At 39.2% G+C, this 60948-nt stretch overlaps 3 protein-coding genes across 7 annotated transcripts in view; all 3 read left to right on the top strand.

Moving 5' to 3' along the window:
* Positions 1-10456, top strand: part of rapgef4a (Rap guanine nucleotide exchange factor 4a) — a 56866-nt gene extending 46410 nt beyond the window's left edge. For 3 of the 5 annotated variants that reach the window (XM_036139306.1, XM_036139308.1, XM_036139309.1), the window contains 13 exons: positions 1699-1787; positions 1902-1932; positions 2010-2088; positions 4231-4377; positions 5293-5390; positions 5742-5867; positions 6020-6198; positions 6293-6383; positions 6457-6507; positions 9118-9205; positions 9334-9398; positions 9504-9558; positions 9658-10456. In XM_036139306.1, coding sequence (XP_035995199.1) covers positions 1699-1787; positions 1902-1932; positions 2010-2088; positions 4231-4377; positions 5293-5390; positions 5742-5867; positions 6020-6198; positions 6293-6383; positions 6457-6507; positions 9118-9205; positions 9334-9398; positions 9504-9558; positions 9658-9785 — 1227 coding nt within the window. In that variant the 3' untranslated portion in view covers positions 9786-10456. Of the gene's footprint in view, positions 1-1698; positions 1788-1901; positions 1933-2009; positions 2089-4230; positions 4378-5292; positions 5391-5741; positions 5868-6019; positions 6199-6292; positions 6384-6456; positions 6508-9117; positions 9206-9333; positions 9413-9503; positions 9559-9657 lie in introns of those variants that run through there. The other 2 variants (XM_036139307.1, XM_036139310.1) reach the window with 2 other exon arrangements.
* A 4353-nt stretch (positions 10457-14809) lies between these two features.
* zak (sterile alpha motif and leucine zipper containing kinase AZK) lies at positions 14810-53028 on the top strand. Its single transcript, XM_036139311.1, has 20 exons — positions 14810-15029; positions 18822-19041; positions 21550-21637; positions 29919-30020; positions 30771-30836; positions 30949-30977; positions 31645-31782; positions 34465-34551; positions 36186-36260; positions 36351-36457; positions 40561-40696; positions 45935-45979; positions 46058-46088; positions 46176-46315; positions 46418-46480; positions 48170-48259; positions 49995-50111; positions 51588-51662; positions 51786-51930; positions 52020-53028. The coding sequence occupies exons 2-20, from the start codon at positions 18883-18885 to the stop codon at positions 52706-52708; spliced, it is 2382 nt and encodes a 793-aa protein (XP_035995204.1). The 5' UTR covers positions 14810-15029; positions 18822-18882; the 3' UTR covers positions 52709-53028.
* Positions 53029-55547: 2519 nt separating this feature from the next.
* cdca7a (cell division cycle associated 7a) lies at positions 55548-60734 on the top strand. Its single transcript, XM_021310279.2, has 10 exons — positions 55548-55685; positions 56279-56419; positions 56512-56634; positions 56725-56922; positions 57887-57967; positions 58050-58259; positions 58345-58467; positions 58560-58709; positions 58789-58925; positions 59658-60734. The coding sequence occupies exons 1-10, from the start codon at positions 55665-55667 to the stop codon at positions 59692-59694; spliced, it is 1221 nt and encodes a 406-aa protein (XP_021165954.2). The 5' UTR covers positions 55548-55664; the 3' UTR covers positions 59695-60734.
* Positions 60735-60948: the final 214 nt, after the last annotated feature.

Genomic DNA, 60948 nt, shown 5'->3' on the forward strand with positions numbered 1-60948 from the left:
TTCTGGTGCCACATGTTCTAAGATTGAGATTCTAGAAATGTAACTTCTTATGAGATTTTTCCTGTCATAATTTATGCGTTAGGCTTATTTACTGTAATTTGATTTATTCCGTTTACCCTAAACAGCATTCATACCACTTCCCATTTTTTAAATCTTTTGCATTTTTTTTACAAGGCAGTTTACACTTTTTATAGGGAAATATATGTTTCTGTGGAAAGAAAAAAAAAACTATACCTTTGTTTAAAAGTCCATACCACAGTATTCATGGACCCATGGTTATTTCTAACCCTAACCCTAAATCAGAAATTTCTATGTTAAAAATTATACGGTTAACGTCACAGATTTAAAGGTCCCATGATATCACTGTATCAACTACAATTCATGTAGTTGATATCGCTGCATATGTAAATTCTCCAAAGAATTTAATAAAAAAACATAACGTCAGCTTGTATTTTTGTCAACCCCGACTTAAATTCTACGTTCACACTGCAGGTCTTAATGCTCAATTCAGATTTATTTATGAAATCGGATTTTTTTGCGTGTCCGTTAACATTTCCAAATATATGCCACTTGTATGTGATCTCCTGTGTGAACTCAATGCGTTCAACCGAAGTGTCCATTTTGCGGTCATTAATATATTTTCTAACCGGAGTTTTCCCTCCATTGACTGCTCTTCTCATTGTTGTCCGCTATGGGTGTCGTCTTTCTTCCCGCTTCTGCATAGCAGGACGCAGAATAGTGACGTTTGTCGAGTATCTGTGACATACAGGTCGGATAAATGCGACCCGGTCGTACAGACACAGGTCGCATTTGAAAAGATTAGATACGTATCGGATTGAGGATCACATATCCAAGTGGCCTCGGTCGCATTTGAAAAAATCCGATCTGTGTCGTTCAGACTGTCATAAAAAGATCAGATACAGGTCGCATATGGGCAAAAAAATCGGAATTGGGTCATGTCAGGCTGCAGTGTGAACGTAGCCTTAGACCGCCCTTGGACAAATCAGCTCTCCTTTTTAATAACCGCAGTGAAGTTAGTTTGAGGTTGAATATTGGACATTCTGCTTCCCTGCTTTAGCGCCATCTGCCTCCTGTTTGAGCCAATATAGGGAGGCCGATCTGGGGCTGCCGCTCTCTGATTGCTCGTTTCTCCGCTTACTTCTCTCAAGTGGAGCAGTCAGAGGTGCTAGTGGGACTCACAGCCGGTGCATCAGCTGGGGGGACGGAGGGGAGGGGGGAATAGGGAGGCGAGGGGGAAGGTTGTTTGCTTGATGGTGTGCACTGATTAGAGAATATTAATTACATAGAAAGACAACACGTTTTCTGATCTGACCGTTTTTGAGCTAAGCAACAAAGCTGACCGCCCCTGAGCATGTCCTTTGGTATTCACTTTTGACATTCACATGGTCTCACCAGTGCGCAATAGATCATAGTATACCTCCAAAACCTCGGAAAAATGAAATTTGTTGTCATGGCCCCTTTAAGAGATTTGTATTACAGGATTAAATATGATGACCTCAAATGTTTACAAATTCTTATATCTTAGGCTGTCAGAAAGAAAAAATCTTTTTAATCTAAACATTTCTAAATTTCAGTTTACCAAAGGTACCTCAGCCTGTTTAAACCAAATATTAAAACTAGTTTGATTTTATCTCCTTTTAAACCTTCTTTACACTTAAAGGCTTTTGTGTTTTGCAGGAGTTTCTCATGGCTGTATCAGACGATGCCAAAGTGCTTCCAGCCCTCAGGGATCAGCTGACAGAGCTGGAGAGAACTATAAAAAGCAGGTTAGTTAGCATTATCTAGTATAAATTGAATGAATAAATCGTATAAATATTGCTTCCTATTAGCAAATGACTTACTCAGATCAAACTGGTCTGTTGGTTCTGTGTTTTTTTTAGTGCAGAAGAGACCAGATCCTCACAGAGAAAGGTATATAGTAAATTCTGAGATTAATATTGTTATACAGGTTTCTGTTTGCTCCTTTGTGAACATCTTTTCTGTTGCAGCACAAAGTCCTTCTGCAGCATTTCAATATGGGAGACGAGAAGCTTCAGAAACGGCAGCCTATCAGGGGAGACGATGAAAGTAAGTTCAGTGATTGTAAAAATAAAGCACACCCACTTTCAGTGGTAGGTTTCAGAATCAGAAATACTTTAATAATCCCAGAGGGAAATTAATTTTGTTACTGGCTCCAGATATACACCAACATATTTATATATATATATATATATATATATATATATATATATATATATATATATATATATATATATATATATATATATATATATATATGAACCATACATATTTTACCATGTTATTATTCATTGCTCCACAATCTAGCCACATTTTTCTAAAGTGTTAAAACTAAGCACACCCCGTCTGCCTCCTTGGGATTTAAGTGGTAAAGGAGTCACCAGGTGCTGCTGCTGAAATACATTTGATTAGCTGAACATTAGCGCGTGCAACCACTCCAGCTGTATAAAAGCAGAGCTTTGTCAGGTTGCTGGTCTGGAGACTACAAGTGGCTGTTGAGGGAATAAAAAGGTGGCAAGGCATCAGCAACGAGCTGAAAGAAGCAGTTCGTGAAGAATTTGAAGTTCCTCGTTCTAAAGAGAGAAAGATTATTCACCGGAGGAAAACTTTTCAGACGATATTGAAATTGTTAGGTTGTCAAATTCAACCCAAGGTTAAATTAAGCAATGCTCAGAAACAAAATTCAAAAGTCCTCATCTGCTCCAAAAACAGAATGAAGCACCAAATTAAATGAATTGCTTCATTTGGTAACAAGCAATTAAATTAAATTGATCCAACGTAATTTATTTAGTTCATAAATTGTCAAGTTAAACCATTGTAAATAAATTAAGTTGGGTAAACCACAAGTGAATTACTTGTTACCAATTGAAGCAGTTCATTTGTTGGAGCTGTATTCTCTTTTTAGGGATGTTAAATGCTAAAGCTAATGCCAGTGCAGCTGGGAAAGTATGGCACAACTATGAGGCTTCATGTCAGATACTGAGCACAGTCGAGGCAGGGTCATGATTTGGGCTCATTTTGCATTACCTGACTTGAGCGCCTTGCTGTCACTGAGTCAACCATGAGCTCCTCTGTGCATCAAACTGTACTGGAGACAAAGGGTAGGCCATGAGAAGGCTGAATACTCTTTAAAACTTGATCAGATAAGCAGTGAAAGAAATTTAAAAAGACGAGAGGGCTGAAGTTAATCCAAAATCAAATACGTTTCTGCTGCTCAAGGTGAGGTTAAAAGCTTCTGAATGTTGGGGTTCACAATTTTGGCCTCTTATATCATAAATAGAGACAGCGTATAATCTGATAAACCTTTACTGTACTTTATTTTGTGGGTATCACAGTAAAGGAGGCTTACAAATCCCTGCTGCATTTTTGCAAATAAATCAGACGTTTGTATAATTTTCCCTCCAGGTCACAATTCTGCATGACTGTAATAAAAAAGGTGTTCTTTCTTTTTACGTCTACATAAAAGATCTGCTTCCTTATTTCGGAGTAGTCAAGCAAGCAGGGAGGATGTGAAACCCCCCAGATTCCACATCCTCCCTTCACATATGTGCACATCCAACCGATGGAGCCACTATGTGGTTATTCTAATTAATAACGGTTCCACATTCTCTGTGGCTACTCCGAATGCCACCATCAGCGGACCCGCTCTCCGTCGTTCACCATCAAATTACGGTACAACTCCAATTTTCTGCTCCGTTCCGGTCCGCCTGGCTCCGGCCGGGTCAAGCTCCGCAAGTCCAATCGTAGCAAACAGGGGAAAAAAACGTTTTATCAAAGTTAAATGGTGTAAATACTGATTGTTAACCACAAATTAAATACTTTTTTAAAGATTCACAGTAAAATTAACTGTTGTATTTAAATATCGGATGCAAACCACTCTTTTTGCACCAAATAAGGATGCAGTATTGTCATTTCAGCATTTAGTTTGAAACATGATAATCTTGTCCAGATAGATTTGCATTCTGCTTGTAATGGCGATGATCGCACATCTTCTCCTCCAGCTCCAAGAAACTTTGGAGCAAAGCAAGACGGACTAACCGCGGATGTAGTAGGCTTTGCTTTTCACGGACTCATGGAGGCGGTCTGGATCGGAATGGACATCTACAGGAGGAATTACAGGTGATGGTGGATGCAGCTTGAATCCCGCCTCATGTTTTTTTTTCTCCTATCTCCTCCGATTCCTGCATGCAGTCCTGTTCAAAGTCTACTGCTGTGACCACACCTACACCACGATCCGGGTCCCCGTGGCCTCCTCGGTGGCAGAGGTCCTGGAGGCGGTGGCCGACAAGCTGGGGTCGGCGGAGGATCTGATCCTGGTTGGCCTCAGTTCAGCAGGAGGTGAAGTGCTTGGAATTAAATTAGAAAAGCTCATACATGATGTCAGACTGTACATCCCTATTGATTCATTATGGCATTAATTAAACCTCCAGTAGATGCTATCGTGTGGTCTTGACAGTGTTTTAGCAGTTGTAATAAATTACATAGCTTTACACTGTTTATTTGAATTGACCACGAAAATAGTTTTCTTGATTTTCTAAAAGCTATTTGGTTCTTTGAATGCATTTTTTAAATTTTACTTTGGTAGATATTTATATGAAAATATAGAAAATAAAGGTGATAAACTTGATTCTCACAGCAGTTTGGCTCATTAACCGTCAAGGGCCCTACCAATGGCCCAATAGGTTAAGCCAAGGCTGATGATTAAGGAGTTAGAAAAAAATTATGCAATTAAATTGTGATGAAAAAAAAAATCTTTTGCAAACTATGATCAGAATAAGGAAGGATGTTATTGGAGCAATTTCTATTACGACTCTGGTCTCTCCAGCATTCTGACAACATTTAAAACCAGACTGTAGACTGAAGATACAGGCTGTAAAAATATATTGCTTCAAAAAAGCACTTTATTTAATGTATTAATGTTTTTAATAGAAGGTGTTTAATGATATATTAAGCAGAAATATTGTTTATTATCTAGATTGGCAATTATGAATGTGAAAGATGTTGCCTGGGGCTTTTATCATGTTTATTAAATTAATAATTGGTGAGTAAATTCAGTCGTTATTATTAAACATTTCTATTAAGTTGTTAGATGGTTAAAGGTATTTAAATGTTTGTGTACCTAGAAATAAGGTTTTGATTTGGCCATTATTTTTTTAGAGTTTTAGACTTCAAAAAATCAAACATATCTGGGGCAACACTTTCTCCCTGTTCTTTGTTTTAAATCTTGGTACGGTTTGTTTTCTTTTTTGGCAGAGAAAGTTCTCTACAAGCCAAATGATGTCTCCGTCTTCTCCACACTGAGCATAAATGGACGACTCTTTGCTTGTCAGCGGGACCAGCTGGACGTGTTGGTGTGTTGATTCAGCCAAAGACGTCTCATCATTGTGATGTCCTGTTATCTGTGAAACTTGAAGAGTCTGTAGATGTTCAAATCTAATACTATTTCCTGCAAAAAAAGTGGTTTTACAAAGTATTTATTACGGTGGCACCGTAATTCATAGCAGCTGCGTACAAATACTCTCCACACTTTTTTTGGGCTGTAAAGCGTTTAGAAAATAGTCCCCCTTACATTACAGTACATGTTGCTTTTTCTGGTCTGTCTTATAAAATCCCAGTCTCAACCATTCAAGTTGGTGGTTGAAAAGAAAAAAAGAAAAAGGTGTAAGAGTTGAGGGTTTAATGTGATCTCTTGTCCCTCCCAGATGCCACTGCCTGAGCAGGAGGGTCCGTCTGTCGGGTCGCTTGTCAACTTTGAAATGATGAGTTCCAAAGACGTGGCTTACCACATGACTTTCTACGACTGGGAGCTTTTCCATTGTGTACATGAGGTATTAGAGCTCCGGGGATCCCTTAGCACAGACATTTAATCAAATTTGATTAATTAGTTAAGCTGTTGGCACACAGTGATTTTATTTTGTCGACCCCTAAAAATATTTCACTGTAATTCTTTGTTGTTTGTTTGTCCTCTGATGTCTTCCAGCTTGAACTCATCTATCACACGTTTGGGAGACAGCACGTGAAGAAGACCACTGTGAATCTGGATCTCTTCCTGCAGAGGTTTAACGAAATTCAGTTCTGGGTGATCACAGAGGTTTGCCTTTGTTCCCAGCTCAACAAGAGAGTTCAACTCCTTAAGAAGTTTATCAAGATCGCTGCTCAGTACGTGGGTCTGTTTTCTCTTAAGGGTTGGGTCAGTTTGCTGGTTTTTGAAGTAATTTTTTATTCTAACCTCCTTTTTATGTCTTCTGCAAAGCTGTAAGGAGTACAAAAATCTAAACGCCTTCTTCGCCATCATTATGGGACTGAGTAACCCAGCCGTGAGCAGACTAAGTCAGACCTGGGAGGTGAGTGACTGACTGGTCGGTCATGTTCGACCTCGACTGCTGGGTAACTTCCCCTTATTGTTAATGTTTGCAGAAACTTCCCAGCAAGTTTAAGAAGTTTTACGAGGAATTTGAAAACCTGATGGTATGCCTTTAACAATTGTATCTTTGAATTTGTTAGAGTGCCTTGCAAACATGTTTACACCAATTCAATTTTTCACAACTTCAATGTAATTCTTTGGGGTTTTATGCAGCAGATCAACAAATAGTAGTTCTAAATTGGGAAGTGGAAAGAAAATGAAAATTGTGACAAATATGAATCTGTGTGTGTTTATAAATGGTGTGTTTTTGGGCTCCAGATTCGAACACATGCTTTGATGCAAACCTTTCCATTGTAGCATTGGTTGTATATTTAGGGCCTTTGTTCTGCTGGAAGGCGAAGCTCTGCCCCAGTCTGACCAGCTTTCCTGTCCCTGCCCAGAAAAAAAAAGCATCCCCGGGTAATGTGCAAGAATATTTTTACACCACACGTTGTGTTTTGCACGTAACCCCAAAAGTTCCAATTTAGTCACATCCGACCAGAGGATCTTCTCTCATGTGTCCGTTCTTGGCTTGTTGCTAACCACTAACAGGAAGTCTTTTGACTTTATGTCAACAAAGACTTTGTTCTTGCTGCTCATGCAGTTCATGACTAATAATTGTGGGTACAGAATGTAACACCTTAGCTGTGGATCCCTGCCTCTTCATCGCGTCTCTGATTAATCTCCTTTCTCGTCATGTCAGTGGATCATGTAGTCATTGGTGGATGGTTATGTATTGGTAGTTTTCTGTTTAAAACTACTCTTCTCATTTTGTGACAGTGCTCCTGGATTTAAATGCATTTTAATGATCAAAGTAGTTGTAAATATTCTAGAATAAAGGCAAAGGATAATCTGCCCCGGCAGGTTATGACGTACAGTCATATTCAAAAAGTTAGAATATTATTTAAAAGTACATTTATTTCAGTAACTCCTTAGTGAAAAACATTATAGATGCTAATTATAGACAGACTGAAACTTTTAATCCTTTATTTCTGTTAATTATGAAGGTTATCTACTTACAGTTAATGAAAACATGACATTTAAGATTAGAATATTACGTCAGATCAATAAAAACAATGAATTTAATACAGAAATGTGTGCTTAATGAAAAGGATGATTAATACCTGTTTAAAAGATTATTTTCAAAATGTCCTTTAAATCTACAATAATAAACAAGTCTTACCTGAACAGATACCCTTTGTCATTGAATATGTCATGATTTGTGGGTTGGGAATTGGACCAAAGTGCAGACAGGAACTGGGACTGAGCATGTGGAAATTTAATAAAAAACTGAAAACTTTCAGAAGCTGCACAAAGATAAACAGTATCACATGGAGTTTCTGCATACATAGAAGTCAAAATGAGAATGACGCAGTTAAATGGAAGATACCAGCAAAGAATAATGGGAACCAGTAAGCTAATATACTGAGGGACAAGCGGAGAATGACATTGAATGCAGGTGAGTCAGTCAGGGGATACAAAGAAACTATGAAAGCAAGGGGACATCTAACAGACATCTAACATAATATAATCTAGAATACACAGAGAACAGAATAAAAATAAATAAATAAAAAAACTTAACCTAAAGGAATGAACTAATAAAGAAACATTTAGCTAACATAAAGAACAGGGAAATGATGAGTGCAGAAACACAATAGTAACCCAAAAACACCATCATGACAGAATGTGACTGTACATATCCATCAGGCACTACACATGTAAGAAGAGTCCATTTAAAATCATCCATGTTCCAACATAATACACATAATATACACGGCTGGAAACACAGATGACACATAACATTATAGAACAGGTAAAGCAAGATAAGTAGCCATACAGATATATATTACCCTGATCCCCGCTGCACACATATGGACCTTGTTCTATAGCTTGTTTTTACTTCTGACCTGATATTGATTGACTGATTGCATGACCAATTTATTTATTTTGGAGAAAAAAATAAACCCAGTAGTACACCTCCCAGTATGAAACATGAAAGTATACTTTAACCCCTTCTTTAATGTGATCCTCCTGTTGTGGTGCTCCATTATCTAGCCCTGCTTTAAACTTCTCCACAACGTTATCTCTAAGCTGTCTGCTGTGGTCCTTGGCCTTCAGTCTGCAGCTTGTTCACTAATGTTCTTTAAACTAGCCTCTGAGGCCTTCACAGAACACCTGGAATTTACACTCCAAATAAATTGTGTATATTTACATTTTAGACAACATCTGAAAGCAAATGGTCACACTGGATTTATTTTAGAATTATCAGAGTAAATTGACCTAAATATACATCACACTTTTTAGATTTTTATTCATAAACAACTTCAAGATGTTGAGAGCATAATCATGTATATATATATATATTTTTTTTTTACCTTCACACAAAACGCTACTCAAGACAGAAAACGAGCACATCACCCTCAAAACGCGATCTCTATTGTGAAACATGGCGGCATCATGTATCTAAATATAGGGCAATGTATCATTTTCCTTCCACCAAACCTTTATTTTGTGTTGATCTGTCAGATAAAATCCTGAGAACAAACATTGACTTTTTGGTTGTAACGGAACAAAATGTGAAAAGGTTAAAGGGTCTAAACGCTTTTTACCAAGTTACTGTAATTGTGATGTGGCAAAGTAAAGAAGATCTCCGAACAGTCTGAGTGTTTCTGCAGGATCCGTCCAGGAACCACCGGGCGTATCGACTCGCGGTCGCCAAACTGGACCCGCCCGTCATTCCCTTCATGCCGCTGATGATAAAAGGTCAGCTTCATTGATTCGATAACTGTTCACTCTTATTGCACTTCGATCACTTTGCCGCCGCGCTGCCTCTCCAGCACCTTTAACGCTCCGCAATTGTTTTTCTGTTTTCCTTTTTTTATTTCCCGCAGACATGACATTCACTCACGACGGCAACAAAACATTTATCGACAATTTGGTCAATTTTGAGAAAATGGTGAGGTTGCGCAGGTGCAGATCACTGTGTGAATTTCTTTCATCCTCTTTAGTTTTTCACGCAATTGTAGATATTTGCTGCTGACTGTAGTTTCCTGCCTTGCAGCGGATGATAGCCAAGACGGTGAAGACAGTGAGATATTGTAGGAGTCAAACATTCAGTAAGTGCCGTGGCAAAATCTGTTTTTATACATGTTTAAAGAATCTTCTTTCCTACTTTTTGATATTTTAAACCCTCTCTCCGCTTTTAATCAAATCAGGCCCGGATTCCCCTCTGGCCGGGAAGCACCACCCCGACGTTTGGACCTACGTCCGCCAGCTCAGCGTGATCGACAACCAAAGGACCCTAACTCAGCTCTCTCACGGACTCGAGCCCCGCAGGTCTTGAAACCAGTGATGATTTCTTTTTTTTCTTTTTTTTTTTTTTTACACCCCACACAGGCAATCACATGGAGGACCTGATGAGGTGTCTGATAATGAGATATTGTTTCAGCAACGTCTTGAGCCTTTTATTACAGTCATTTGTGATTTTTCAACAGCTGTAATTGTTGTGGGATGAAGCACCTCTTATATCGGTGTCATGCAGATATCATATCATATCCAACCCAAACAGGCGTAGGAAATGATGATTTCTGGCTGGTGGGGGTCTAATTTATTGGATCATTGTGTTTAATCTCAGATGTAAACACAATCAAATGCTTTAGTCTCGATATTCCTGACATCCATTCCTTTTGTATCTTTTATATCAGACTGTTTTATACTCCTAGGTTTGTTGTAAATCATGTACATATATTTATTTGACTTAAGCATGACTTTAATGGTTAAATCAGCATGTCTTTTTTTTGTCCAAAAGCCTCAAACACTGAATTTTAAAAATAAATATTTTATTATGTTTGTGTACTGTAATGCAGTTTGTCTCTGCTGTTTTATTATTATATTGTTTACAATCATAGTGTGTTAACATTTGTAGATATTCCAACTGTAGCAGTGAGCATCTTGAGTTTTTAATGGTGTGAAATAGATAATTTTGTGGATTATTAAAGAAGTCTAAACATCTCAGGCTTGGTGTGTTTTTTTAACCTGTTTTATTCATGTTTTCTGGAACGTCTTTACTTGGAAAAGGCTGTGAGCACAGAATTTAAAGAATCAGACACATTTATTACAGTATTTTTTTGTTTTGTTTTGTTTTAATCTCCTGTGATTTGCTTTTATAAAATCCTATCTGAGGATGTAAGGTGGGGTTATTGGTAGCACTGCTGGCTTGCAGGAAGAAGATCAGGAGCTGTGGGTCTTTCTGCTTGGAGTTTGCATTTTCCTGCTGGGCACGCTGGCTTCCTCATACAACCTAGAATCATGCACGTTAAATGGTCTAACTCCAAATAGCCCTAAGGTTGTGAATGTGTGCATGGGTGGTCATCTGACAAAATGATGAACTGGCAACCCTTTCAGGGCATCCACCCCCGTGGCCAGTGGCCAGTTGAGGAATATATAGGTACAGAAAATGGATAAATGCATTTATAGAGTACAACTTAATTATTAGAGAGCCCATAAAGAGACATCATTTTGTTAGCTAAGATTTTATTACATGTATTTCTCTGAAAATGTAAAAAAAAACACTAATTAAAATAATATTTTTGTGTACAATATTCTTATTATAATGAAGATTTTTTTTTTTTTACTTTATTTGTGTGGATTATGAAAATTAACTTTATCCAGTCTTGTTTGTCACATTTCCAGCTGTTTAAAGCCTTTTAGTCACTGCTCTTATGGTAGGTATGGACAAATGTAGGCGAGAAGAAATTTTGTACATACATTTATTTTAATAATTGACTGGATCTATACACTGTAAGAGTTTGATTTTTGACTTCAATTACTATATTTAATTAACTTTACAATTATTTTACAACGTATCATTCCCATTTTGTGTCTCCTTCTTTTTTAAAGTGACCTATTGGGGGCAGGCATATATATATATATATATATATATATATATATATATATATATATATATATATATATATATATATATATATATACACAATATGTCTAATGGACTTATTCTGTATGTGATTACTGAGCCAAAAGAATCAATGAGGAAGAAAGCAAAATCTTTAATAGTCACACTGCACACTGACAATCAAATTTATCTTTGAGAGTGAACAGGCAGACTGCACTCAAAACTGAAGTGTAGGAAGGTGCTTAAATCACCTTACAAAAGAAAAGATTACCCAAACTATATGATTCAATGCAAGAGCAAATCTCCTCTTAAAGCACTACTACACTATTGGACAACCAGCTGTTTACTTCTGTGGCTAGAGGTGATGGTAATATTAACTTCCAATCAGACTATCATGCAATTATTTAAAAATGCACATTTACTACACAGGTGTGTCTAAATAAATAACCATAACACTGAAAGGCTTTTTGATTTTAGTGTTGCATGCTGGCCAAAAAGGGAAACCCAAATGATATAAAGATCTGTTACACACAGGTATACATTTTGATTCTTTATTTCTGCTAATTAGTTAAATTCAAATACGTATACGATACTTATTATAAGAGATACTTATAAGACTTAAAACGGGGTTTTGATACAGAAATGTTGTCCCCTACATATTCATGGAGAAAACTGCTGACTGGACAGCGGTTGTCTGGCAGACTTTTGTAAGGAGGTAAGGCCACAAAATATTGTTGGTAAAGAAACTGGCATACCAATGGAAAGTGTAGTGGAAGGAAAAACTGTAGTAGACAAAGATATGAAAGCAACAGTTATAACTTCAGCCCTGAGAGGATTGTGAAGCAAAGCATGTTTAAGAGTTTGGGCAGATTCTCAAGGCGTCGACTTGTCAGAGGTTCAAAAGGCCACAACACAAACATGGGTGACATGAGTTAAAACCATTGCGTGGGGGATGTGGGTGGTTTAACATGGTGACTGGATTCAACACGAACACTTTTTCCTGCAGTTATAAACAAACGCCTCACTAGGTCGCACAGTTTCTGCAGACCCGCTGAGTCTGCGCCAAAGCTGCCTGCCTTCTACTCTGGTCATTTATTGAATCACAGCACCAGCTTTGAGTGATAATGGTTGGCGATTGGCAATCATCTCTCTTTGTCTTTATTGGTCAGGAGAAACTAGCTAGTTTGATGATTCAGATTGCAAGCGTATTTAATGTCTAGGAAGTTACACACAATAGATTATAGACATCTCTAATTTTATTCTAAATGTTTAAATTAGGGTTTGTGTGAGGCCTGGAGTCCCAGAGTCAGGAGGATAGACATTAAGATAAAGGAAAAGGCAGACAGATGGGTGGCAGACAGGAATAAGGATGAGGATGAATCAGTTGAGGGAGGGTGAAATAATTCAGTAGAGGCTCTTACCTGCCCTCAGTCCAGTAAGCCCAATCAACTAGATCCAAAAGTCTTTGTAAAACAGTCCAAATCAGAGCAGTCAGTCTCCGTGCTTTGCTTGCTGTGCCTCTGGCTACAACAGTCATATCCCTTCTGTTAAGCAAGCAAGTTGTTTTAACTTTTTCTTATTTAATTTTTAAAAACAATACCAGCATTGGGCTGCACTGTGGCACCATTGGTGGCACTGTTGCCTTACATGTTCTCTCTGGGTACTCCAGCATCCTCTCGCAGCGCAAAGAATGTGATGTTTAAGTTAATTCTCTAGTCTAAATAGACCTAAGGTATGTATGTGTTTATGTTGTGTGTGCATGGTTGTGTGTCCTGCGTTGTCCTGTGATGGACTGTCAACCCGTCCAGGTGGTACCGCGCCTCTGACCCAATGACGGCTGGAGATAGGTACCAGCCCACACCCCGACTCTGCAAGGTTAATGGATTGGAGGATGTGAGTCTGATTACATGATTTCTGAGGAAATAAACCACAAAACCTTTATTCAGTACTTGAGTACTCTTTTTGCCTAATACTCTTTTACTCTTAGTTGAGTAAATATTTTTGTAGGATGTTTTATGAGGTGTGTAATAACTAGTTATATTTATTTAGCTACATTTACTTGAGTACGTTTTTGAAAAAAAAAAATAATAATACAATTCTTGTAGCAGTAGCTTTCCTGCACCATACTTTTTACTTGAACTTGAGTAATTTTAATTTGAAGTCATTCCAGTCATTTCAATATTTTTTTTATCTTACATTGTTTAATCTGTCCTACTGAAATACACATTTCTTTAACTACGAGTATACTAATTTTAATTAATGGGCAGTATATTTTCCTATACTGTACATTTGCCCCTACTATAGGCTGCTGTTTATTTTTTTCTTTTCTTTTTTTTATGATGTTTTATCTTTGTGCAGATCTGCATACTTCCATTTGCCTTGCACCTTGCTGCTGGTGCACCACTGAGGGACAATAAAATATATTGCTTTTCTAATCTACTCTTTCTTGGTTTACAATTCCTGGCTACTCCACCCACCTGTTGTTACTCAACTGGATGAAAAACAACGATGTTTTAACCTACAAGGTTTATGCTGAAGTGAGACTTCTTGTTTGTATACAAGCTTCATTGTTCTGATGTTGTTTTCTATCTGCTGAGCCATTTGAAGGCCAAGTAAATATATTCAGTAAACAATATATATATATATATATATATATATATATATATATATATATATATATATATATATATTGTCCTTGGAAGTAGGCTATAATGAACCGTTCTACCATATATACATTACCTACTGTGCGTATTGGTTTGCAAAAGTGTTGTGTAAAAAGATACTTTTATAAGTGTTTGTTCTGCCTTAATATGTTATGTTTTGTAATGTTTTTCCCCTTAAACGTTTTTTTTTTCATTAATCTAACAGTGCAAATTCAACAGGGGATACATATTTATCATTTGATCTAGTGATATAGCATGTAGTCTGGTATGTATATTATTATAGAGGCGTTACATAGAAAAAAATTGAATAAAAGGGTGGAAATATAAAAAAGTGTAAACTTCTTCCCTCTCATTTTTCAAACATGTAGCTAAAAGGACTTCCTTTGTCATGACACTTTGTGATTTAAAACAAAAACTTTTCTTTGAAATAGAAACATAAATAAATGAAATGAAATAACATACGTAGCATAATATTTTGGCCCGTCTTATTTACATCATTCCACAAACTATATCAGATGTTTTGATCAAAGAGTTGGCAGTTGAGCAGCCTTTTTTTTATTTTTTTTTATTTATTTTTTTACCAATTTTTAAAATTAAATAAACTTTTTTTAATTCTGAATGAGTAAAAATATACTAAACTAAGGCTGCTCTTGCTGTAATATATTTTTTGGCTACTCTGCCCACTTACAGTACTCGAGTATTGACGTCATGAAGACCAATATGAGACGGTGGTGGGTTATTCAACTCTTCTCCAGCAGGGGGAGCTGTTGTCATCGGTTTGGTCGCTGGAGAAAAATATGTTGTGTTCAGTTGTTGCTGCTGTTGCGGGCCGGAGTTGCGCAACCAGCCAAACCCAGACTGGAGGAAAGAAGAAATCAGAAATGAAAGAGCGTACCATGACACGTGATTTCTCCGGAACTAAGACTTTTCTTTCTTAAATTGGTTTCGAGCCCGGCGCTACAAGGACCATCGAGCCGCTGCAGCGAGGCTTCACGCCGATCTCTGAATGTCGGTATGTAGAGTTTATAATAACTTACCAGACTTTTGACTTTCCCCTCTTATCTACCTTGTAGAGCAGGAAAAAAAAAATACTGCAAAGTCACAGTCTGGAAGGAGTTTCTGGCAACATGTGGAGGAGGACAAGGAAGGTGTAGTAGTGGGATGCAATTCCAGTAGATCAGGATGTGTGGAAGTTGGACTGTTGAGTAATACCTACTATTTGCAATGTGTTCAGTGCTGACCTACACGTGTTATAAGCAGCATTTATGCATTTATCACAAACAGTACAGTTAATCCGAAGAGCTAGAAAGCGCAAATCTGTCCTCAGAACTGATCACAGCTCTTACCTGTCGTTTGGCCACAGCCGGTCCAACATTATCCAGGGGCCCCAGGCAGAGATTGCAAGGGCCTCTCTCCAGATAACCGAATAAAGTACCTCTAAAATTATTTTCTTGTAGGGATGTTAAATTGATTCGTAAAAATTAACTAATAAATCGCACATCTTTTTTTATTATAATTTCAGATCAGCTTATAATAAAGATCATTTCAGTCATCAATTAAGTCATCAATTCAGCAAAAGTGGTTTGTTTTTATTTTGGCATAGCCTACTTTTAAAAAGCTGGGGGAATATTTGTGAAATCCTGTTTAACTGCAGAGCTGTGTAACACCAACTGCTCTCTCTCTCTCACACACACACACACAGATTGTGTGACGTAGCTTTTGCTCCTACCGAAAATGATAGTTTAATTTATTACAGTTGCAATAAATTACAGAGTGATTTTACTCTCTTACCCTGAGCAGTAAATCTGAGTTTTCTTCTCTAAATGATGAAATTGGACACCACCCTCGTTTAAAACGATCCCGTTAAAAACTGAAAATCTTTTGATGTGGTGCCCCTTATGTTTTCTGCTGTGAAAAAACAACATCTTATTGACCTATAATCTGTCTTGTAAGGAAGCTAATGAGGTATGCTATAATTCTTTTTACCTGGGTTTTTATCTATAGACGAATCTGCTCCATGGCCGTGAGGATTTTACTGTTTTTGTTGACTTTTACTGATGAAGAAATGGACGGTTATGAGCGGTTGTTTTGTAAAAATCCATGTTACATCTTTCCATCAAAATATTATCGAAACATTTACATTTTCTGCTGATCTTGAAAGTGGCTCTATCTGGCATTGAGACATCAATTCCTATTGCCACATTGCTAGACAGGATACTGGAAGAAAAAAAAAAAAAAAAAAAAAAAGAAAGTGGCTGGTATTTACAGTTCGTCGAGAGAAATCAGACACAAAAACCTGTAACCATTACATTTACAGTGGCTTGTAAAAGTATTCATACCACTTGAACCTTTCCCATAACATATTTATGTTTTATTGGAATCTTATGTGAAAGACCAGCACAAAGTTGTGTACAATTGTGAAATAGAAAGACAATGTTTCCTGATTTAGAAAAAAAATCTTAATAAATAACTAAAACGTGTCCTGTGCAAAAGGATTCAACCCACTTTTCTCTGACTGCAACCAGTTGCCTTAAGAAGTTGCCTGATGATTGCTAATGACTGAATAAAGTCCATCTGCTGAATAAAGTCTATTATCAGTACAAACACAGCTGCTCTGTGAAGGCCTCAGAGGCTGGTTAAGAGAATATTGGGGAGCAAACAGCATCATTAAGTCCAAGGAACACAACAGACAGGTCAGAGGAAAAGTTGTGGAGAAAAGTCTAAGGCAGGCGTATGCTATAAAAAGATTTCCCAAGCTTTGAAGATCTCATGGAGCACTGCTCAATCCATCATCTGGAAATGGAAATGGCACAACTGTAAACCTACCAAGGCCGTCCACCTAAACACTGATCAGAGATGCAGCCAAGAGGCCCATGGTGACTCTGGATGAACTGCAGAGATCCACGGCTCAGGTGGGAGAATCTGTCCACAGGACAACTATTAGTTGTTGATTGCACAAATGTGGTCCTTATGGAAGAGTAGTGGGAAGAAGGTCATTGTTAAGAGAAAATTGTTAGAAGTCCTGTTTGCAGTTTACCAGAAGCCATGTTGGGAACACAGCACACATGTGGAAGAAGGTGCTTTGGTCAGACGAGACCAAAATGGAGCTTTATGACCAAAATGCAAAACTCTATGTGCGGCGGAGCACTAACACTACACATCACTCTGAACAGACCATCCCCACTGTCAGATATGGAGGTGGCAGCATCATGCTCTGGGGACGCTTCTCTTCAGCAGGGACAGGGAAGATTGTCAGAGTTGATGGGAAGATGGATGAGGCCAAATACAGGGCCATCTTGTAAGAAAACCTGTTGGAGTCTGCAAAAGACTTGAGACGACCCTAAACATAAAGCCAGGGCTGCAATGGAATGGTTTATAACAAAACATATTCATGTACTAGAACGGTCCAGTCAAAGTCCAGACCTAAAGCCAATCGTGAATCTGTGTCAAGATCTGAAAGCTGCTGTTTACAAATGCTCTCCATGCAATCTGACTGAGCTTCGGCTGTTTTTCAAAGATGAATGGGCAAAAGTTTCTGTCACTAGATGTGCAAAGCTGGTAGAGACATAACGGAAAAGATTTGCAGCAATGATTGCAGCAAAAGGTTGTTCCACAAAGTATTGACTCAGGGGGTCTGAATACTTTTGCACAATGCACTTTTTTAATTTTTGTATTTGTTAAAAAAAAATCATGCATGGTTTTCTTTCTACTTCACAATCATTTACCACTTTGTGTTAAACATTCACATAAGATTCCAATAAAATATATTTATATTTGTGGTTGTAATGTGACAATATGCGAAAAATACTTTTGCAAGCCACTGCAAAGTTAAATAATAATTATTAATGCTACACATAACATGTTTGTTGGTGCTTATAAATCTTTATTCAAATCAAAATGTCTAATTTAATGTCAAGAACATTCAAAAGTGGGCTTATTTCGAATCAAAGCGCGACTACAGATATGAAGTTCTGCTATCTATATTCCTGCGGAGACGTCCAACAACCGTGGACGACCCTCCTTTTTGCAGCGGCCCAGTTTGCTTATGCCTCGGGCTGGCTCTTGATGTGACAACTGGCTATCAGATGTGATTGCCCAGCGAGGCAGTGTTTGCTGTCAGGTGAGAAACCGGCATCAATGAGCGGAGGAGTGCCGCCATATCTCAGTAACCCAGGCTTCTTGAGTGGCCAGACAATACTGGAGGGTGGGGAGGGGACTGGGCTACTGAGCAAATTGCTTTGAAGCTAAGTATAGCATGAATACAAGTAAATCAGCAGAAAGCGGCGGCTCCCCTCTGCGACAATGGAGACATTTCCCACTGTGATGGATAGTAATCCCAATGAAGACCAAGGTAACAGCCTTTTAAGAGCTGTAATTGCTCTGCTGCAAATGGGGAAACCCAGGAACAATAACAGAGCTACAATTTCCTGTAATGATGGAATTATTATTATTTTTTTTTATTTATTTTTTTGCACAAGATGCTTTTATGCCGTTGCAGACAAACAAGGGAGGTGAAAATCAATCTGTGTGGATTCTACCGTGGCAGCTCCCAACATGGGTTTACAAATCATGTTTGGCCTCAACATGAGCAGAGAAGGCTCGTTCTTAGCTTGGAAAGATAAAGAGAATATGAGGATCCCTCCCTGCTTTTGCATTGGCTTATAATTATAGTTCCTGCTTGTGGTCTTACTCGAAACACAAAAGGAAAATTGCATCATCCCCAGCATCCTCTATACAAGCTGAGAAGTAGCCCTTCGTTTTCACTGAGTTCGATCAGATCTGACATCTTACCTGTTTTGTAAAGCAATAGGTTGGGCTCAGACACCTTGTCCCGGCGCTGACCTGGAGCTGAGCCTCATTATGAGATGTCGTCTCCCAGAGCGTCCTTCGTGCACATCAGGTTCGATGACATCCTCTTCTACGAGAACTGCGGCGGCGGCAGCTTCGGCAGCGTGTACCGGGCCAGGTGGATCTCCCAGGACAAAGAGGTGGCGGTGAAGAAACTGCTGAAGATTGAGAACGAGGTAGGAGACGTAATTGCCCGGGAGCCCTTTTCTATACTTTTTAATTGTCAGTGTGGTAATCATTTTAATTACTACCCCATTTAGCTGGATGTGGTGGTGACTTCTTTACCCATCACTCATGGTCATTATGCTCGCCCACTCTGAGAAATGTGCTGCAAGAAGAAACATTTATTGCCAAAGGAGAGAAAGTGTTTGGCCCAATTATTGCTCTTGAAATCTCTTTAAAAGCACAGCCTAGTTGTCTTGGAAGACAATTTTTTTTTTCTATCTTTGAAATCTTTTCAGGGAAAATTGTTTTAGATTTGTTGGCCTTTGAACATTTGAATATTGCTCATTGTTTCTTTTATGAAACTGTAAGAGATCACAGATACCCATTCAACTTCACTCAGCTGCTAAAGAGATGATTGTTCAGTGAAAATGATAATGTAATCCTTTCACATTGAACCAATTGTTCCCTTAATTATAGACTGTGATAACAATTAAACGAACTCATTCTGTCAGGTTTCTGTTCGTTCTAGAAACTGCCAGACCTAAGCTTTTCTGGCCAAAAATGAGACATTAATAGGTCTTTATATGTGGGATATTTTTAATCAATAGAGGATGGAATATATGTTCACATGCTATTAAAAGTTATTTATTATGACTTAAAAAACTTTTTTAAAGAAACATTTCAGCTCACAATATTGCAGACATTGATCATTGAACTAACCCACATGATATCTGGGATTTTAGTGCCTATCCCGACAAACATTTGTTGTCGTAATCCTTGAGGCCAGTTGAGCTTGTGTCCTCTATTTGTTTTAAAACAGAGATATATGTATTTCCATATATTAAATGGATATATTGGGTAGGGGGCATTTGTTAACTGTTTATTCTGATATTAGTAAGTTTTAACATGTAAAAAGACAACTAAGCTCGTAGGTCATAGTGGTCAGACCACCACAATTATCAGGAAACACCTGATAATACAGTTGTAATGGTCCTGAAAAGGTATATTGAATAAATGAGCCACAGACACATTCGTTCCTCTGCTCAGGTGTGCATTAACTCAGGAAGTGCCGACTTGAGTACACACAGACTGGTGATCACATCCGTACAGTTGTCCAATCAACCGTCACAGCACACAAATGTCAATTACAAATAACATAATAGAAAATAAACCAGCTTATTGTAATAAGTCATATAGCTGTAACCCTATAACTAAGTTCCCAACACCCAAAATACACTCACACAATAGAGCATCAATTAAATTCAGACGATGCATACAAGACTTTGTAAAGTGCCTTGAGATGACATGTTTCATGATTTGGTCCTATATAAATAAAATTGAATTGAATTGAATTGAATTTCTTAGTTCATGTACAGCAGCTTTTTTGTTTTAGAGTACTTACTTTATACTACAACATTAAATGAATCTAATTGATGACCAAATGTATTCATTAGCAGCCTAACAGCCAGTAAATGGTAAATGAACTGAATTTATATGGAGCTTTTCTGGTCATAGTGACCAACCAGTGCGCTTTACACTACAGCAGCATTTACTGAATCGCACTCGCTAATCGCACTCACTGACACCCACACATTCATACACCAATATGCAAATTAGGGCATGAAGGGTTACCCTGGGCCACATCGACTGCTCTAACACAGCCATCCACTTCGACCACTTAAAACAGTATAGGAGTGTTTATGAAAACCTGAAAAGGGGAATGTTTAATAAATGAGCCACAGACATTCGTTCCTCTGCTAAGACGTGTATCAGGGCTGGGCAATATATCGAGATTTTAAAAATATCAAGAATAAAAAAAAAAAAAAAGAGATATAAGATGAGACTATATCGTGATGGTCTATGTTGTGCTAGAATTATACTTTTATGTATTCCAGTAGGTTGTTTTTCAGCTGTTTCTCAAAAATGTGCCTATGGAATATTTGGGATAAAGCTTTGATTCAGAGATGCCTTTTTATAATTACTTTATGGAAAGAAAAACATTATTTAGATAAGTATTGCATATCGGCATTCAGCCAAAAATATCGAGCTATTATTTTTGGTCCACATTGCTCAGCCCCAGTGTGTATTCACTGAGGAAGAAGTGCAGTGCGCTGTTGCCAAACCTTGAGCAAGGAAAGTTGCCATTGGCTGTCTTAAAAGCCACTAGAAGTTGCAGGATTACGTCATCTAATTTGCTTTTGTCGTCTAATTTGCATAATGTAGTCATGTGATCCGGACTCGCCTTGCCTGCTGTCGGTGGTCAGCGGGCCTGGTGGCGCTGATTGTATGACAGCCTCATCTCTGTCAGTCTGGCCCAGGGAGGCTACCATGTAGCTAACCACTCTCTGCGTGGAGTTGGGTGACAGACTGTAGTGTAAAGCTGGACATGATGAAATGCTATACAAGTACAGACCATTTAAAGATAGCTGTTTTGTGGTGGGCGTTATTTAGACCAAAACAAAAGCAAAATTAACTCAATGTAATCACAAAAGTAATTTTTCTCCTTTCTTCTCTCTCAGGCGGAAATCCTCAGCGTCCTCAGCCACCGGAACATCATCCAGTTTTATGGCGCAGTTGTTGAGGCTCCAAACTATGGGATTGTCACCGGTGAGTTTAAAAATCATCAATCCTTGACAGCATTAGTTTTTATAGAACCAAACAGTTGTAAATAAAAAATAATTGGTTTAGGAAAATTAAATGCAGTTTTTTTGTGTACCTCTTATTATTTCACTAGTGTTGTAGTCTGAGCCTTGGGGTTACATATCTATGACTAGATGGGTCAGTGTTGCCTATTTTTTTCACAGGTCATGCATTTAGTGCATCAGACATATGTTTCAAGCATCGATATCCCGCAAAAGGAACTAATCTGCTAATCAGACAGTTTTTAAGAGGGGTTTTCTAAAGAATAAACCAATCTAACTGTAGTTTTCTTCTTTTCTAATTGCATGAATTTCACCAAAGTCCTCCACACTTTCTCAAATCATGCACTTTGCTTTCAGGCTGTGACTGATTACTTTTGCAGTTGACTAATCATTCATTATTTTCCCAGATTAATTGATTGGTCAATTAGTATTTTAATCTTTCTCTGTCTTCTTTGGGTGCTCTTTCTCTTCTCAGCACTAATATGTTTTACTTGGCCTTTTCAAACCTGACCAGGGGTGTGACCCCTACATTATTACAGTATGTAAATTATTATACTAAACAAAAACAATTTTAAACAGCAACTTCAGTATATTTGTGTTTATTATTTAATTCATTCTTAGTGAAAAACTGAAAACAAGAGCTGATTATTGATTCTGAAACACTGTTCGTGATTTGCATAACCTTTATTTGTTTGTAAAAACATAACCCAAAAAGGGCAATTTCAGTATTTGCCATGTCATTTCATTTGGGTTAAGCTACAAAAGAACAGCTTATTGACAGCAGTTTGAATAAAAAGCTGCTAAGCTGAATTCACCTCTCATTATATGCAGGCTTATTTTCCTCTCTCCTTTCTTCTCCATTTCCCTTTCAATATTTCCATTGCTAATATTCCTAAAACAAGAAGAAGGTTTGGGAATTGGGATTATATTGTTGTAAAAAACATCGAAAGTCTTGTTTCAGTGATGAAACGGCTGACAACATCGAGTTTTCCCTCACTTAGCAAAAACAGCTAAAACAAATTATTGCAGGAATGACATTCAACACGTTTTTGTATAAGTTGGACTACTTGCATGTGTGTAGTGTGCTAAATTGTTAGCCAGACAAACCCATCAATAAGCTGACGGCTTTGCCGTCGTGTTATCTAGACTTCTGTCGCAGAAAAAGGGGTTTTGCTTCAAGAGGGAGGATAGTGGAATAAACCATTTCGATTATCAAACTATGTAAAACATTTTTTTATGGTGAAAGAGTGTACCACAATGACCTAGTTTCCTCTCCAAACTAACCAGCAGTTACATCATTACTTGTGCTGACATCCTCCTTTCCTGACAAATGCAAGGGTAAGACTATTAGAATGAAGCTCCAACATGACGGCTGTTTTGAGAAGACCGCCGGGTTTGTAGAACAGACAGCAGCACTAATATTGTTTGTGCACTTCGAATGAGACAGCTGTCGATAATATAAGATAAGCTAAGAAATTCCTTTATTGTCTCACAATGGGCAAATTTGGACGTTATAGTGACAGTGACACAGAGTTAAACACTAAATGAGTTGTGAAAAAACTAAATCTAATCTAAAGTTAGTTAAAGCAACAGAGAATCAACTTATCAAAAAGGTCAAAATAAAAGTGAAAAATAAAACCAGAGTAAATATTGCACAATTATGTATAATATGGCGTATTCAGGTAATAATTAATAACATTCAAGCTAAACAGAGGAACGACAGAGACGATTTGCACAACGATGTGAGAAAATGTGCAAAATACATGATTGTACAAGCATCACCCAGAGTAGCGAAAGCTTGTGCAAATGAACATTAGCATCTGGGAGACAGTGTAAATGATTCTCAATCCGATCAGAACCCGTGCAACCATTAGCATGTTGTAAACACTTATTGATTTTTTTGTGAGCAGCAGAGATGATAAAGTCTGGGAGGATTGACCTGCAGAAGTGCTCCTTTGAGCATCTAGGGTGCAGCAATCTGTCACTAAAAGAGTTCTCCAGCTCTGCAACAGCTCCATGCATGAAGTGGGAGACATTGTCCGTCAGTGGTGTGATTTTTCTTGCAGTCCTTTTGCCTCCCTCCACCTGCACTGGGTCCAGGGGGCATCCCAGGATAGATCTGGCCCACTTAATGAGCTTATCCAGCCACTTCCTCTCAGCTACAGATAAGCTGCTGCTCCAACAGACCATAGAAGAAGGCTGATGCCACCACAGAGTCAAAGAAGGTCTCCAGGAGCGCCCCTTGTGCTCCAAAAGATCTCAGCCATCTCAGCAGGTAGACTCTGCTCTGATCCTCCATGTAAAGATCATCATTGTTGTGACTCCAGTCCAGATTATGGTTCAGGTGAACACCCAGATACTTCTAAGAGTCCACTATCTCCACATCAGTTCCCTGGATATTAACCGGTATTAATGAGGTGGGTCTGTGCCGGCGAATGTCCACCGCCAGCTCCTTTGTCTCCCCATGCATTTAACATGAGCTGGTTCTGCTGGCACCATTCTACCATTCTGTATCAACTCTGAGTCGTCCTCCTCTGTGATGAGGCCGACTATTGCAGAGTCATCAGAGAAAATCTGAAGGTGGCAGCCTGGTGAGCTGATGGAGAAGTCTGCAGAGGGTGAACTGAAACGGGGCCAGCACAGTTCTCTGCGGTGCTCCCATACTGCAGATCAACCTGCCAGACACCTCCCCCCCACCCCCTGCCTCCAGCCCTCTGGTACACGGTTTCCATTCGTCATTGACGTAATGTACAGTCGCACTGATGTACGGGTCCAGTGTGCGACTGAACCAGAGATCAGATGTGGCTGCAACGTATTTAACAGCTGCCACCCTTCCCCATCCACCATCTCTACTGCCGCAGCCTCTTAAACATTTGAAATTTCCTCTATTCCCGCAACCTCACCGTCTCTTTCGCTTCCTGTTTCACACTGGAGAGGGTGGTCACATGACCACAGACTGTACAGGTAGCGCAGCATCTTAAAGGGGCATGAGCATAACCTACCTATACAAACTATGTTTCCTTACATTTTTTAAATACCGAAAATACCAACATGGGCAAAATGACGTTGTTTATTGTTTATTTGGTGTCTGTAAATTTTCGGCCCAGCTTCAGGACAACTCTGTGAATAGCCTTGAGAAGCTTACCCTGAGCCCAGACTTGAATATAATGTAACCTCTTCCGGGAGATCTGAAAATGGCGTTGAAATAACATTTCCTTCCCTACCTGATGGAGCTAGAGTGGTTCTGCAAACAGGAACGGGTAAAGCCGACCAAAGATAACTGTGTCAAGCTAGTGGCTGCTTATTTAAGAAGACCTGAGGCTGTAATTACTTCCTTAGGTGCATCAACAAGGTTTTGTGCATAGTTGTGAATAATTCTGTAAGTGTAATTTCTAATTCTGGTTTTTATATGTTGTGGGGTGCATAGAAATCAGATTATTTTCCTTGTTTAATAAATACATTAACCTGAAACCTCTCATACATAGTTTTTTAAAGCTTTAGTTATAATCAGATAAAGGTAAGCAGACGTAAGCATTAACGCATAAAACTTTGTCTTAATAAGTAGAAGAGATTTTTGTGTTCCAGTCTTTTGAAAGAAAATTCAAATCAGCAGGTTAGACCTTAAAGAAAACTGGAACTTGGCAATATTTCAAGAAAACCCGACTGGTGCATCCCTGGAATCAGCAGTGAGAGGAGTGTCATTTGTCTTTTGTTTTGTGGAAAGAAAATCCAGTCAGACGAGGTAGTTGATTCAACAATAAGAAGCTGCTATCAGGAAACAAATCAACTTCAGGAAGTAAGAAGGCCGGGCCGAATAAGGTATTAAAAAAAGAAGTCCTTGAATAGTAAGTAGAGGTGAAAAAAGAAAAAAGTGATTGAAACAAGGGGAACGGATGCACAATGGCTGCACAAAAAGATAAAAAAAAAATTACAAAAATGTTTGAAAAAGATGCACAACCTCTACTTTTTGTAATATCTGGAGTAATATTTATGTAACTTTACTGAAAGCTCAGTAGACCTGCTGATGACCTGCTGTGTAATGTAGAGCTTGTAGTTTGGTCCCGAGTGAGGGGTGGAGGATGATGTGCGTTACCGTTGCACAGCAGATGTGAACATGCGTGGGCACGTACAGCTTTTATTTCCTGATTGGTTCAGTCAGTAGGCAATGTTGATGTAAGATGTGAACATGAACCAATAAAAAAGGCTGCAGTCTGAACTTGGTTTCTCACCGTACTGAGAAAGTGAAATAAAATAAACAGTTTGTGTTCAGTGACTCAATGCACAAATATCCGTGAAGTTTAGAAAGGATTGCATTCTTGGAAGCGGAGCCCACTCCCACATTTTCAATGTCCTGTCCATATTTGAACAAAGATCACTCTTTGTTGAGGAAATATGCTGTGAATGAAAGCTTTGGGAGTCGCACCCACATCCTGAGCATGGCCTCTTTCACCTCCTTTCATCAAGGCTTTGAGCTTAAAAAAGCTAAACTGACCATCATATTTTTTAAAGCTGAAATGATTATTAGAAATCTAAAATGTACTACATAAAATAAAGTTTATTTCATTTTACTCACTGCTCAAATATACTTGCATCAACATTCACTCCTCAAGTTTAAATTTTGTCCTAATCCCACAAATAAAATGAAAATCGCACAGTGTTCACTGGGCATTAAATGAACTCAGGGTTTCAGCACTTTTTCAGTCTTTTGGGAGTTTGTTTCAGATAAGTGGAGCATAATAACTAAATTCTGCTTCACCATGTTTGGTTCTGGGCATGCAGAGTAGACGAGCCAGATGACCTGAGGGGTCTGAATGGTTGATACTCTGATAAGTCTGGGATGTATTTTGGTGCTAAGCCATTCAGGGATTTATAGACTAACAGAAGTATTTCAAGTCTATTCTCTGAGATACAGGGAGCCAGTGTAAGGACTTTGGAGCTAGGATAACTACTTTGTTAGTCTTAGCGAGGACACGGCCAGCAGCGTTATGGATACACTTAAAGTTTTTTCTGTATAAGAGTGCATCATCAGCTGATTGAACCTCTGTGTGTGCGTTTGTGTGTGGAACAAGGAAGGCTCCCTGCCTTTTTCCCGCAGCAGCAGTAAAGGAAGTGGAGCCAAATCTGCGCATTACATATATCCTATAACCTATAAGAATAATTTTGCTACCATCAAAAGTCTTCAGTATTGCGCTATAAAATTCCCCTTGCCATGGCGGAGGCAAAAACATACTCATAAAGCTCTAAATTTGAACTCTGTGAGGTAAACGTTGGAGCAGACAGATCAGTTTCGTCTCCAATCTCTGCTTGTGTCCCCTGCCCCGCACTGCACCACTGCGGTCCCTGCCCAGGCAGACAGAAGCTGTTCTTTATTTTCGTTTATTTATTCCAACAAGAGCAGAATAGATTGGAGCCTGGTGGAGCTGAGCAGGCGGAATAGGGTAAGCCCTCCTAAAAGGGGGCTAAGGAGGTGTAAGACAATTAGCAAAAGTTCTCTATCCTGTTTCTCCGGAGTATGGATGAGTGGCAGTATACGGATACAGCTTCTTCTCAGTCTGCCTTTGTCTATTTGACCTATGCTGTCTTCTTGCCCTTACCCGCTGGACTGTAGTGAAACTGCAGTTTTCCTCACAACTTCCGCATACATCATTGGGTTGTTTTACATAATCGGCCTCTAGCATATGGATACGTGTAAAAGCCCCAGACTTTGGTGTAACCTGGGCAACCAAAGCCTCTGGGGCTTTAATTCCTAGATAGATAGATAGATAGATAGATAGATAGATAGATAGATAGATAGATAGATAGATAGATAGATAGATAGATAGATAGATAGATAGATAGATAGATAGATAGATAGATAGATAGATAGATAGATAGATACCTTTATTGTCATTTTGTATGCACAAAGTGCGTACAGAACAAAATTTCGTTTGCATACAAAAAAAATAATTCACTCTAGAAATCACTTCAAAAATTACAGTAGATTGCACAAATTTTCAGGATAAAGATGCAGCAGCGATTTATGTAAACAATTGAAATGTAAAACAATGTAACAATGTAGACAATGCAGGGGAAACAGACAGTGTGCTTGTAATGGAAAATGGGCTATTATTACTGGAGTTAGTTTTTATTCAACTGTAAAAAAAAATTGCATTGATTTCCTCTAAGCATTTATACAGCCTTGAATAGGTTCATAGTCAGCTGGTGACATGGTGATGTAGAGCTGTATGTCGTCAGCATAGTTATGGTAACTTATGTTGTTGTTTTTCATGATCTGAGCTAGAGGGAGCATGTAGATATTGAATAGGAGAGGACCCAAGATGGACCCTTGGGGAACCCCACATTTTTGTGGTCTCTGGTGTAACGTTATTTACTGACACAAAAAAAACTGTCCTTTTAAGTGAGATTTAAACCAGTCGAGTGCTGTAAAAATAAGGCTAAAGGTGCTTTATCAGATTTAATTTAAGGTTTTTCTTTAAACGCACATGAATTTTACACGAAATCCTGATGTTTTGACTTTTTATAGCCACTGGTACATGTGGGGCTGTCTAAAAATGAAAAAGGCTAAATTTGCCTTATATAGAATAAAGAAATAGACTATAGAAAATAACCTATAATTTAGTTTTAACAGAATTGCCATAACAATTATAAGAAATTAGCTTTTTTTTGTGTGAAAACAACAAAACAAAATTGTTCCAGGGCTGCGCAGTGCAGCCGTTTGTGGTATTGTTGCCTTGCAGCAGGGAGGTCCTGAGTTGTATTCCCAGCCTAGGTTCGTCCTGCATAAACTTTGCATATTCTTCCTGTGCATGCATGGAGTCTCTCTGGGTACTCCGGCTTCCTTCCACAGTCCAAAAACATGTTTGCTAGGTTACCTGGTCTTTCTAAATTGCACTTAGGTGTGTGTGCATGGTCGTTTATGGACTGGTGGACCTGCAAGGATAAGCGGGTATAGATGGTGGACGGATATATGGTTTCATACATATGACTCATCTACAAGCTTAGTATGGATTTATGACTCTTTCATGTTGCGTAATCTGAGCTGTTAAAGAAGTTAAAGAAGAATATGTTGAATAAAGTATAACAGGAAAAAAAAGAGTCCCCCAACTGTCCATTTGATAGCTGAGGTAGTAAAAAAGTCCTGACCTGTCCTCCGGGAGTGATGGAGGCTGGTCCAGTTTACGAGAGCAGAAACTAATTAACACAATCAACATAAAAAAAGGTTTGCCGTGTTTGCTCTATAGTGTCCACATTCATCGGCCGTGCTGGAAATTACCTCTGAATGTTGACACACCAGTTTCCTCTTTCTACGAAGTCTCTCAGGGCATCCGTTCATCTCTGTTGACCTGTGGGAGTTTAGCCATATCTGGTATCACTTAGCAGCGCTTATATAGTGTGGCAAGTCATTGTTTAAGGGTAAAGGTGGTTTTACCTGTTTGACCTGTATGGTAGCTTGGTTTTTTTCACCTCCCTGAACTGAACTGAAAGTGAATTTTACAACCAAGCAGCTACTTTGATCTGAGCTATGTGGACAAACCTGTTCAGGTGCAAAGTGCAGAAGCTTTAATTAAAATGAGGAAGTAACAACATAAGAAGTAAGTATTTAAGTCTATAGACATAGTTCTTCTGCTGTGACACAAGTATAAAGAAGTCACATGAAGTCTGGGGCTGTAATAATGAGGCTTTTTTTTGTGGTTTATGATTGTTAATTAGGCTCCTGTCTTGGAGCCTGTGCATGTTTACAGTGGCGGGCTGGGATATCATTGGTTATTATGCACAAACAGAGCCTTCCTGCTGTTATAGCTGCTGCTTGTTTATCTTTATTGAAGCACCTAAATAGCCCCTGTCTACAAATGAAACAGTCCCTGTTCTACATATCTTTGATATACAGAAGCTTCATCAAAGCTTCTCGTCCTGCATCTTGGACAGCTTTTCTTTCTTTTTCTTTTTTCTTTTTTTTTTTTTTGCAGAGCAGATTTTTCTGAACGCAGTGTGATTGTAAAGTTTTATACCCGGCTAATGGCTCATTAGATGTCCTTTGTGTTGTGGGGTTGTAAGAAAGTGACAAATACCTTCAGAAGAGACAAAGGGCAACAGGAAGTGCTGCGGTTTGCCAGCTAGACGCTGTAGTCAGCTCACACCGACGTGGGATCTGTTTTCAGACACTTATGCCATAACCTTACGCTAAAAAAAACTGTACTTTTTGGTGTTTCCCGCTCTCAAACATACATTTCCTAATGCTTCCTCAGAGTTTGCAAGCGGTGGCTCCCTGTACGATTACCTGTCGAGCGATGAGAGCGAGGAGATGGATATTAAGCAGATCATGAGCTGGGCTGCAGAGATTGCTAAAGGTAAACATGAGTCATTTTTTCATTATAATCCTAAAGGACAAAGAGACAATCACAACAAACTGATTTGTTGAAAGAATGTTTTTGGAGGTGACAAGATTCTTTCTCTGTTTCACACATCAGCAGCAAGTTAAGTGCCTCCCAAAAGTATTCCTTCTTCTTAAATTTGTCCACATTTTGTCACATTACAACTACACGTTTCATTGGGATTTTATCTGATAGTTTTAGAAATATTTTACAAATTGCAATCTGAAATGTCTGGCATGCATTTCTATTCACACCCTCTCTATTGCTACGCAACATCCAACCTGGAAGAAACGACTATTTCAAATCTTCCCGCAGTGGTTTAAACAACAGGAATAAACGATGATGCCAAAATGCACGCACATTCATAAAAAGCCATAAAGTATTCTGTTTAATTCAGTATAATTTAAGGAATACAAAACACATTTCAATGATGAGACAAAACATGTTAATCGAACAAGAACCAAGACTGTCTTCAGAAAGAAAATGTGTCATAATTCATCAGATTCATCTTAAAATGACACAAAGATGTTTGACTTATTGATTCTTTTAGTTTTACTGTCTGCTACAGAAAAACCTGTTGAATGGTAGAAAGCATTTTGATTAAAAACAGCTTCACATACGGGTATTTTGCTGCTCCTGCCGGTATTTACAGCTTGTGTTTCGGGATGAGAAGCAGTTCTTGAGAATAAAACTTCCGCTGAATCTCAAACTCTTCCTCTGTTTTAGGAATGCACTATTTACATTCAGAGGCCCCGATTAAGGTGATCCACAGAGACCTGAAATCCAGGAATGGTATCTGCTTTCATTGCTATGCTCAGATTAACTTAGTTTACGACAAATAACTGCAAATGTTTACATTTCTAATGATTTTTAAAGCAACTTTTTTCTATCTATTTTCTTGTAGTTGTTTTGGGGGCAGACAAAGTTCTCAAGGTAGGTTTTTAGGTATCTTTTAATTCTTTTTCTGCCTTAAATTTAGAAAACAAACAAACATGAAGATACTTTTTTCACCAAATGTAGCTGTAATCTATCCAGTTTTAAAGCAGAAAAATCAAATTATTGTATTTATCTGCAGCATGAACACAAGAGGGCAGTGACTAACTTGGCATGTATAAGAAATGAATAAAAGGGCGGTCTTTGTACCTTTCTGATCAGATTGTAACACATTAAAATAAAGAAAACAAAAGCTATTATCATCTCAGCTCAGGGGTTTTAAGATAAATTTTACAGTTTTCCATGATTAGTTATCGGTAGCTGGAAGAATCAAGAGTATGATCAGTGATCAGAGTCAGAGGGCACGTGTACAGCTCATTTCTCTACATTTTTTTGTATTTTTTAATGCTTTTAAGAAAATCTAATATGTTTTAATGTAGTCTTTGCTTTAAAGTATATTCTGGTTATCTACCTTTGTTCACATTTTTAATTCAAGGTGTTTCCTGATTGTTTCATTTTATATATTTTTTTATTGTGTACTAAATTATGTGACTATCATGCTAAAAATGTAAGACTAGCATACCAATACATGGAATAAGACAATATTGTGCATTAACGCTTACTAAGCAGCAGATTTAATCTCATTATTTTGTTCATGTGTAATCAGATCTGTGATTTTGGGGCATCCAAGTTCTTATCCCACACGACGCACATGTCCTTGGTGGGAACGTTTCCCTGGATGGCTCCGGAGGTCATCCAGAGCCTCCCTGTGTCAGAGACCTGCGACACCTTCTCCTATGGTGTGGTGAGTAGCTACATACAGTTCATGGAAAAATACTAGTGTAAAGATATGTGTTTATTTTTCAGGATCTAAATATGTTTATTTAATTAGTTTGTACCATTTTCTTTAATGCCTATTAATATTGTACACAAATAAGTGCAAAGTGTATAACCTTGAAATAATCCCGTCTTTAGGGGAGATAACTACTGAAGCTATATGTCCTTATTATCCATGATAGTAATGCAGCTGACTTAAAAAATTTCCCATTGTGTTTTTGTTGTAAAAGTCATAATTTTAAACTTTGGAGTTGTAATTGCCAATTGGTAATTAGAAGTTAACTGGCTAACCGGGCTTTTCCAGGCCGAGGTTTGACCGGCAGATTCCGACTTTGACTGGTCTCTAAAAGGACTGTATCACTTAAAGGAGAAAAAAATGTGCTGCCGATTTTCTGATAAATGAAGATCTTATAAATCCAACAGAATTGGAGGATTTACAAGATTATTCCTACTTATGCATTGAAGCAAATATCTGATCTTTTTAAACCCAATAGTTCACTGAAGTAAAAGCAGTTAGGAGATGTTTTTGTAGACTGAACATAGTAGGAGCTGTTTGTCCAATGCAGAGTTAAATAAAATATGTCTGACCTGATGATTACTGATCAGAGCAGATTAAGGGAAAACTGTCTGATTCTGAGCTCTGGCTGATTGATTGTTGCATCTCTGGTAAAGAATCTCTGGAAAAACGATGTCTCCTCCCATTGCGACTGGTTTATCATTAAACAGCTTTTGTTTTATATGCACATCTAAGTAAAAAATTAATTGAATTCACTCAATTCAAAAAGTGAAACTCGTGTGGTACAGATACACAGAAGGATATATTTCAAGAATTTCTTTCTGATTATTTTTCATGATATTGGCTCACAAGCTAATGGTTAATCCTGATAAAGTCTGAAAAATCAACTTGAAAACCCTGACTTCAAAAATCAGACCAGTTAATTAATATTAATATTATGCTGTATTTGTGGTGTAGCTACTTGAAGTCTCTAGGTTGCAAAAGGCAGTCTCTCCAGGTGCTGGGTAGATATCTTTGTTCTCTTTTTGGGTCATATTTTTTAAGCCGTTTAGTTTTCCAAGCTTGATTTCTCTGCAGTCTCTGATCTCATAACTCAACATGGCTGCCGTCCTGCTGGCTTTGCACTCGAACGCGGCTACCTTTGGTGTGACTTCGTGCCAGGGTCAGAGTTTTGAATTCAGAAATTAACAGAGCTCCTGAAAGTATTTGTAGTTCTCTTCCTTTTGATTGATTTCTTTCTCCTACAAATAAGCCCATAAATGTAAGTGGAAATCTAGTCATGATGCAAAGTTCAAGGACTGGTTAGAGCTGTGCAGAGACAAGGCTGAGCTGAAGGATCTGGGAGCCACTTTGTTTCTAAAGTGAAGACTTGACTGACAGGCTTTTTCTTCCAGCAAAAAGAAATCAAAGTTGTGGAAAATTCTAATATGGTAAATACATTTGCACGAAATTGCACTTTAGTCTCTCTCGGCTGCCAGGCGCTTTTTTATACATTTCCTTTTTCTTCGTGGGTGGTTAAAAGCAGGAGTTGTGACCTTTGCAGAAGTACAACTTCTTAGAAATTTGGTATTTTTTCCGTCAGTCTTAAAAGCTCCTCAGGGCATTCGGAAGTAGACATAAAATGAATCTTTTCTCAGTTACACTCCTAAACTTTCTATCAGATAACATGCAGTGTTCTGCAGGACAGGAAAAAGTGTTTAATTTAATTTTTGGCGCTGTAAGGGCATTTTACATCCAGGCCTCTGTTCATAAATGGAAACAGGGGTCTGAGAAAACATCACTTATTTCTTCTGTTTATGCTTTTTTGTCACATTTGAATGTTTCAGTTTATCAAACTAAATTAATTACAAGACTAAGATAACCTGAGTAAATAAAAAAAATGATTTTTCAAATGTTTATTTCATTTATTAAAGGAGAAAAGAAATCTAAACCCACCTGGCCCGATGTGTAAAAAATAATTACACCCCTAAACCTGATAAGTATTGGTGCCACTCTTGGCCAGATATGCTGTTAAAACTTGTGATTAACAAAAATTTAATAACATTTTAAGGACCAAGTGACATTATCTTTTGAGCCACTAAAATTGCATATTATCTTAAATAACTTAATAACCATGAACTCAGAAATGAACAAGTGTGAGTTATAAAGTCATTTAATTAGCAGAAAAAGTAATAAATACAGTGTTTTATTGCATAAGGAAACCAGGCCTTTAATTGCTGCTGTTTGTAAATGCTTTTCTAATGATGTGATTGGGGCAACATTTGAAATTACAGGATTGACTTTTCCATTTGCAGAAGATGAGAGAAAAATTCAGAAAAACAAGCATGCTATCAGATTATTTCTGTGGCCCAAGGGATTTAAATTGGTTGCAGTAAGTCAAAGTTACTGTTAAACGTTGGGTACACTGCATATTATTTCAATGCCTGGATCCTTAAGATAGTTTTAATAACAGAAATATATCTACTTGTTTTAAAATATGGTGTTACGAATTGTCTAAAAAATGTAAGAAGATTTGAAAGATTGATGAATTGGGGGAAAAGTATATATTCATGTATGTATGAATGTAATAAATGTACATGTGTGTATGTTACTGCTTTGTTTTCCCTGACTGTTTTCCCTAACTTTCATTGACAGGTGCTTTGGGAAATGCTAACTCGGGAAATACCCTTTAAAGGCCTGGAAGGCTTACAAGTAGCCTGGCTTGTGGTGGAGAAAAATGAGGTATTTTATGATGTGCCTGTATACAGAGGTACATTTTTGACCCTCTGAGGTTTCAAGCTCGTTATTTGGTTTGTGATCAGGAACGATTCATAAATACTTAGCATAAAACCTAAGAAAATTAACGTTTGGTTGTTTTTTTCTTAGTTGCAACGACATCCTGATAATGAATCTCAAAGGAATAAAACTTATTATGTGTAGGCATCAGGGGCAATGAAAGTCCATGTGACTGGTTAAATATGTATTGTTGCCATAAAGATTCTGAATACACATTACTTGGAAATATTGCATCCAACCAGTACTTTGCGAGTGCACTGTTGAAAACTCTAATATTGTGTTAACATCAACTCCAGTTTTTTGGCATGGACCCAGACCCATTAACGATAGTTAACGAATTTCCAATAATGGTGAGGTCAGGTCTTTAGAAAAGCCATCTAAGAAGCTTCATTGATAAGCATTTTGGATAGTTTTTCTGGCAGAACATCCGATTATCTCAAAATTTTAATAAGCTCACCCAAGGAGTCCCCATTAGAAGAAGGGAAATTGTTAGGATGTTGATGAACAACTCAGAAAACACCAAGGCTTAAGCCTGTCATAAACTGGAAACTGCTGGAACACCAGTTTTGGCATCCACGGTGAAGCTGGCTGTGACTTGATGTGGACTGAGAAGGTGCTGACCAAAAACTACGTCCCTGAAATGTAAATTAAGGTGTATGTATACATTTGAGCCTGGAGGTACAACTCTGACCCCGTTTTTAGAAAATCTCAAACTTTTTCAGTCAGTCCCTCCTTTTAAGAATCAAAATGTCACATCTATGCCGATGATGATGATCACAACTCATCATGCCATATCATTTTCAGCATTGTTGTCCGAGACGTGCGGTGAACATATTAAAGTTTGAAATAATTTAAACATTTTGTTTTTATGTAGATGTTTAATTTGGAGAGGTAAAGCGAGCAGGAGATCATTATTAGTCAGGGCTACATTTTAATTGACCGAAGCTATTCCTTCCTATCTACCTGCTGGCTATAGGGCTGTGTTTAAAAAATATATATAATTCTGGATCGATTCTCATATTAATTGCAAAAGATTGATTAATATAACCAAAGATCAATTAAAAAAAAAAAGCTTTTTCCACTGTGAACTTAAATGTATGAGCCGCTCTCTGGGAGGTGAATCTTTAATAATTGCACCAGTTTAGTGACCAAATAGCAGCAGTAGATATCCCTGTCGTCCTGTTTTCTACCCTGGATTTCCAACCTTGATGTGAACATTCAGGAAGATGGTTAGGTCCTTGCAGGTGCCATTGGCTACTTTTATTGTATTAATTTGCTGTTGAATGTTAATATAATACTAGCATTAATATGTTGCATTACTACATAGTCATAAAATTCTCGTAACAGCTAAAAAAAAACTTTTAATACCAGCAATCCAATTTGAGATCGGATTGAAAAGAATCGGTTTTAAACCTTGAGAATCGGAATCAGATCGATTCTTGAAAGTTGGATCGATGCCCCAGCCCTACTGGCTACAGGGTTTTATTCAGCAGGAAAAAGTAGTCTTAATTGTGTGACCTAATGCCTTGCTCAAAAGCAATGAGTCTTAGTAATGCTGTTCTGTCCTGTGCAACTTTCAGAGGCTGACCGTCCCGAGCTGCTGTCCTCCCAGCTTTGCAGAGCTCATGAGAAAGTGCTGGGCTGCAGAGCCAAAAGTGAGTCACGTTAGTTAGCAGCCGCATCCACGTTTTCCTAAGAGTCAGACTTTCTTTTACATGCATATACATTTACATATATTCATGCAGGAAAGGCCGATGTTCAAGCAGATCCTGTGCACTTTGGAATCTATGTCTAAAGACAGCCAACTTCCTGAACAGTGCAACTCTTTCCTTCACAACAAGGCTGAATGGAGGTAATGTGATCAGCTCTTCTGCACAGCCTGTAAATGCATTTATAACGCTTTTCTCTCGCCAATATACTGCCTCAGCCTAAGATAATGTGCGACTGTTTGCTAAGAATGATGTGGAAATGTAGCTGATGGGGGCCGCCAGGCACAAAAAAGAGCTTGAGATCGTGCATATAGATCCTTAATAATTACACTGATAGCTACATAAAGACATGAAAACCCCCAAAGAATGATCCATCTGGATATACTTCCTCTCTTTACCCATAAGACCCTAAAAATAATCACCATCTTTTTCAAGTAGAAGTGTTTAATTGGCCTGTATGAGCAGCTGGATGTGTGGTGATGTTCAGCACAGCCTGAGTCTCAGCTGTCACTTTATTCTCTGTCTGCCTCTCTGCGGGCCTCGTCTGTTCGCCGAGGAGTTTTTTTTTTTTTTTTTTTTTTACGTTTTTCATCTCAGAAGTTGTGCTGGTGGCACCGTGTCCAGGCAGCCATCTGCAGGTGGAGGGAATTTTCAGCTCTGGAAAGCAGAAAGCGCGAATGCGTTGCACAGAAAGTTTGCTGGATGACGGCGTAAAGGGAGAGACTCGTGCCTGATGAGAACAGGAGGGAGCTCCAGCAGAGCCGATGAGGAGGCGCTGCGTTGGCTGGAGGGAAGAGGATGGCATTCATTAGTTTCCCATGTTTGTTTTAGCTCGTTGGGCTTCAAATCAATGATACGAAATAATAATTTCCACATCTTTTAATGTTTTTTTTTTTTTTAAACCGTCTAGGAGTTAGCCCTCGTTATTTATTCGTTCATCAAGAGCAGAGGTGATGACAAGCACTGTTGGTAGAGAAAATTTGCTAAAAAGACAAAAGTTTTACAACAAACTGAGCACTGAGTTGATGTTTTGAGGCTCTTATATTTGCGATCAAATTAAAACACTTATCTGTGTGTTTGTCTGGAGAGTGTAGATCCTTACCTTAACCCTGGCATTTCAAGAGGCTTCCAACATTTCCACATCCAACAGGCTCCATGGCAGAAGTTGATGTCAAAAGAGAGCAACCTTGCTGTGCTCCGTTCAGCCTTCCTGTTATCTACTCGGAAGCTCTACTCGCAGCCCTGCCCAACCAGTTGTCTCGACATATTCAGAACATGTAGTTTTCTTTTAAAAAGCTTCTAACATTCCAGTGCTTCCTGTGACTTTGGTTTTGAACACTCCACTGGCACTGAAAGATTAATTGGTCTTAACGACCTGCGTCCTGGGAACGCTTCGCGTGGCGCTTTCATGGGTTGGGAAGCATGTTTTAGGGTTCCCAATGGGCCGGTCAGGGCAAGTTCAGCTGAAAATCAGCCTGTTCCGGTTGGTAGAAGCCTCAGTTGTCTTGCTACGTCTCTGTCCATGTCCTGTTTCCTTCAAGGCACACAGGACATGCTCTGAAAGCTTTAAAATATAAACTATGAGCTGAAGGACATATATCCTCCAGCGCAGGGGTCTGCAACCTGAGGCTTCGGAGCCACAAGTGGCTCTTTGGACCTTTCATAATGGCTCTAAAAATTACAAAGAGCCAACTAATGTTTTTAAATATAGATATAATTATAAATATGTTTTAGTTTAAAAAAAAATTCATTAAATAATTGCATTAAATTCCACATCAAAGGGCAACTAAAAGTACTAGTAATATTTTTTTTTATCTCTAGTCTTCTTGTCATCAGGTTGGAAACGGGTTTTTATTTACGGTAATTTTCAACGACTGTTGCAGAGGCATTTGTTTAACACCCAGAATAAGTCTTTGTTTCTCACTAACAGCCAAAATCTTTATCACACATATTCAAATCATATGAGAGGAAATGATGAGTTTTGTTTTAAAAACAAAGTTTTGAACTGAGCCATGTTAGCTCCAAATAAATGCCAAAGAGCTGTGTGCAGAGAATTCTGCATAAAGGTAGATGACCAGCTGACAGATAATGCTGCTCTCCACTCGTGTAATTACGAGTGGAGAGCAGCATTAGAAGGTTTATGCAGCTTTTCCTTTCGCATGAGCAGAGGCTGTTTCTAGTGACAGGCGTCGCTGTTGAGGAATTGGAAGAACAGGAAAGGCAAGGTTTGGCCTTCCTGCCTGGGACACATTTGTTGATGATTGGGAGGCTTGCATACGGCACTGCACAGCTCCCCCTGCTGGACACAATAAACTTTTCCAACTTGGAGTCAAGTCAGTGCATCAGATCCGGGGATTTAGAGGGTTAGAACTTCTGATTTAATACATGATTTGTTCTAGGGAATCCCAACACATCACCTCGGTTACTTATCTGACAGGTTTATTGCCATTTTCTTTCTGCCAATGCTTGTAAAACTCATCCTCTGTGACCGGAGAAACTCTAGTAGGAGCAGTTTTGAACCACTTCAACGATGAAAGGCTGAATTTAATAGAAAGCAAATGAAAATGTATTTTTATTCAAACCAGGCAAAGCATTCACAGCAACACAGAATAAAAATTCAGCTCTTATATCAACACTGTCACTGGACCAGAATTACAATTCCGTCCTAAAAAAAGAGTCTCTATGTCAGAGAAAGAATTTAGCAGTCACAGTTTGAAGAAACTTACCAATAAAAACTGTTTAACCAAAGGACCCCACAGAAATACTCACACCCAGGAGCCTGGGGACCCAAATGGGTCTGTGCAGAAAAAGTGTTTAAAATGTATATAATACAAGAAAAAATGATCAGCTTCAGCACTAATCAAAACTTTAAAGTTCTTATTTATTTGTACGCTATTTGAATGTCATTTCTATCATTATAGCATCCTCTATTTTATCTAGAAAAACACAAAATATAATATGAGAAATAAGAAGGGGGGTGTTCAGGGTCTTTTCGTGTGTGTGGTTTATCCAGCCTTTTTTTGTTATGTGAGAATATATTTTATTTATATGCAGTAATGGAAAATTTAATAAATAGAGGGCCCTCCTACATTTTCCTTGTGTCCTTCCTTTATTCCTCGTTTACTTCCTCATCTCCATCCTTTGTTAGTTACCTGCTTGTGTCTATCCTTTCTTCTTCCTTTTCCTCCTACCTTCCTTCTTTACTTTCTTGTGCCCTTTGTTGTTTTCCTTATATCCTTTTTCACTTCCTTCCTTCCTTCCTTTATCGTGTCATACGTCCTTCCTTTACTGTGTCGATCCTTCCATCCACCCTTCCTTCCCTCCTCCATCCCTCCCTTAAATCACAAATTTAAAGCATGTTCGCTGCAGAAATATTTGCCATAAATTTATATTAAGCTTGATTATTTTGAATTTCAAGGTAAAAGCAAAGGACTGGGAACTCACACTATGCCCACACCTAGCCGGATCATCGTTTTTAAAAATAATATTGTAGGGGGCAGTGTCCTCAAAGCTAAAACCAATGTCAGCCAATCAGAATCCTTCAAAACAAAGACGTGGTCCCTCTGTATTGGGAGCTGACCTCCAAGCACTCTTTCTCCTTCGCACCTCAGCATATTGGAGTAAAAACGAACAAGGAAAAAGCGTCTGACCCAACTTAGAAATCAGCATCTCTCTGATAGCATCCATTCTTCCTCCACCGCATGGCCTAGGCAGTAAAAATGGTCGCACATGTCACGTCAGCGCCTGATTATTTGTTGCAGACTGTGTTGCGTCGGACCTTAAAACTCTGTTTTGCCAGATACACATGCAGGCACAAAAACTGGGTTTTCTTAAATCTCCAATTTGGAGTGTTCATACATAATCCTTTTAAGTAATTTAAATTTGGTTTTTGTGTGCAAAAAAAACATCAAAACTTGTTTGTTTTCCCTGATATCTGGCTACGTGTGGATAAGCCATCAGAAAAGTTGAGTCTAGAAAAGTCTGATTTATTTACTTTTTTTATTTTTTTTACTGAAAAACAGAAAACTATCTGAGCTCAAGTATAAAGTTGGGTATTTAGATCTTTACTCAACAGAGCAGACACTGGGTTTGAAATCGTTGTCCATATTTACTCTACAAACTGCATTAATCTGATGTTTGCAGGAATGAGAGATTAACTGATCTGAGGATGTTAAAGCATGCAGACTGCTTATGGGAAGCATCTTGTTGACACCAAGCCTAAATGTTGATGTTTGTTGTGCTGAAGGTGCGAGATTGAAGCTACACTCGAGCAGCTGAAGAAGCTAGAGAGGGACCTCAGCACCAAGGAGCAGGAGCTGAAGGAGCGGGAGCGTCGTCTGAAGATGTGGGAGCGCAAACTCATCGAACAGTCCAACACTACGGTGAGTCGCTCATTCTCCGCTGTTCACTCTGATGCAGCTTGTCTCTCAGGGCATGAAAGCGGGACGCACCATGTGTTGTTTGAACAGATCTAGTGCTGCATTGGTACAGCAACGCCAGGAACGTGTTTATGGCTGGCAAATTTCAGAGATTCAGTCTTCCTTGTTATTTTTTCAGAGGGATGGGAAGGATGTGGGTTTGCAGAAGATTAGATGTCCATGGCATCTATAAAACTTTAATATTGACTGACCTTTCCTGTGTGATGCAGCTTTTGATGTAAGAAATCAATTTTAAAATGCGTATCTTACACCCAATCCCTTAAATGTTTTGTTTTTAAATTATTCTCCACCGGCCAGAACACCCCTTTGGTCTGGGAACACAGATCTGAGGCCATGGCAACAGCAGAGCGCAGATTGTGATTAAAAACAATAAAATTAGACAAATGCAGCATTAATCTGAGGTTTCTTCATGACGGTTATGATTTAAAGGCTATGGACAAACTCTCCAAACTATGAAAATTAGTCATTAGACTGGTTTTTAAGTTAACTCATCAAAACTGACTCTCTGAAAGAAAGGAGAAAAGTAGTGCTATAATCTTGATTACAGTCAGCTCTCTAAATAAAATATTTATAACCTTTTCATAGCAGTTAAGTTCTAAAACCGAATTAAAATCCCTTTTAAGTCAAACATCTTTTATCAACTCTTTTATCACTAATTAACTTTTCGGTCACATCTTGCTTTTAAATCACTTTACAATGGTTTTAGCCTTCTACTTTTCTAATCAACACTTTGTGGTTTAAAACAGATCGATTGCTTCCCCTGTTGTCTGGTCTTTTTTTCCTCCCTACATCCTTTTTTCTTCTTCTTTCCTGCTCCCCCTGGGTCTGCTCCTTTCAGCTCTCCTCTCCTGTGTCTAAAATGATCAGATCTGACTCATTCTCTCCTTTTAAGGTGAACGAATCAGACTGTGTGCAGATGCCGGGTCAAATAATAACTTGCACCGATGTGAAGAGATCAGTCTCCACTCTGTGCGGAAATATTTCATGACGTAGTTTTTTTTTTAGTCTCAACTTGACGGTAAATCCAAATTAAACTTTCACAGAAGACGCTAAAGCTGATATAGGTGCCATAATTAACAATAAGGAGTGATGTATTTATGTTTTTTTTTTGTTTAGTTTTTTTGCTGAGAAAAAAAAAAACCACATACCAGTGTTTAAGTTGCAGTGCCTTGCAAGCGCATTCGTGCTCCTTAAATTGTCCCAATTTTGTCTCGTTACACCACAAACCTCAGTTTATGTCATTTTTATTTCTGTGCATTTTGGCTGAAGCTCAGTTAGATTTGAAGGAGAGTATCTGTGAACATCAAGTTTCAAGTCTTGCCAAAAAATTCTCAGATTTAAGACTTTGACTTGTCTGTTCTACAGCATAGGATGCTATATATGTATATATATACATATATATATATATATATATATATATATATATATATATATATATATATATATATATATATATATGTATGTATGTATGTATGTATGTATGTATATATATATATATATATATATATATATATATATATATATATATATATATATATATATATATATATGTATGTATGTATGTATGTATGTATGTATGTATGTATGTATGTATATATGTATGTGCATGTGTAACTGATTGATTTCATGCTTAGGGTAGTGAGCCTACAAGTATTTAGCTGCAACCACCTTCCCATCAATGCTGATTGGCTTCCCTGCACTTCTCATGAAAAGCAGCCCGGCATGTTTGACTGCAGGGTCATGTGTGCAGGTTTGATCTTCCTCCATAAATAGCATTTTGTTTGTCCCCGTGTTTCAGAATGTGCCTTCTTATGGCTTTCTTTCACCACAGGGTCTCTTTTTGCTAGTATTTAAAAAATAAAATATTTGTGGAGTGCACGACTGACAGCTGTCCATCCATCTGAGCTGTTGACTTCTGTAGCGCCTCCTAAAGATACCATGGGCCAAGTGGCAGCTTCTGTGAACAATGCACTCCATGGCCACCCTGTCATTTAAGTTGAACAGTCGTGTCCTGGTAGGTTTGCCGCTGTTCCAGATTCTGATCACATTTGAATACTACAAGTGACTTCTTTAGTCTTGGTTGCACAGGATTTAATTTGGGGGTAAAGGGGATGAATGCAAATGCCATGCATTCATATTTCTACTGTTATCTTTTCTTCCACTTCAGATTTATGCACTACTTTGTTTGTTACCTGTCACTTAAAATCCCAAAACAATTTATTGAAGTTTGTGGTTGTTAATTGGCAAGATTTTCTGAAGGTTAAGGAGTGCGATTGTTTTTGCAAAGGTCCCAAAAATAATTTTAGATATAAATATATTATGATGAATGAGGCACGTTAACTAACAACTGCATGCCGGATAGAAAGCAGGTAATGATAATCAGATATATATATAAAACCCTCCACCAGTGGCCATTATGGATGTCATTTCCTGTGGGCCTTGTGTTCAGGATGCATTGTGCCACGCTGTGCAGAAACAGCCGCGTGAGCCGGCTGCTTAGAGAAGGCCAGGCTTTTATGATGAAGTGACATTTTGCTGACATTAAGATTGGCCAATTTGTTCTGGATGTGGTGGAGTGCAGTTGTTGAGATGCACTTTCTTACTTGGGTGGGAAAAGTACCTGCTTTTCTATTTTTTTTTTTGTTGTTGTTGTTATTTGACTGACCTCAGCTCAAAACAGAGGAAAAGGGAGTTTGTTGCTTGACTGTCAGCTTTATGCTCATTCATCTTTATTTTTTATTTTACAATACAAAAAAAGTGTAAAGTAACTTTGAATTAAATAGTTGATTTCGATGGGAATAAATAATGTGGCATAAATAAAGGGCAGTACTTTACTGTAGCAAAAAAATAGTTAATGATAAAGGCTTCCTGCTTGGCGTCGCACTGGACAGACAACTTTAAGCATAGCATTGATATCACGTTGTTCCTTTCTTTGTTATACTTGGACTCGTGAATAGGTAATCCTACAAATCCGTCTTTTTTTCTGTGCAAAAGACTTGTACAATCCTAAAATTGAAAACCTTCAAACTTTGTTTTTTCCTCAAGTCTCCATTTCAGTAAAACTACTGTTAATGTGATTGAGTTTCATTTATTTACTTTAGACTTTTGTAATAAATCAAACAAATTTATTTTACTTTGTTTGAGTGTTTATATTTGAGTGAAGAACATATGTTGTGGTTTGAGATTTTTGCTACAATTATTATCAATGTTTAGAACAAAGAACATGGCAAAACTGTGGTTTATTAGCTTTTTTATTATTATTTGTCTAACTTATGACAGCATCTTCATGGAACTGGAACTATTTACCATATGCTTACTCCTAAATCCACATGGGGGCAGGAGCTAATATCAAATCCAGGTCGAATTTCTGCAATCAAGTCCTTAATAAAAAAACATGCTCTTGGCAAATTGATGTAGAGGCAGAATCTGTTTGAAATCGAGCTATTTCATTTCAGGGGAACTGAAACTTTAGTGTAACTGATTGATTTCATGCCATCTAAGTGGAAGTTTAAATCACCGACTGAACTGCAGCTGATGTTAAGTTAACCAGAATCAGCTTTAATTGCCAAGTTTGTGACAAACAAGTAATTTGACCAGATTTTCTGGAAGGTCCAGCTTCACTGTCTTCAGCAGGTTGAGCTCCAGGTGGTTCTGACTGCATCAGCCGACCAGCCGATCCACCGGAGCTGCATTTTATCCAACTTCTACTGCGTTGTTTTTGTTATTACACTTTTATTTCACAGTGAAGTTTCTTATTGAACAGAGGTAATCAGAGGCAGTCAAAAGTTAAAACCGAGGGTGACTTTAATGTAGTTGGGCATGTGTCATCTCCCACAACAATCGTATCACCAAAAACAGTCTATCATCAGTGAATGGCAGCAACAAAAATCCCACTTCTCTCTGCGTAATCTCTCTGTGTTCTGCCCAGGATGGTTAAAGTTCTCCACATTAATGTAGCTACCAAAATCTTCTAAGGATGATGCAATGCCACTCGAAAATAATAAGCATATCATCAGTTAATTTTCACTTAAGAATACATTCTTTGCTAAAAAGTTACTTTGAGTTAAGGCTACATTTTTTGGTGGTTTAATGGAAAGTCAAAGCAAATGTATCCAGTCTGAGATTCATTTGGCTCAGACATTTAGAAAAATGAGTTCATGTTATTGAAAATATTTGTGAGCAAAACCATGCAGGCGAATGCTCTGAGACAGCAACTATTAATTCATTTAAATAAGCAATCTGTGGAGAATAAACTTTATAGCCATTAACGCCAATGGTCACATTGATGGTCTGGCTGCTGACCCCCTGCTAGAGTGTCCAATTATACCCATGAAATGAACTGTGGTTTGCTTATGTCCTTCAGGCTTGTGTTGTTTCAACCCAACAGTGTCATAATTCTCAGGCAGAAAGTATTTTGGATATAGGGTAGTTTTGTTGGATATTTTTCATACCAGATCTTTAGGGAGAAGTCTGAATGCTCACTCTTTCATTGTTCTGTGGTGCCAATAAATCTATTTGATATTGCCCCAAATGTTGCAAATCGTCTGTTTTTCGTCCATTCTTGTGCTCTGTCGTTCTAGCAGACATCAATAATTTACATTTAGTTGTGCTTTTGCATTTTAGTGAGGCATTGCTAAAAATTGCTCTTTTTGGGTCAGAATTTTTTTTTAAGTTACTGATCTGAGCTTTGATGTATGCTATTTCATACTTTTAAGATTCTTGTGTTTTCTGACTGTTAAGCATGACGTTGTTCTTCAAAGATTTTAGTTTTTCCATTTATATACATTTAGCTTCATAAGGCAGGGGTTCTGCTTTTTGTCACACTCGAGGCCTTTATTTGAAAGTGGACTGACAGGAAATGGGGTTGAGGGAGAGGGACATGCGGCATAGGACCAAGGTCCAAGACTCAAACCTGGGACGGCCTCGTCGAGGACCGAGGCCTCCGTACATGGGCCGCATGCTCTACCCCTGCACCGCCACCACGCCTGCATAAGGGTTCTGCTTTATTTTGGGCATTCTAATTTGTAGAGCACCATAATTGGAAAAATATCGGTGCTAAATACTAAAAAACATCCCCATTTTGATTATATTTACTTGAAAGGCACCATGGATAAACACACATAATGTTTATATTCACCCAGAATCCGTTGTCATGATTTTTCTACTTGTGTTTCTCTGCAGTTGCTACCCACCCTTGACATATACACCTGGACAGAGGAACATGTGGTCAGTATCACTGATTTTTGTACCTAAATATATTATTTATCAGCTGAAGCTAATGCAACACCTGTTTTGACTTTACAGTATTTCTGGATGCAGCAGTTATTTGGTGCAGGTTTGTTCCTTTCCTTTGTCTAAATAGTCCCAGACCGAGCATTTCAGACGTGTACCTCTATATTGACTCTTTGCTCATTCATGTTAGGAAGTGATATGTGTGGAATGCAGCTTTACGCCGACCTATTTAAAGAAAACCACATCACCGGGAAGAGGTTGCTGCTGCTCACAGAGAGCGACATGCGGGACATGGGAGTCAAGTCCAAAGGCCACGTCATGCACCTTAAGGCAGGAAGCTCTTTACAACTTGATCACCTATGTAAAGGATAAGTTCAAAGCCTACTGATAGTTGTAATTACTGTAAACTCAAAAGGATTTTCCTCCTAACAGGCGGAGATTGAAAAGTTAGCCAATGATTACCTGGGGATACTGCACTTCCCACCACTGCTGAAGGTATGGAGTTCCTTCTTTTTTATTGCAAGTTTTATTAGTCTTCACTAGCTATGTTTGCATGCGCAAAATTTCACGATCCAATTGAAATGGATTCGGATTTTAAAAAACAAAAAAATTATCGGATCTACCATTTATACGGGCACACAATCAATTAATATGATCATAATGTGCGTTTATATAAACCTGACTTTATTCAGAATAGAACCACTCTGACATGCGCAGTTATCAAATGCCCCTAAAAAAACTAAAAAAAAATTAAAAAGACAGAATAAGTACTTTCGTCTTTGCTGAACAACAAAAAATAGCACACAGAGTAGTAGCGTACGAGCCCAGGCTGGAATTGCACCAGGTTCTAATTATGGTTGAAACATTACTGAATAATTAATAATTTTAAGATCCTTATGCTTCTAAGGTTGTATTGAAAACAGAGAAAGTTTCGCCTCCTGATATAAGGTATAGCCACTCAAAGCAGAAATAAGTCTTGTTGATGAGGGACATGCATGCGCACTCAGGTCAGCTTGCCACATTCAAAATGTAAAATAAGTGTTTACATGTATGTCGATCGGATTATCAGTCGGCATAAACCACCCCTTTCATTCGGATGTAATTTCATTCCGATTAACTTAATCTGATCACAATATTCTTTTTGATTCTGATCGGCTGTTTTATTCTGATTACTTTTGTTCATGTAAACTTAGCTAGTGAGAGATGCACCAATCAGATTGCGTGGCTGTTCTCCTGTTTGCCTGAAGCCCCAAGTCGATAATACCGATTTTAGCCGATTCCGTTCACAGTCTGAATGATCTGTCAAGACAATTGAAGCGTCACTGACTGCATTAAACATTTGCGAGTGTGACAGTTGAGGGGAAACAAGCAATAGTTGTTGCTGGAAATGGACCATGATGTTATTTACTGACTGCCCATTAACCCTTTAGAAGCAACAACGGCAGAAGTGGAAGAAAATAGCAAACAAACAAAAATCGGCTCCCACAAATTTGTTTGTGACATCAGGTTTTACAGGTTTGCATCTTTCTCACATACAGATTTTTATGCCAACATGTTCTTACAACCTGGTGCAGACTTTGCCTAAATCGGATTTGTAGGTAAAAATTTGTCGTCAGCTTTAGTGATTGGCCTGGTTAGTGCAGCTAGCAAAGCAAAACAAACTGAGAATGTAAATGTTTAATGTAATGCTAATTTCAAAAATTTTGACAACATTTCCAAACCTAGCACGATCCATAACAGAGACATTTAAAGTTTCAAATGATAAAAAATAGCAATGTTGCTATTTTTCCTTTAGCCTTCCTGTTATCTGCTGGAAGTCTTGCTCTCTTTTGCTCTTTCGCAGAAATGCACCACAGACATTTATCAACATGGTGTAAAAATTCCTTCTTGCATCTCTGTTTCCTCTTGACTTCATTTTAAACACCTCAGTGATGCTGGGAATAGCTAGCTTTGAGTATGTTTTCTTCTGTAACAACTTCCACATCAAATGCTTATTTTACTGCAACCTGGTAGCGCTTAGTGTTTATTTAGGGCGTCATATTTTTTTGGGCCGGTCAGGTGGCTAATTGACCGGAACGTTGTCTGTTTTCAGTCAACAGCTGATTTCTTGGTGTATCTCTGTTTTCTGCTCCTATTTTGGTTCATTATTGTTGTTTTTTTGTTGTTTTTTTTTCTTCCTGTAAGGATGAGCTGGAAAAGGAGGTAGAACAGAGTAAAACCGTCAATCTGGAGCTGGTGTTTGGGTACCACTGGAAACCAGGAAGAGGAAAGTCTGTAAGTTTGTGCAGAAACACACTGACTTCAACGTGTTCTGCAGCTGGGAGCGTCTGGTGCAGCTCCTTATTGGCTGTGTGAAACCGACAATTAATGAATACCACACACAGATGCTGAGCTGACTTTGAACGTTTGGGTAATAATAATGGATACTTTCCTCAGCCCGCTTGCTGCTGGAGCTGTTTGTTCTGAAGATGCATGACGGCGGCCTGTTAAACTGGCCATTGAGGGCATCACTAGACATGTATTAAACCAGACAAATAAACATTTCACTCTCAGCCTTGTACCACATCCACCTCGACTCGCTCGCAGCCCCTTTGTTGGGGTGTGAAACCGTGGAGAAAGGGGCGCTCTTCACTTGCTGTTTGAATTTAATCAAAAATAGCCCATTTAGCCAGAAGTCATTTTCCTTTAAAAGGCAAACGTTATTTAATCTTTCAGCTGTTCATTGTCCCATCATAAATAGTCCTCTTTCAGTGTGTTCGGCGGGGCTGAAACGAGCCTGCTAATTGCCTCCCATTTCTTCTGACATGTGGTGGTTTAGTGGGTAGAAAACACAGCGGGGAGAAGGAAACAGGAGGCTGAGAAAATGAGAGCTAATTATTTTCCCCTGCCTGGTGTCAGGTTCCGTGTCAGCCTTGTTTTTACAAACTGGAAGGTTTTTTTGCACTAAATAAAACAAACCCGCGCTGCATTTTTTTTTTTTTTTCCTATGCCCCTCTTTGCTGGCGATGTCATGGAAGCAGCTGCACTTCTCAAAGACAAAATGAGAGCCTGCGATTGTGCGGCCACCATCTGACAGCCACTGAGGGTCCCCTACTAATGAGGATATCACCGTGCAGCCAAGTGAAAGGTGCTGAATTATGTATGAGTTGTCATTAGACGCACTTGGGTCCTAGGCATCATTACCAGACATTGTTTCTGCTGGAGTGATTAGACTAGCATGGACCAGGGAAGCCCCCGGTGCGACTGTCCAGGGCCGACGCCGGGGCCAGCGCGGGGGCCACTGGTGTGTTTCTGAGCCAGCGGCTCGCCGAGGCTCGCGCTTTGAGCCGTTTTCCAGCCCCTGGGGACGATGAAGGAGAGGTCGAAGGCTCCTCAGACGAGTGTGTTAGCACCACTCCTCTGATGTCTCTCTCTGTGATCTCGACACAATGAAATGGCCCGAGCCGTGAACCCAGCATGGCTAAGCGGTGACCTGTGGGCTCCGCGGCCGGCTCTTTAGGATCGGGAGGATTCATTACTGCGATGTCAGCATTCAGCATGCAGAAAGAGAGGACATGGCAGGCACACTGATTTGTGCCCGGATAGGATGATGTATGTAAGCTGCAGCAGTCCCTGGGAAACAAAAAGAGTCTCTTCCATGCAAGAAATCAACCTTCACTGAACAATTATTCCTGGGTTGTTGTTTTTTCTTAAACATTAGTTTACTTGATAAGCTTTGTAATCGTAGTTTAGAAAAAGATGTTACTATAATGCAGCATTGGGCAATTGGAAATGGTTTCAGATCCACAAATCCCGTCTTTTGTGCACTTAAAAGTTTTCTGTGTCTCACTGTGTATATGAGGCTTTGTAAGCCATAAACTGCCACTGCAGTTAACTACCTGTAGGTTGTGCTGTTGATTTATGTTCAAGAGGAGGTAATTTCCTGCCTAACATAATGGTGTAATTAGAAACTTTGTCATGCATGTGAGGCAGAGGTACATTATCTCCCCGTTACCTCTTTTCTTTCCAGGACTGCAAATGGAAAATGTACATGGAGCTTGATGGAGATGAGGTTGCCGTAACCTACATCAAAGATGTCATCTTTAATGCCAACAGGCCGGATGTGGAAGTCCTGCGGATGACTAAGGTGAGAACAGGGAAGAAAAAAAAATTAGCATCCTTCTTCCCTGTGTTTAGATTTCTAAATGTTTTTACCTAAAAGATGTTGGTCGGGTTTCTCAGTCATCTAGGTCACAGTGCTCCTCTTTGTTAATTCAAAAGGCTTCACAAAACTCTGAAACTCCCCACAAGGAAACCTTTTGCATGAGCTGATACATTTCCTGAAGAAGTTAAAAGGAAATTCAGTCTTTATTGAAAAACGTTCAGTCTGTTGTTAACTACAAACCTTAATGTATTTCCTGGATTTCTTTGTAAAACCGCCTTTTGCTGCTGTAACAGCTGCAATTATTTGGGGTTCTAAAAAAATTAAGATCTTTGCTTATTCTTCTTTGCTTCTTACCATACATCATCTACATCATCAATCAGGTTTCGGTCTGGGCTTTGACTGGGCCAATCTAACACATGAACATGCTTTAATATAAGCAATTCTATTCTAACTACAGCTTTATGTGTGGAATCTGGCTCCCAATCAACCTTTGGCAACTTGACCAGCAACGCAGCATTATCCTGCCTCCACCGTGTCTCAGAGCAGGGATGCTGTGTACAGGGTGAAGTGTAATGTTAGTCGCCTACCGAACAGCGTTTTTGCACGTAAGGCAGAAAGTTGCCTTTTGCTGTTATCTGACCGGAACACCGTCTTCCACAGAAGACATCCTATGATTTTGACACTAACAGTTGTGATATCGACCGATTCACCAACCTGTGCTGTGGATCTCTGAACTTCCTCTAGAGTTACCAAAGGTTTCTTGGTAGTTTGCTGTGTAGTAATTGTCGTTTCCGTTTTAGTTTGTGGGTTGAACAATGCTCCATGAAATGTTCAAAGCTTGGAATATTGGTTTGTAACCTAACCTGGCTGTTAAGGAGTGATACATTTACTGTAGAATCAATCTAAATCATTCTCATTTGTCACCTGGGATGGAAGTAACATTCCCTGTAAACAATCGGTCCTCTCCAGCAACAATGTCTTTGTCAGGTTTTTCTCCTTTCAAACATAGAGGTACCGTCTGGAACTACTTCAGTGCAGTGTGTAGCCCCTGTTTACTTCCTGGTTCCTCAGCTCCCAGAGTTCCCAAGTGATATTTTATCTTAGTAAAAGAGCAGCAGTCTGCCAACATGGACACCAATAAGAGAAGTGGACCAGAAATAGAACAGAATAAACCACCATAAACCTATCCTGTAGAAGTAAAAATTCAGTGGAGTTTCGCAGCTGCAGGACGGTTGGGTAAATGGCGGGTCTCCGTGAAAGGCATTGTGTATGTGTTGTTGTGTTTTTAGCCACTAGTTGTCATTGTTACTTATTGTTCCTTTAAACCGCTCCATAACTGTGTCCACTTAATGAAAAAGTTCAAAGAGCATGAACACTTTTGCAAGGCACTGTAAATTAACCTGTAAGGCGGACGCAACAATCAAAGGTTTAACTTTTTATCTGTATGTCGTCTTGCAGCCACCGTTTCTGATGGACAAATGGATCGTTGGATTAGAACAGAACCAGAAAATAGACTTCACAGTCAATTACGAGGCGAGTCATTTCAGCACTTGTGAGAAAACAAAATCTACAGCCACAGATTCCTTTGTTGCAGCTAAAAGCAATTAACTGAATACTTTTCTTTTCCTTGTATTGTTTAAATTTATGATTCATCAGAATGATGTCAAGTCACCAAAGTCGACCAGACACAGCAGCCTGTTAGTGTGGACCCACAGTGGCGGACAAGATGAGATAAAAAACGTGGAGCTGGTCATTGAAATGGCTCCAGTTACCCCAAACCCCAGAGACAGAGACAACTGTAGTAAGTGTTTCTTCCACTTTAAAAGGTATTCTGTTGTTTTACCTAATTTATATATTCAAAATGCATATTGTGTATATCTTCCATTTAAGATTTTGACCTTGCATGGATGAACAATGTACGGCATAAGCACATGGTGACCCAGAAGTCGCAGCCTAAGACGGACCGCCTGAACAGCTCGGACGCCCGCACGCTGCCTCAGTTCCTCTCTGCGCACGAAAGCCAAGCGTCTTCTTACGCCGCCGCTGTGCGCCGCTCTCCAAACCACCTCCGCGGCACTCCCTGGAGCGACTCTCGCTGCTCGTCGCCGACCGGCAGCCTGTCGGCCAAACTGTCGCCGCTCCGCCTCGGGTCAAAGGGGAGCAGTCCCTCCAGCACTACATCGGAGAGCACATCGGAGCGCCCGCGCAGCGCCGGAGCCATGTACGACCACCGCAGGAACAACTACTTTGACAAGACGTCGGCAGGGGGAGGGGGGCAGGGGAGGGGGCATGGGTGGACCCACAACAGAGGAGGCAATAAGGGCGGAAAAGGCTCACGGCAGCCGGGGAGGCCACGATCAAATAGTTACAGCGTCATGCCACAGAGCCACCCACCTCTGATACCGGGTATACTGTCTGTGACAAGAAGCCCCAGTGAGGAAAAAGGGGGAAAAGTCAGCGATGGAGGCTGGATCAAAGTAGAGCGACACAAAAAGTCACAGCGTCAGGACAATAAACCGGTCAGAGGTCGAGCGAGGAGAGAAGGAAGGGGAGGACGTGGCGCTGGAGGAAGACCCTAATGTGGATCACGTATGAGCTGACGGCTCCTATCAGAACATGACATGCATGTTGGGAGGGAACCATCATGAGGTGTGGGGTGTATCAGTGAAGCGTCGACTTCTTTCACATGTCCCTTTTTAGAATAAAATCAGAGTCCGTGTGCCCATAATGTATTTATTATTACACAAAAATAGATTGTTCTGTCTTTTATTCATTTTATTTCATGGGCTGAATAGAAGATGATCTCAACTGATATACTATTCCAAGAGGAGTATTTATAACTGTTGTTTTATGCAAATAGCAGCAAAATACCAAAATAAAATAAAAACTTTTTTTTTTTTTTAGTTTCTTGTGTGGCATGTCTCTTTGTCTATATCTTTCATTTTTAACATACCCAAGGTTGTGCAAAGGTTTTTAAATGACCCTCAGTATCTTCATAACTGGTTTCCAACAAGTCAGACCATCTAATTATTCGAATATATAATATAATAGCTACGTAATGTGTCAACGCAACCTAAAGGGCAGTTTGCCAAGGCCAAACACTCATGGTGGTAGGAGGACAGGATGACTACTGGGAATCAAACCCAAAACCTTGTTGCTATGAATCAAAAGTGCTTACAACTGCACTACCGTATAGTCTAGAATGGATAATGGAGAAAAAAGAAATCTCGTACTGTCCTAACGTCAAATAGAAATACAGCCTATCTCAGTTGACTTCATGACTGATTCTTTGGTCAAAGTGTGAATGTTGCACATGGCGAACACTAACTTGCTCTAGCTACTTATGAGGTAAGAGGCTAATTCCTTCAGAGAACAATCATCTGATATTAACATGAAATGGCAACATCAAATTATCCCTTGCTTCATCCTGTGGAAACATATGACTGCACATAAATTACCCATGGGCTCTTAAAGACATTAAAACAAGACTTTCCACCACCTTTGGATGGTCTGTTATATTTTAAACTGCAGGATTTTGTTCTTTTGAAATTATGTTTTCAATCATTACTTTCTCCTTGTCCGTTGGGTGCTTTTTTTTTTTTTTACTTCATTGCAAGGTACTGTGGCTTTTCAAATCTTTCAAAAAATGTTGAAATGTCACAAGAAAGTTTTGTTTACAGTACCTCATAATAAATATTTTTTCCAAACATGTTTTTAAAAGAATAGTGGATCAGTTGGTAGCTCTGTTGCCTGGGTTCAGATGCTGGCCAGGGGTCTTTCTCCATGGACAATGTTCTCCCTGTGCATGCATGGGTTCTCTCTGGGTACTCTGGCGTCCTCTCACAGTCTAAAAATGTGACTGGTAGGTTAATTTGTCCTAAATGGATGTTAAGTTTGATTATGTGTATGATTGTCCTATGTGTTGAAGGCCAAGCAGGCAATTGATGGAGAGATTTAGAATGACATTAAAGACAAATGGTTACCATTGGCAAATGGCTAAGGGAGGCCTTTGGCCATGAGGAAATTTGAAGTTAATTGAAGTCTGATTAAATAGAATTAAATATGGTGTCTTGATGTTTGTAAGCCTTTATTCTGTTGATTATTTCTGGTAAAGGCTAATGAAAACATGCCAATTAAAATCATACTATTATATCGGGCCAATAAAAGCTTTCTTAATTCAGAAATGTGAGCTTATTGAAAAACATGTTTAAAACCTGCTAAAAGGTTATTTTCAAAAGGTACTTTTAATCTGAGAAACGAGCCTCATTGGAATGCATAACGTTATGTGTAAATATATTATATATATATATATATATATATATATATATATATATATATATATATATATATATATATATATAAAGGTGTCAGAACCACAATAAATGTGATTTGCCTGTATCAAAGTGTTCCGATAACGTGATACAGCTTAATTAAAAGTTGGGTTAAACTTTAGCTGTTTATATAACCATTGATAATACGTAAATACATTTACATCTATGTTGTAAATCATTCCTTATTTATTTTTTTCTAAATAATAAAGCTGATAAAGTTGATTCTGATTTTGATGCTTCATTACTCAATTTCTGCTAACGATAAGAAAGCAAATTTCATCATTTGTGCTCAAATCATGTTACCTTCCTTGTTTTCATAAAAGCCATACCTTTCTCTCATCTCCACATTTTATTTTTAATGTGGTGTTTAAAGTGACATCACAGGTCTTGCGTGTTAGTCAGCTTTAACCTTTTAAGAACTCGGAATATTTGTCCAAAGTTAGGCCTTTACACACCTAAATTAGAGCTGAAAAATATATAGTTACAATTCAAACATAATTGTTTGATCAGCTGTAAACCTTATTTGCAGATTCACCAAGAGAAAGAAAACTATATGTTTGAAGAGAAACTGATCATTTCTAGGTATCGAAAATCCCATGTTTATATTTAAATGTTCAAGACTTATGAGGTTTAACAACAGGAAGTCATATTTACTGTTTTGAAAAAAAATAATTTAATCGTTCTATAATGATATATGAAGGGAGTGTAAACATAAAGACAGCGCACTATATCCGACATAGTGTCCTGACAGAACCCTGGAGTTTTTTTTTTTTTTTTTTTTTTTTTTGCAACATATAGAACTGAAACCTGATAAGAATTTGGAAGATTTACAAGATTTTACGCGCCTTGTATGCAAATCGAGCAATGAAATGTTCGCGCCACTGCCAAGAACGCGGAAGATGCGTAACAAACACGGCGGTCAAACGTATTCATCCGAGATCTGTCGGTATTTAAACAAACACCAAACACAAATAAACAATACATTTGAACAGGAAGTCCCGGTTCGACGTTAAAGTTGAACAGATGCGTCGTTTAATGCCGGTAAACGCTCGCAGGTCGTTTCTACGCAGCTGTCAGGACCTTCCGGTGGCGCGGGAAATGAACGGAGTTTGGCGGCGCGCAGCTGCAGGTCCTGCTTTGTTCGCTGCAGAGCTGCTGCACGGTGACTTTCTCCACGGCACCCCATCTAAAGGAAGAAGAAAACATGCCGCTCACCCGCTCCAAGGTAACACGACCAGTCTGACGTTTTAATTATTTTTTTAAATCACGCTTTACTCTATTACTTTCATGCTTTTGCACCGTGTCACCGGCCAGAAACAGATTTCACACAACTTGAAATACTTTCCGCCATGTTTAGAGTTAACAGTTTTTTTTTTTTTTTTTGGTATTAAAACATTTTTTTCTTTACACGTTGCACTTTAGCTTTTTGCATGGTTTATTGTGACTAAGAACGAAGTGTTAGATGCATATTTGTTACTAACGATCGTTTGGTTTAGTTTGAACTTTGTGCTCAGGGGTGTGTCCCACAAACTTCCCTGCACTATGTTGTGCAAATGAGTAATTAATCCGTAGATTCCTGGAGATTAGCATGTATTTAAAATCTCCTTTGGAGCATTTATGTTCTGATTTTTATAAGATCTGGATTGAATTTACTACATGATTCCAAGATGTCTTACTTTAATATTATAATTTATAATTCAAAGAAACATAAAGTATTTTGCAGAGCTTGAAATTTTGTTTCATCCATATTAAAGTCACTGTGTTTAAAAAAAGAGAACCTTGTCTGACTGCATGGTTTGTTCTCTTAACCCCATGTAGAAACTGGTTGCCCAGTCTCCGTCCACGAGAATGAGCCTGAGGAGCTTCCGTAGTGTCCCGCTGGTTCCCATGGAGACCTCGTCCTCCTCCTCTGATGACAGCTGCGACAGCTTCGGCTCTGACGGAGGGTTTGCGAATACGGTAAACGATCGAATGCACAGTTCGATAATATCTGGCTGCAGTCTTGCCAAGCGGCTGCCGTCATGTCGGCTGATGCTTTTCTCCGACTGTAGAGGAGAAGCCTGAAGGAGACGAGGAGGACCCCAGAGAAACCGAAAAGGTTCGAGGCCACGCCGGAGGAGGACACATGCAGCGGCTTTGAGGAGAATTTGATCAGCAGGCAAATCAAAGCCATGGTAGGATATGCAGAGATTGTAAAACAGCTAGACGCAGCCTGTTGGTTTCTGTTGGTTATAAATAGTTTTTTTTTTTTTTTCCCCTCATAGAAAGTTGACAGTGAGGCTCCAAGACATGGCCGCAGGTCCAATGTCCTAAAAGTTGCCATGACGTTCCCCAACAAGAAGACGGGCAGTAAGAGGCCTGCGTCTGAACCTCTGCCTCAGCCCAACGTGCAGGACTCTGACTCCGAGGAGGAGAACATCATGAGCAAGAGAGCTCTGAATATCAAGGAGAACAAAGAAATGGTGAGAACCGTCACAATAATTCTTCCACCCAGAGCTGCACAGATCGCTCTTTGTGGCCGATTTCCGATCGTTGGTTTTTGTAAAGCTCTGACCTGCCTATTCCAGTTCTAGCATATTTTTCAGCACTATTCCTTTATTCATTTTGAATATGTAACAACATGTACATAACGGGAAAAGAGTAGAACAATAAATGATGTGACATTCTAAAAAAGATTGGCAGACATATACAGGGACTGGGTGTGTGTGTGTGAATGTGTGTGTGTGTGTGGGTGGGTGGGTGGGTATAAACGTTGATCCTTAACTTAAACTCTGAAAGGCTGACAACATTCCCAGATGCAGCGTGTTTCATACTGCGGACAAACCAGAGCTCCATCCCTGTACTTTATTTAGCCTTCCTGTTACATGCCAAAAGTCTTGCTCTCTCCTGCAGCCTGCATGAACATCTCTCAACGTGTCAGAGAGATGACTCCTTACTACACTGAAAAAAGGGAACTAAAAGTAAGTGAAATTTTCTTGAAATTAGTGTATTTTTCCTTGATTTGAGGAGCTAAATAAGACTATTTGCCAATGGAATGAGTATTTCTACACCTAAAATAAGATAATTATATTTACTGCACTTGAAAAAGGATGATGGAGATGAATTGTTCCTATTTTAAGTGCAAAAATCTCATTCTATTGGCAAATAGTCTTATTTACCTGCTCTAAGCAAGGCAAAATACACTAATTTCAAGAAAATTTCACTTACTTTTTTTTGTAATACTGAGAATGGCTCACAATGAGTCGTCTTCACTAGTAACATGACTGTTATACTATAACCTGATCTTAGATAGGAGAGGCGTGGTGTATTTTCCTAACTAGCTGGTCATAATCGGGGCCGGTAAAAATAAAAATCAGCACCTCTTGTTTGCTTGATATCACATCTCTATGTGACAGTAATAAACATCTGTGATTGATTTATTTTCAGCTTGCAAAGCTTTTAGCAGAACTGAACAAAGTACCCGGACTCCTTCCAGGAAAACGGATGGCGAAGCCAGCTTCGACCCCGGTAACGCATGACTCTGAGTGAATTCACTCTCTGAGTACGAATTTACTGTTCTGCATTGATTTGACTTTTATTTTTCCTTCAGATGAGACAGAGGCCTCAGGGGTCGCCATCCACAGGCTTCGTTATGCGGAGATGCTCAGATCGGTTGTCCCCGCCCCGCACTCGGTCCCAGGGTCCCGTTGAAGGCCGCCAGCTGAGGAGGCGGACTTCCAGCCCGCCTCCTGAGGAGGACGCCAGCGACAAGTTCAGCCTGGTTAGAAAAAGCCCCTACTACAAGGAAGTGGACGAACCTGTAAGTCTTAACGATGAGCGCCACTAAACCACGCCCCCCGGCGTAGCATCGGTAGGTTTGTGATGACGCCGGATTTCCTTCACAGCTGCGTCGCCGATCCTTCACCAAGGCCATCCCTCACGTGGTGCGGCCCGTGGAGGACGTCACCGAGTGGGAGCTGCAGAGGATCTGCTACAACGTCCGAGAGAAAGTGTACAACAGCGCCACTGTGAGTCCTGCATCACCGGGGCCGCTAGAACCGGTCGGTGCCGGTGCGGCTCTGCGACCGAGTTACTATCGTTTCTCCTTCCCTTTTTCCAGGGCTCCACCTGCCACCAGTGCCGACAGAAGACCACCGACACCAAAACCAATTGCCGTAACCCAGAATGCATGGGGGTGAGGGGCCAGTTCTGCGGCCCGTGCCTCCGTAACCGCTACGGAGAGGAGGTCCGGGATGCTCTGCTGGATCCGGTAAGCACCCGAGGCGTTTGGGACCGCGGTCGCTGTTCGTCACGCGCGTGTTGATGAATGACTCTGGTGATTGTTGCAGGAGTGGCAGTGCCCGCCGTGCAGAGGGATCTGCAACTGCAGCTTCTGTCGGGCCAGAGAAGGCCGCTGTGCCACCGGCGTGCTGGTCTACCTGGCTAAATACCACGGCTTTGATAACGTGCACGCCTACCTGAAAAAGTGAGGAGCGCTTTAAATTGATCTGTACTTTCCTACAGATGCCCCTAATCGAGGGTGTGTTGTTAAATGTCCATCTGTTTGTGTTTAAGCTTTGATATTTCTGCCTTTTTTTATTTTTATTCAACAACAGTAATATAAGGAGATATAATAATAGCAGTGAGCATGTATTTTTCTCCTCTTCCTGCCACAAGTGCTGATTATATACATTAGGAGGAGATGCGACGTCACTTGTTTGAGACATACACTATGCAGCCAAAAAGGGACAAGAGGGATTTTGATTACTTTATACCGCCACTTTTATCGTAATCTCAAAGTATCACAGAATATCGTGACTAAATTTGTACCTCCATCTCCCCCATCTCTACTGCAGACATCCAGAATCATTAAGTTCACTTTGACGGGGGTTGAAAACTCAAGTAGATAAAATGGAGCAATTTTGCTGGAAATGTGTTCACCCTTCCTGTTAGTTGCTGAAAGTCTCGCGCTCTCTCTCTCTCTTCTGCTGCCTGAATGAACAGCAGATGTATCAAGAAAAATTTTTTTTTCTTCTGCTTCCTCAGACGTCATTTCCTCATTGGTTCACTTTGAATCTTTCCTCAATGACGACTTCTAAACCAAAGAGTGTTGCCGACATTAGGGGCATTCACACAGCCCGACTTAAACGGTTCATCGCTGAGCATTTTATTTTATTTTTTTTTAAATTTTTATAATATTCTTCTGTTTTCCCTGCAGCTTGAAAAAGGAGCTGGAAGAAGACAGCAGCAAGTGAAAAGTGGAGGAGAATCTGCTGCGGATGTTCTTGACGAGCGACCAGTCGACGCATTACGTTGTTCAGTGTTTTGAAGCATTGCAATTGTTTCTGTTAAGGTTTTTTTAATCGTACTGGTTCTCCAACTTCTGAAGCTAACGTTTTTCAGCCACAGATTAAGACTGTTTTGTAAGCTACAACTGTGGAAATTGTAATAGTAATTGCCCAGGACTCAATCTGCAGTCTTATCTGTGATCAAATTAAATCGGTGCATACGTTGCCTTCCAGGCTTTAGACTGACCCTTTGTTTCAGATGTATTTGAAACGGCGTTAAATCGAATCAGCCTCTTCTGTGGCTTCAAATTGATGCTTGTGTTTTTACAAGTTGCTTTTTTATATTTGCTTGTTTTGAATAAAAGAAAGCCTTTTTTTTTCCTGCCTGTTGTTCTCCAAAATGTCCCAGGGATCCTCCCGCTGTAGGTTGGGGGGAGGAAAGGGCACATAGAGCGAGGTCCACTGCCTTCCTCCTCTAAACCGCGAGGCGCCGTGATAAACTGCAGCGCCCGGTTAAATATCCTTCATTAGATAACTGTCACTAATGGTGTGGAAACAATTAGCACACTCTAATGGGAATCTCATACCTGTAAATCACTTTCCCTTGTTAAGGCACGTTCTTGCTCCGCGCCAGCCTCCGCGGCTCATTTTCTGCTGCTCCAATTGTCGAGCAGAAATGGCTGAAGGTGCCACTGAAGTGCCGGCAGAGTTATAGGCTGCGTTTTTTCTGCTCGAGGCTCTGATCCTCCAAAGGAAATTAACCTTTTGTTCTGTTCATTGTTTAAACGTACTCCGTTTGACCTGTGGTTGGAGGACGCTCAATCGTATGATGCTGTTGCAAAAAAAAAAAAATGTGATCGGTTAAGATTTGTTTTTGTCTTTTGCTGTATTTGCAGGTGGTGGTCGTTATACTGGCGTGTTCTGTTTGCCAAACGCAAAAGGAAATGTGCTTTGCGCTCATTGTGTTTTATGTACATGTTCAATAAAGCGTTAATCGGTGCAGAATCGTGTCTGTGGTCGTCTCTCTATGACAGCGGCAGCTGTAATTACTGTTATTGAAACATTAAGAGAATCCAGGAGGATTATTCCTGGAGTTACTAAGGTGTTGTTGGCGAAGTCCTCCAACCCTTCAGGGTGAATCCTAGTAGAGCCGATGCCCTACAAACATCCGAGCAGCGAGGTCGGCTGTCAGCTGCCTGCACAAGCTTGAATGGCTCAGAT

Source organism: Fundulus heteroclitus, chromosome 7 (genome assembly GCF_011125445.2).
Source record: "Fundulus heteroclitus isolate FHET01 chromosome 7, MU-UCD_Fhet_4.1, whole genome shotgun sequence".
NCBI lineage: Eukaryota > Metazoa > Chordata > Actinopteri > Cyprinodontiformes > Fundulidae > Fundulus > Fundulus heteroclitus.

Bases quoted from the DNA above. Each gene is read 5' to 3' on its own strand.
- zak (XM_036139311.1), top strand. From the start codon at position 18,883: ATGTCGTCTCCCAGAGCGTCCTTCGTGCACATCAGGTTCGATGACATC. The intron at 45,980-46,057 runs GTCAGTATCACT...TTGACTTTACAG, and splicing joins CCTGGACAGAGGAACATGTG to TATTTCTGGATGCAGCAGTT. The intron at 46,481-48,169 runs GTATGGAGTTCC...TCTTCCTGTAAG, and splicing joins ACTTCCCACCACTGCTGAAG to GATGAGCTGGAAAAGGAGGT.
- cdca7a (XM_021310279.2), top strand. From the start codon at position 55,665: ATGCCGCTCACCCGCTCCAAG. The intron at 55,686-56,278 runs GTAACACGACCA...AACCCCATGTAG, and splicing joins TGCCGCTCACCCGCTCCAAG to AAACTGGTTGCCCAGTCTCC. The intron at 56,635-56,724 runs GTAGGATATGCA...TTCCCCTCATAG, and splicing joins GCAGGCAAATCAAAGCCATG to AAAGTTGACAGTGAGGCTCC.